This window comes from Malania oleifera, chromosome 3, assembly GCF_029873635.1.
Source record: "Malania oleifera isolate guangnan ecotype guangnan chromosome 3, ASM2987363v1, whole genome shotgun sequence".
Taxonomy (NCBI): domain Eukaryota; kingdom Viridiplantae; phylum Streptophyta; class Magnoliopsida; order Santalales; family Ximeniaceae; genus Malania; species Malania oleifera.
In genome coordinates, this window is record NC_080419.1 from 64,817,037 (window position 1) to 64,889,125 (window position 72,089).

Consider the following 72,089-nt stretch of genomic DNA (forward strand, 5'->3'; position numbering starts at 1 on the left):
TAGGAAAAATTCATGCCAGCATTCAAAAGTCATGTAACGTTGATTTCCCAGCTTAGATGACTGTCATTCTCTTCAACTGTCCCTGTTTCATCAACTCATGCTTTGATCTCAAGATGGACTTTAAGACTCGGGACGAAACGTAGGCTTAAGGATGTAGGATTTCAGAATAAAAGGGAAACTAAGGCTCAAAAATACCACCCCAAATAATGTTTTATGCCCCCAGTTCGAGTTGAGGCGCTTTTGTAAGATGTTGACCGAACTTGTTATTTAAACAAGCTGCCTACGTACCTTTTCAGGATCAGGTCATTACGTAGTTCAGACTCAATATTGAGTCTGACAAATCATTTAAGACAACAATGTATACCAATCTGGTCAGGACTTTCATTTGGACCGTAATGTAGGCTAAGGATATGGGTTAAAGAAGAAAGGAGTCACATAAGGCTCAAAATCATCAATTTCATCAAGGGTAATTTGGTCAAAGATCACATATGTAGTAAGTTCCTTATTCTCTTTCTTCTTCCTCCTGCTTTTCTTCTTTTTTTTTTTTTTCTTTTAATCTTCTTTTCCTTATTTTCCCGCAACTTTCACTTTTTCTTTTATAAAGGAATCTTGCCTTCATTTTCATTTGAACTTCAATTGGGACCAATCTTTTAAAAAAACTGCCCCAGTGTGGGGTGTGATCCTTTGACGGGTTAATCAAGAAATGAATCTTTCAGGCTCAAACAAGGTTTGCGAGGGATTTCTCTTTTTTTTTTTTTTTTGACTTTCTTTTGGGTAGCAGAATAATGGCCTGCCATCCTTTTGGTAATGACTATTGTCTCAAATGATTTGCCAAACGCTAAGGGACCCAAACCCAGGTTGAATTTTTGGTGATCTGACTTTTAAGAAAAAGCTGGTTTAACATTCAGGCTCAATTTGGTTAACAAATGGTAAATCATTATTTGGGTTCTTTTAGGGATAACTGGTCAGCCAAAGAGGGCCATCCGTCATTTGATCAAAACATGAGTGATTAATTTATCAAAACAATGTAGCCACCTCGTTGAATTCCTTGGAAAAAAACTTTTTTTTTTTTTTTTATAACGTCTGAATTCAATGATTGTTTCATCCTTTAACATCTTTTTCTAGCTCATGAACACTGGCAATATTTCTTTCCCTATTTCGGCATGAAACATAAGCAAACAGATTTTGGCAATTGGACTCATGATGCAAGTGAGATAACGAAATGCATGACTCATTTTATTGAATATAGAAACTATTCCGAGACACAGGCGTCCACGGATAATGGAAAACAAAAGAACATCGACTGAAAAGGATTTAGATAGTCAAAAGTTCGGTACTCCATCACTTTAGCCTTGGCGGATAACGACTGAAACCATTGATTTGGGAACCTCCCTGATATGTTAACCACTTCCTTCCTCACGTTTGGGCAAAGGATTCCCCTGGACTCCAGGTTGCTTGACGTCGAAGGTTAACCAACCAGCCTCTCTCAATGTTTGTACTTTATGCTTAAAGGCCCAGCATTTTTCAATTGAATGGCCTATTGCCTTAGCGTGATACTCACAGCGAGCATTTGGGTTGTACCATCTTGGGTAAGGGAACTGTACCAACGCTCCAGGTGTAGGCGCAACTAGATGTCTTTCAACCAATTGTGGGAATAATTCTGCGTAGGTCATCGGGATACGATCTATCTTTCTAACTTTCCTCTGGACACCTCTATCTTGTGTTTGAACATGGGCGGTCATGACCAAAGGCCTTGTGCTTGCATGTACAGTCTGCTCATCATGGTGTGTAAAAGCGAGGTTGTTTCTAGATTCGATGTGCGAGACTGTCTGACAACATTGCACATGTATAATTTGGGCTTTCTTACTTTCTTTCTATCACCCCCTTTACCCAGGCTTCGTTCTGATTCTGAGCACTTTGCTTGCCCTATATTGATTGTATCTTCAATTTGCTCTTGGATGACTGCTCGATTGGGACTGTTTTGGGGGATGCTTTTAGGGAAATGGGCAACACATGGATATGGGTGAACTACTTTCCCTTTTCCTATCATAGGGCGACTTTGGGCTGTCATCTCCCTCTTTTGATAAGAGCAATCGCTCGTCTTCTCCTCCCTACCCTTTGAGATTAGAACTGCCTCCTGGCGATATTGAGTCATAAAAGTGCGAGCTAGATCTCTCCATGTATGTATTTTTACTCGGCAACACCATTCTAGAGCTTCCCCTGTTAAACTACTTTGGAAACAACGAATGAGCAGATCATCATTATCACAATGTGCGGCCATCTTTTGTAAATACATCCCCAAGTGAGCTAGTGGACACTCAGACCCACTAAACTTTGCAAAATTTGGGACTTTGAGCTTTTGGGGTAAGATTGAATTCGACTTTAGACAAGGATTGAAAGCATCCGATGAACCAGACATGTTTGCTTTTTGCATAGCTTGCAGCTGTTCTTCCCAGACCTCATTCTTATGATTCATTTCTTCATTAGGTATCTGCTCTTTGCCCATTTCTTTAGCTATTCCCCCTTCTTGAATATTAGGATTGATGAAAGGCAGAATTTGGACATCTCTCACCGGTTGAGATTTCATGTCTTGGGTTGATAGGACAAATGTGTGTAGGCTTAAGCCTAGATCAGCTAACGACTCCATCAACCATGGTTGGAGCGAAGGCTTGTTTTCAACTGCCTGCTTTGGATGTCGTGTAGTTTGGCTCCATGAGGGGGCTACCTCGTCCATCTGATTCTTAATCTTTCGCACATCTTGACGGACATCTTCAAGATTTGGTGCGAGAGAGCTCATCTGACCTTCTAGAACCTTCCGCATGAGTCTACCCCTTCGTCAAGAACTTAAAAGGATGTGTAGAGACCGTTCTGTTTCGCCTGCTCTTAGAATACCAAATCTCGATTTCACCACCTTGGCACACTGGTTTTACGGGAAATTGGGATATGATTACCGACTTATCGGAGATGACTATGCATGCATTGTAGACACCCCATTTTTACCCAGGCCCGATATGATTATTATTATTATTATTATTATTATTATTATTATTATTATTATTATTATTATTATTTACATTGTTATTATTACTTCATTTTTATTTTTATTTTTATTTTTTGCTATAATTATTATTATTATTATTTTATTATTGTCATTTTTACTATTACTATTAGTATTATTATTATTACTAGTCTTATTATTATTATTTTATTGATAGTATCTTTATTATTTTTACTTTTACTACAATTATTTATTATTATTATTATCATTACCTTATTGATTTTATTATTATTATTATAATAATTATTATTACTATTACTATTTTCATTATTACCATAATAGTAAAAGCAAAAAAAAGAAAAGAAAAAGAAAAATAAAATCAAAAAGGAAGTTTTTTTTAGGGTTTGCGGCGGCAATGGAGTCGTTGGCATTTGCGCAGTCAACTAGATGAAACCAATCGAGCAACGATTTCTTATCCGATTGATGCAAAACTTTATGAGCTCTTTCCTAACCCTTTCATCTTACTTTTCACCGTTCAGATTCTTCTTTTGCGTTTTCTCCCTTTGTGTTAATGTCTTGCACAGCCGTATCACCGCCGCAGCAGTGGAGTCATTAGCGTCTGCGCATCCAACTGGACGAAGCCAATCGAGCGGCGATTTCTTATCCGATCAATGCAAAATTTTACATGGTCGTTTCTAACCCTTTCTTATTAATTTTCACCGTTCAGATTCTTTTTTTGAGTTTTCTCCCTTCGTGTTAATTTCTTGCACATCCGTATCACCGCCGCAGCAGTGGAGTCATCGGCATCTGCGCATTCAACTAGACGAAGCCAATCGAGCGGTGATTTCTTATCTGATCAATGTGAAACTTTACGAGGTCTTTTCTAAACCTTTTTTCTTAATTTTCACCTTTCAGATTCATCTTTTGAGTTTTTTCCCTTTGTGTTAATTTCTTGCAAAGTCGTATCACCGCCGCAGCAGTGGAGTTATCGGCGTCTGCGCATTCAACTAGACGAAGGCAATCGAGTGGCGATTTCTTATCCGATCAATGCAAAATTTTATCAACTGTCTCACCGCCGCAGCAGTAGAATCGTCGGTGTATGCGCATTCAACTAGATGAAGCCAATCGAGCGGCGATTTCTTATCTGATCAATCTGAAACCTTACTCGGTTGTTTCTAACTCTCCCTTGTTAATATTTACTGATTTTATTAATTTCTTTGAGTTTCATCTCTTGGACAACTTGTCCACACACACACAAACACACACATGCACGAGTGATGTTTTTGTAATTTGTTTATATATATTTTTTTCTTCTTAATGTTATTTTGTATATATATTGTATTATTATTGTTTTATTTGTTCTAATATCTAATGTTTGGGGTTCTTTTTCTTTTTTTTTTTGTTTTGTAATCATTGTAATATACTTATTTTTATTGTTACATATTATTTAGGATGTTTTATCGTGTAGACATTATTTAGGCTTTTTGATGTATTTAGGATATTTGTCATATTTATTGTTCATACGGTATTTAGGGATTTTGTTTATTATTTATGATTGTAATATTTATGCACATCTAGGATTCTTGATTATTTACATTATTTTCATAATACGACCATTTAGGGTTTTGGGTTATTGTTTTATTTTAGAGTTTTGGCTATTTCACGTTATTAGGGTTTTGAGTAGTGTTTTATTTAATTTACTTTATATTGCTATTGTGTATATATTGATGTTCATTATTGTTTATTATTTATTTATTTCTTGTATACGATTGTATTATCATTTTGTCGTGTTCATAACATTGTTGTGGAATTTTTAATGCTATAATATTTATTTGAATAAATGATATTTATATTTAGCAACTTAGAATTGTAAGTAGCATTATACATTTAATTTAGTATTTTAGGTGACCGTGTACATTTAGTAATATAGCATTTTAGGTAATATTATATATTATTATTATATTTTTAGTATGTTAATATACAAGGTATTAATTATTATGGTAAGTTTAATATTTTAGGTAATATTTTTGGTGTTTTGGTATCATGCTATTATATGGTATGTTTAGTATATATAGTATTATAGTAATCTATTACGTATTATATTATTTGTGGATATTTATTATTATTATCGTAATTATGTGTATTATGGTATGTTTAAGTATTTTTGTTTATAACGCACATGTAGTATTTTAATATTTGCTCATTATCTTAGTCTATATTATTGTTTATATTCTACTATTATTGGTATGTTAGATATTTTAGCTTCTATTATATATGTTGATTAGTACGTATTTTGGTATCCTAATATTCTAGTTTATTACTATTTTTTTTTATTTATTTATTATGTTTAAATTATTATATCTATTATTAAAACCTCCCATACTAATATTTTCCTATAAAACTTTTACTTACAATTTTAAAATGTGGGAGCGTATTTTCTTAAATAATTTTGATTTTATAATCCCTATGATTTAATTGCAAGGGGTATTAGCCTTTGGGCATCACGTACCCTAAGCTCTGAGGGAATATATGTATATATTTATTTATTTTCCTATGTATTTATAAATTCATAAAAAGGAGTAATGTAAAGATTTATTAGATTAACTTAGGGATAATTTTAAATTAATTAGGTGCCGTTCTTAAGAACGGGCGCGTAGGGGGTGCTCGTACCTTCCCCTCGCGTAACCGAACTCCCGACCCCAACTCTGGTAATGTAGACCGATTCTACCCCTAACGGGGTAGTGATCATGTGTTCTAACCGCACTAAAGGTTAGTGGCGACTCCTACACTATATTTTTCCTGAAAATATTAAAATGATTTTAATTTCGCCGCCCGGGGCACACGCGCTCCCGGGACGTCACGACATGCATAGTAATGAATTTGAGCATGAAATACACGATTAGGTTATGCAATGGGTGTTTATGCATGGATGCAACTAATGCACTTATATAAACAAAGATATGAACGTGCATGCAGCCTATCGTGCATGACTATGTATGAAATGAAATGTATGAATATGATGTCCTAAATTACTACTTAGCTAGAATTCTAGAAAAATCCCACTAATGAAATGGGTCAAGATTAACATGACCATTGATGGGCCACGATTTCAATTCAATTTCTCCCTTACCCATTTATCTCCTTGATGAGGGTCTATGTACCTCAGATTCTATAAAGGGTCAAATTATGTCCTGAGGTTGGGGTTGACCCAGGCTAGTCAACCCGTTGGATTTGTGGACTTTAGTGTGCACTTGGGCCTCAAGTATTTTAAAATATGGGCTTCAATGTATTTCATGATGAGATCAGGCCTTAGTTAAAAAAGACTTGGGCTTGGATTATTTGAAAAATGTCGGCCTGAATTTTTAGGTGATAGGGCTGAAGCCCATTTTTGGAAATCTAGGTTTGACCCTCTTTGGAAATCATGTCTGGGCCAAGTTTTTACTTAGGAAAATGTCGGGCCTAGGTTTGTCCTTAAAGAATTGGGCCCGATTTATTTGAAAAGGGTTGAGTCCACCCATATTTTAAAATGCTTGGGCCAAGTGCTTCATTGTTGAAAGGATGGGCCATGGTCTCATTATTGGGCTTTTTCAAAATACTGGCTAAGTAGTATGTAAGTCTAAAATGGATGCAGAATGCATGGTATAATACAAGGTATCTCACAACATATATACAATAGATGGTATGGGGATAAGGATGTCCCAACCCAAGGTAGGTATGTATATACAGGATGGCACTATCCTAGTTAAGGAAAACTATATACAAGTATGTGTGGGTAGGCTCTAACCCTATTGACAAAAGGTTCCCAGTTTGGAATTCTATCCTCCCCCATTGGGGTCCGGATAAAACCCGTACTGAGTGGAGTGGTTCGCGGGTCCCATCAAGCTCTGCCACGAAGGGACTGACGCTATTACACTCCTATCTAATCCTAATAAGGAAAGCTCGGGTATAGAGCGTGAAAATGTGTGAATTCAAATTTTAATTTAATCCCACTATCCCCACATTTATTCACATGCTATAAACAATATGGAAACAAGGTATCTATATTTATTCTACAAATAAGGAAACACAATATATGCAATTAATATGTTTATTCACAAAAAATTTGGAAACAAAAGAATAAGGAAACAAAATATTTACGATACAAAATATCTATAATTAATATGCTTATTCACAATATCTACAATTAATATGCTTATTCAGAATATTTAGAAACAAAATATCTACAATTAATATTCACACAATTAGGAAACAAAATATTTTTAATTAAGTAGGGTTATTTGTAAATTATGGAAGCAAGATATTTACAATTAATTAAGGTTATTTACGAATTACAATATTCACAAAATAAGGAGTAATTAAAAGATTTATTAAATTTGAACAAGGGATAATTTCTAATTAATTAATGGCTCGACTCTCTAATGGTCCCCAGCGGAGTCGCCAAGCTGTCGCGACGTCCCGGGAGCGCGTGTGCCCCGGGCGGCGAAATTAATAATCATTTTAATATTTTCAGGAAAAATATGGTGTAGGAGTCGGTTACGCGAGGGGAAGGTACGAGCACCCCCTACGCGCCCGTTCTTACGAACGGTACCTAATTAATTCGAAATTATCCCTAAGTTAATCTAATAAATCTTTACATTACTCCTTTCTATGAATTTATAATTATACATGAAAAATAAAGAAATAAATATATACATATATTCCCTCAGAACTTAGGGTACGTGATGCCCAAAGGCTAATACCCCTTGCAATTAAATCATAGGGATTATAATTAAGAAAATACACTCCCAAAATTTTGAAATTATATATAAAATTTTATAGAAAAATACTAACATGGGAGGTTTTTAATATATGGTAATAGAATAATAAGCCTCACCTACCTACTAACATATTATGAATGTCAAAATAAGTAACTAAATACCGTATATATGTTAATATATTAAAGACACTTAATGCTAAATATAGTAAGGTTCTAATAATGATTAATACTAAACATATTTATATACTAAAAATAGCTGATACTAAAAATACTAGGGTACTAATAATTAATACTAACTATATTAATATACTAAAAAAAAATAAATAAAATAAAATAATTGATGCTAAACATGTGATTAAAATGCTAATTTACCAAACATATAATATCCATTAAATCCTAAATCACTAAATACATAATATTAGAAAGAAAATACAAAAATGCTAAATATGCAATATTTACCAATATGCTAATATGCGATATACATATGACTAAAATTATTAATTTACATATAATGTCAATAAAACACCAAGCCCTTAAATATGTAATGCCACATTATCACCATGATAAATTTACAATATTATAAAAATGCTAATTAATATAATGAATATATAACATCAATAAAAATTCTATCACACTAACATTAATCATATATACCATAGATATTACAAAAATCTAACCCTACAAGATGAGCATCATATCAACAACAAAGTTCAAACATCGAATGTTAAGACGACAAAAAAAAATTCTACAAAAATAATAATAATAATCGTTCAACCATAAACACAACAAAAATGTACACATAAATATCAACATTTAAACAAATATTACCGCGTTATAAACCCTACACCATGAATATCAACAACAAGACAAACAAAGCATATATATTAATTATTAAAGTAAACATTACAATCCTAAAATCTTACAATAACAACCCTAGAGTATATATAAATATTACCGTAAAAAGACTTTGAAACTACCCCAACAAATAATAATCTCAAACCCTAGATAAATATAAACAAGAAATAATATAACTAACTCACCACCAACACAAAAGTTAAACTTTAAATAATAACAATAAATCAAGCATACCGAATATATAAATAATAAAACATAATTAAAAGACTCAACATATAATCGTATCAATACTGGACCCTAAATAATACGATACCTATTAAATATATATATATATATATATATACATATACACACACATAATACAACAACAATTGTACAATAATATTAAATATTTAATATATACGACGAATACAAATATATGACCTTTAAACACAGACTCTGACGATTAATATTTTATAACAGTAATAAATTTATAAATACAACAAGAAACGATATAAACATGAATATCAGCTAAAAAGTCTTACCACAATATTATATATGTAACAAATATGATAAAAATTTAAACTTTAAATATTAGAACAAGTTCTTACAATAAAAATTCTATAATAATAATAATACAACAATTAATACAACACAAGTAAAATCAATATAATTACGTTAATACAATTAATATAATAATAATAATATGCAAGTAATTTACTAATAACAATATACAAATAATAATAAGAATAAAACTTAACTAAATAATAATAAATGACAATCAGTGTGTGTGTGCATATACTGCATGCATAATAAAAAAAAAATACAAATAAATAAGAACAAAATTTCAACTTTATAAAGTGAACCTATATATATATATATATATATATATATATATTCATGTGTGTGTATGTGTGCAGATACAGCAGAGTGAAACACTTACAGTGGGCAGCCGAAACAACAGAGGGAGGGAGGACTGGCGGCTGGAACAGAGTCGTGGCTTCTGGTGTGGTTGGCTCTGCAGGGAGCGGCGGCGATGGCGTGCACGGGGGTCCACTGGTGGTTGGCCGGAGGGGTGGCTCGTGTTGGCGCTGCGGGAGTGGCCGGAGAGAGCCGCTGGACTGTCTGGTGTGAGGCCGGATCTGCTGGTTCGTCAACTATGGAGGCCGAGAGGTTGAGATGCTGCAGTGGTAAGAGACGACGACGACGATGTCTAAGGGGTTGGTTGCTGGAGGTTGGTGACGACGTCGTGGAGTTCCGTTGCTGGTGCGGCACTGGTGTGATAGGGAATGGGAAGCCGTCGGAAGTGATGGAGTCGTAGCAGGGTAGCGGGTATAGCAGCAGGGGGCTGCTGTTTGGAGGAACAGTTGGTGGAGGCTCTCGAGTTTGCTGGTTTTGGCGTGGCAGCAGGCTTCTGCAAGGAGCTATGGAGAAGACGGCTGGCCTGGTGCAGGTTGCAGTGGTCTCGGGCTTGCAGGTTCGTCGGGGATGGGCGTGGCCGTCGGTGATGAAGATGATGACGGTAGTGTTGTGGAGAGAAGAAAGGTAAGGTTTTTTTTTTTTTTGTTTTGTTTTGGTTTCCGGCCGTGTTCTTGGCCGGAGTGTGTGCAGCGCACCCTGGTCTCTCCGCCCCCCTCCTCTTGTGTGTGAACCCCTATTATATAAAAAAATATCCCAAAACCCTAAAACAACTTTCCTTCTTTGATTTTCTTTTTCTTTTTTCTTTTTTTTTATTCTTTTATTCTTATGGTAATAATGAAAAAGGAAGTAATAATCATAATAATAATCATAATAATATAAATATCAATAAGGTAATAATAATAATACTACTAAATAAATAATTATAGTAAAAATAAAGATAATAAAGATAATAATAATAATAATAATAATAATAATAATAATGATAATAATAAATAAATAATAGTGATAATAATAAATAATAAACAAATAACAGTAATAATAATAATAATAAACAAATAACAGTAATAATAATAATAATAATAATAATAATAATAATAATAATAATACTAATAAGAATAATAAAAATAATAATAAAAAAAATAATAGTAATACTAATAATAATAATAATAATAATAATAATAATAATAATAGTAATAATGGAAAATAAAATTTAAAATAAAAGTACTAGTAAGGATAATAATACTAATAATAATAATAAATATACTAATAATATAGGAAAATAATAATAATAAAAATAATAAAAAAAAAATAATAATAATAAAGTATCAATTTTGAAGAAAATAATAATAATAATAATACTAATAATAATAATAAAATAATAAAACAGAGGGAACCCCTTGTTCTATTTGGTTAGGGTAAAAATAGGGTGTCTACAGCGATAATCCCTAGATGTCGATCTGATATGAGGCAAATGTCGTCCCTGTCGGTAATCAAACGCAGAGAACACAGAAACCAATTCCATGTGTTGAGGCTTTCCTCTTGCACAATAGCGAAAGCAAGGGGAAATATTTTCCTATTTGCATCGGGGCACGTCGCAATAAGGAGTTTGCCCTTGTACTTACCGTACAAGTGTGTCCCGTCCACACATATAACGGGAGGGTAGTGACGAAAAACCCTGAATAGATGTTGCAAATGACCAAAATACAGATACGAAGGTTGCGCTGTTAGTGCTACCTGGAACCAGAGTTGACCTCCACCTGATTGTAGTCCCAGGATTGTACGCGCGCATCGCTTCCATCCACTTCGGTAACGTTTCATACGATTTCTCCCAATCACTGAAGACTTGGTCTATTGCCTTCTGTTTGCCCAACCAAACCTTCTTATAAGATATTGAATACCCGAATCGACGATCAATGAACTCTTTCAATGTAGCGATCGACGTCGACGCATCTCCCCCGATCATATTCACTATCTCCCCAGCAATGAGGGACGACGTGATTTGGTTATGATCCTGCAATATAAGTTCATTCAGACACTTATGCAGACCACTATATTGGGTGATTTCGAAAAAACGGTGTATCATCCGATACATGGCACACAATCTCCACGCGCAATCGTGGTCCTTACACCTAGCAACCCACAACTCAGGAGTAGATCGCACCACATGGAAGTCATGGTGGGTGCGAGCATGATATATTCGCACTGCGGCGATCAACTGATCCTTCGAACTGAAGAGCATCCCCTTACTCAACTCAGAGGATTCTTCCCAACGAGTGACGCATATGGGAAGCTCATCGACCGCAGTTAAATCTGCAGCAGCTAGGTCAATATGACCGTACATCGGAAGCTCGCTGATGAATTGTGCGTCAAACGTTGCGTCGTCCGTGTCATGGTGAGGTAAGTTCACATCATCGGGGACATCATTTAACCCTTCACCCATTTCCTGCTTGTGCATGTGTTCGTCTTCAGTATGAACATCATTCGTAATGTTCATGCCCTCGTCCAATGCATTGTTCGCAATGGCAAACAACGATGCTGGTACCGCACTCGGGACGTCTTCGCAACCTCCCTGCAGAAACGTCTGAGGAACAGGTGCTTCGTACTCCGATGACTGGAATGATGATCCCGGATATTCATTAAAATCGACCGTGGACATAGCACGAACCTCCCCACCAACATCGACCTGATGTGTTTGTTCGGTGTCTTCATCGACTTCACCCAATTGCTCCGCGGGCTCATCTGGTTGCCTAACTACAATTACACCCACTTGAGGAATAGTCTCGACATACAATTGCATCGTCAAATATGTCTCACCGACACAGTGTGCGTCCAATACAATGCGCAACCCATAATCATCTGATATCGGAACAGCCTCGTAGAACGCTGTATTATTTAACTTTCGCGCAGGGTATCTTACAGTCACCTGCAATGCATATTGATCTGGATCAATATGCAAATATTTATATATCTTTGTATATAATTTACTTAATTTACACCTACGGCCAATTCGAATAAGTCGAACTGGCCGACTACTATACCTAACACCATCTAATGCGGTTATAATGTTCCCCCCTATATATAAAAATACTGTGACTGGATCACTGCTTGAGCTTCCTGCCATTTAGATCGGCGATCGGGAAATAAAACAAACCTACGCAAGACAAAATTGTATGTATAAGTGATGTGTAAATGATACGAAATAACTAATAACTATAAACCAAATAGATGTATACAAATTCTAATGAATGAATGAACATAGAGTTTGGACCTAACTTTCCCACCAAGAAAATAAATAGATGAATTCAGCGTCTATGAATAAACAACATGAATATGTATTGATTTTCCCCATATGACATATACTTCAGATTTTCCCAAAATTGTAATTCAACTTAGAATCCAAAGACCTATGAAATGGTGCTCTTAAGAGTAATTTTTCCAAAATGGTATTTCGTATTCTGCCTCGTTATGGGTTGGGTTGCCACTTAATTTGAAGTTCAATTTTGTTAAGTAGCATTTTGAGGATTCATTGCTAATCCAAACAGCCATACTCAAAGGAGTTGAAGGGATCTTTTGGAAAAATGTTACTTAGGATGCATAACATCCCAATTCATGAAATGGGAATGGGATTGTCTTATGGCAAGTGCTTTAAAATGTGAACACTACATTTATATCGATATATTGGTGAAAAATACATAAATTCGGGGAGGAAAAAACTCATTACTACTCTCCTCTAATAATGTGACCTTTTAGCTATCATCTCTACAGTGTTCCCAGTCAGCGTCATCGACGGTGACTAGTCGAGGCCGGCTTCGCCCTCGTACCGTTGGATCTTTAATGGTGCTCTGTCGACTGTGGCCTCCTCAGGCACCCCCCACCCTAGGATCTTATACATATGGGGCTTTTTCCATGGAATTTTTTATTTTAATTTGATCCCTAAGGAACCACATTTTTTAGAACTACTGCACCTACCAAATAACTCGGGTAATCCAACTAATTGTCTTCTGCTACTTCAGGATTCTAATGATGGTCAGCTGTTCAAGCACCTTTCTTTTTTGGCAGTTTATGTGCAGTGTAGGAGTTGCCTCTATTTATATATTCGTTAAAGCCATTGTGCTATTACATAGAATGGACTAATGACAGAGGATGGGTGAGATAACCTTTCATAGCTAGAGCTGTGATTCTGTGAACATTGCCTTTGTGTATGTGATTTTGGGTGAGTTAGAATTGAGTAGATTGTTGGAAACCAAGTAGTAGGCTTGTGTATTGGTGAACAAAATACAAAAGAAATTTAGGCTATGAGCTTGGAGAACTAAGAAAACTCTTCACTCAAAGAGAACTTGTCAAACCTTGCCTACATGATCATCTGAGTCTAGGAGAGGGAGAACTCATTGATGTCCAGACAGCAATTCACATTATAGCTGGATTCTTGAGTAGGCAGACAAAGAGGTAATAAATTTTATTTTATTTTCATAGCCTACACACACACATTCCCAAAGCAACATTTTTTTCATAGCCTACACACACACACACACACACACACACACACACACATATATATAAGTATGGAAAAAATCCCACCCGAAATACTAGTGTCAAAAACATGTTTTAACATTCTTCTCGAGATGGGTTAAAATTGGAGTCTCATGTATGAGAGAGAGATTATTGGATTTATTGTGAAATGTACTAATAATCAATTATTAAGTATTTGGAAAGATTTATCCTATGAGTTAGCTTTTGAAATTGAGAAGGCGTAGCATCCAACAATATATATGAATTATTGTGCTGTGCTGGCCCTAATTTTTTTTTTTTTATTAGTTTTTGGAAGAACCAATTCATAAATCTAAGAATAAAATAAAACTATTTAGTTAAAGATTAGAAAAGTGAACAAGAAAACATATTATATAAATATGTTTCTTTATGTGGTCATTTTTCAGTTTTTATTTTCAATTTTTAACTGTTTATGAAAAAAATTGAAATAGAATTCAAATTAAGATATATATATATATATATATATATATATATATATATAATTATAAAAGCAATAATATAATATTTTTCACAATTTTTCAATTGTCATGTAAAAAAAAAAAGATTTTATTATAAAATAAATTTTGATAGTACAACAATTAATTAAAATAATTATAATAAATTGTATTTTTATTTTTATAATATTTTTATTATATATTATTTGTAATTTTATTTTTTAATTATATATTTAAAATATCAATTGATTTAAAAATAATACATAAATATTATTTTATTAAAAAAATTAAGTTATATTAATTTTCATAAATATTAACCAAACATATTATCAAATTTTAATTTTTCAACTAGCCCTAAATTAACTGGAGAAAAGAAAAGAATAAAGGGAAGAGAAAAGCCTAAGGATGTGTTCAATGTTGAGAAAATAATTCTCAATTTTCAGATTCTTCTTTTGTAGATTATAAAAATATCACATTTTTTTTTTTTTAGTTCTTTAGCATTAATATAAGAGTTAGAATTTTTTATTTTAAAATTTTCAACATAATTATTAATAACCCAGAAAATAAGGTATATACATATGACAATATAATTTATAATTACAATGTGCACTCACATTAACTCAAAGCATCAATTAAAACCATACAATTTACATGTTATTGAAAAACTTTAGTGGATGTGCTCAATTATATAAAAAACAGTATAACAAAATTCAAGAATTGAACAACAAAATTTCTCATTTTCAAAGTAAACCATATGATCTAATTATAATTGCACAATTATATTCAAAAGAGTAGAAGGAAATTCAACAAATTTAGTGAGTGGAGGAAACTTCAACAATTTCTAGGGCAGGAAACATAATGCATTTTACAATGAAACAACAATCCAAAAAAAAATAAAATAAATATTAAACAACAGTTTGAATGGAAAAAATTAAATATTATCAGCGAAAAATTAAATTCAAATACCCAAACAATGAAATACAAATAAAATATTATCAGCACAAAAATTAAATTTAAATACCAAAACAATGAAATACAAACCTTAAGAGTAATGTTTGTCCACGAATCTTTTAACACAAATCACAAACTCTTTCTCGGATTATCAAAGCTTTTGATGAAATCAAAATAATGTAAAAATGTAAGCACTGAACATGGAAAACAAAACTTACCCCATCTCCTTATATAATTTTTGATTTGATGAAGCTCGCAACGATCACCTGCTCCGGAGTCTCCTTTCAACGGTCACCTGCTCGGCTCTGCAACAGGTACTCTGTTCGCGCAAGAAAGGAGGAAGAATGGGCGAGGTTATTCTGAAGCAAATCTCGCTACTTGGAGTAGCGAGATTTGTCACGCGTCGAAAGCCGGGTGGAGGTAATTCAAAAGGCAGTTGGCAGAGCATTAATTATCCCGAGAAAATCTCGTTACTTGGAGTAGCGAGATTTACCACGCGTCAAATGGTGGTTGGCAGAGATTTACCATGCGTCGAAAGCCGGCTGGCAGAGCATTAATTCTCCCAATTAAATCTCGCTACTTGGAGTAGTGAGATTTGCCACGCGTTAGCACGAGCCCTTCAAGCAAAAGTAAATCTCGCTACTCCAAGTAGCGAGATTTGGTTAAATATCGCTACTTGGAGTAGCGAGATTACGTCAGAGTCATTCTGGGAAATTCTTCCCAGAATGAGGTATTATTTAATATATTTTTTTAAAAAAAAGTTAAAATGGGAAAAAACTCTTTGGAGATGGGTTCTGTATCCTGGAGTGTGTGAACAGTGTTGAGGTTTGGTTAGGGTAGGGACAGAAGCTGGAGGTCAGGGATAGAAATGAGTTGACTCGTTTCTAACATGGTGAGTAATACTCAGGTCAACTCGTGCGAGTCAACCTAGGAGCGTGTATGAACCGATCCCAGCTGAGTCATGTGACCTTAACCACATGGACTAATCTCCTAAGTTTTGAAGTTGGGCCTGGTATTTGGTTTTCATTTAAAAAATAAAAAAAGTGAGGTCCGAGTAAAGGGCTAGCCCACATTGACTTTTTGAAATTGAGGCCTGGATCTTTTGAAAACAGGGCCGACCCAACTCAACTTTAAAAAAAAAAATTTAGGCCCAGATCCTTTGAAAACAAAGCCGGCCCAATTCAACTTTTTTAAAAAACAAGGCCCAGTTTTCAAAATTGGGTTGGCCCAATTAAAATTAAAACAACAAAACCTATTTGGTTTTCCAAAACGGGCTTCGTGTAGATCTCGCTTGTTATCTGGGAAATAGGCTTTGGGTTAAGAATTTTGGAATGGGCCAGTCAGTTGTTTCAAAAATGGGCTATGGGTTGAATTTTGAAATGGGCCAATTAGTATTTTGAAACAGGCTTGGGTTAAAGCTAAAAAGTTGGGCTAGGCTAAAATGGGAACAAGCCAAGGGTCCTCAGGCCCAGGCTCGAGTTTGGGTCAGTGGGCATGGGTCACATGGTTAGGGGTTCTGTGTTCGAAAACAGAGCTCCAATTTAGGTAGTCCCAAGGGATTCGAACCGTGACATGGGTTCGAGTATGAGCCTTAAACACCCTACACTCGCGTTCTGAAGAGAACCTGAATACTAGGAAGGTACCTGCATTCAAGTATGAACATAATGGCGCGAATTAACTCCTCAAAATAAAGACATGGAGAGAAGAGGTTTACCTAATCTTGTGCTCCTTCCATCTTCTTCTCCCTTCTATATCTGTGTGAGGGTTCTCTAGTTTGATTCTCTGATCTCGTACTCGGATCCTCCCTCCTTTAGCTCCTCTTGTCTCTTCGAATGTACCTTGATTTTGCCAAAAAATTCACTCTCTGCTCTCTCCTTTTTTAGAAAAATAGGGAGAACCTCCCCTCTCTTTCTAATTTCTTTCTCTCTTGATTCTGGTAGTGTTTATAGGCTCTCTAAGGGTATTGCCTCCTAAATTTCGCAAAGTTTTTTCTAAGCCCTTTTTTCTGTCCTCGCTATAGTGCGTGAGCCTCCCTATTTATAGGGAGTTTGGGGTGATCTTTGGCGCTAATTTCCTCAGTAATTCCCCACCAACGGCTCGTGTTAGGGAATAATTTCCCGCACATGTGATCTCCTCGTAGATACCCCATTTTTACCCGAGGCCAATATAACAAAAGCATTAATATTGTTATTTCTTTATTATTATTATTAATATTATTATTACTTTTAGATATTATTTTATTATTATTATTTTACTATTTCTATTATTATTATTATTATTATATTATTATTATTTTTATTATGATCATTATCATTATTTTAAATATTATTATATTTTATTTTATTGGGGTATTAGTATTATTATTATTATTATTATTACTTTGCTATCATTATTATTATTATTATTATTATTATTATTATTATTATTATTATTATTATTATTATTATACTACTATTATTATTATCATCATTGACCTTATTATCATGGTTTTTATTTTGCATTATTATCCTTATTGTTATTATTTTTAAATATTACTTTATTGTTATTATTATCATACTATTATTATATTATTATTATTTTCAAATCTTGTCATTATTATATTACAATTATTATTATTATTATTATTATTATTATTATTATTATTATTATTATTATTAAGAATTATTATTAGTTACCATATTCATTATTACTATAAAAGTATAAAAATAAAAAAACAAAAAAAAGAAAAAGAAAATAAAAGAGGGAGCTTTAGGGTTTTGAATTTTTTTATAAATAAGAAGGAAAAGAACACTCTTAAGGGGGGCAGAGAGCCATTCAAAAAAGAAGAAAAGAAAACCCTGGCTTTCTCTCGAGCAGGCAGCCGCCGCCGGACCTTTAGCTCCCTTTTTCTTCATCTCCCCAGTCGCTCTTCCATCAATTTCTTCAACCTCACCCTTTGCCTTTGTGCAGTTGATCTCCCTACCCCCTCAGAGAAGCCCACTTCTAGCCAGCCATCTCTCTTCTCTCACAACCACGGCCTCACAAGATTCCCAGTGGAGGCCCCCCTCTACTACAACTCCGACGAGCCACCACCAAGCCAGACCATCATCTCCAGTTACCATAGCGCAACCAACATCGTAGACCACCACACATCAATCTCCAATAAGCACCCAGCCTCCCACGGCCGCACTAGCACCACGGCAACACCCCTGCTCCCTGCGGATCCTGTTTTAGACCACCAGAGCACCAGGCAGCTACCAGCCGCGGCCTGCTCCGGGCCACTGCATCACCACGGATGGCCACAAGAAGCCACGCCAGGCCAAGTGACTCGGCCTCTTCTCCACCATCGCAGCCGTCACACCATCTTCGTCATCGCCGGAGTTCGTGCTAAGACGAGCCGCAGTATAGTCTGCAGCCACAACCATCGCCAAGGCGAGCCACCATCGCCGCTCTCTAGGATTGCCGGCCAACCCGTTCGTCCACCTCAAGTCCGGCGACCCCCTACACCAACGCCAACTCAGGCCTGCTGCCCCACGGCCACAGCCACCAGTCTCCACCCGCTGCAACTCCGGCGACCTCCAGCATCACCCACAACGGTAAGCCCCTGGTAAGCACGCACACACTCTTGTATACACACACACCCACTTGCCTGTAATCATCCGTATTTTATTTCTTTTGTAAGTTTACTGTGTTGTATATTGTTTTTATAGTTGGTTTTGTTTGCTTCTGTTTTAACATTTAAAGTTTAATTCTTTATTATGTATGTGTATAAATTAAATGATTAACTGATTTTGATTAGTTGTGTTTTTTTTTTAATATGCAGGATTAAGCTCTTGATTGTATATATTAAAAAGTCAGTTTATGATATTTGTTCATGCTTATTTGTTTATTTATTTATCTCTAGATATTAAATATGTTTGTAGAAACTTCATTTTAGAAATTCATTTTAATAGTTAAAGTTTGAATTCTCGTTGTATTAATAATATTAATATGGGAGTTTTAAAAGTTATGGTGTATGTTTTAGTGTTTAAACGCAGTAATATCAGATGAAGTTATTTGAGTATATAATATGTCGCGGCGTCCCAGGAGCGCGTGTGCCCCGGGCGGCGAAATTAAAATTATTTTAATATTTTGAGGAAAAATATGGTGTAGGAGTCGCCACTAACCTTTAGTACGGTTAGAACACATGATCACTACCCCGTTAGGGGTAGAATCGGTCTACATTACCAGAGTTGGGGTCGGGAGTTCGGTTACGCGAGGGGAAGGTACGAGCACCCCCTACGCGCCCGTTCTTAAGAACGGCACCTAATTAATTTAAAATTATCCTTAAGTTAATCTAATAAATCTTTACATTACTCCTTTTTATGAATTTATAAATACATAGGAAAATAAATAAATATATACATATATTCCCTCAGAGCTTAGGGTACGTGATGCCCAAAGGCTAATACCCCTTGCAATTAAATCATAGGGATAATAATTAAGAAAATACACCCCCAAAATTTTGAAATTATATGTAAAATTTTATAGGAAAATATTAGTATGGGAGGTTTTAATATATATATTAATAAGATAATAAACTAAGAAATTAAATTACCATAATACGTGTAATAAAAATAGGGATATAATAATAAATTGCTATAATACCTAATGACATGTCCTAATAATAAATCCACCTAATAGATAGTAATGATATACACACAAAAATAAGAATGATAATATAATACTAAACTTATAACAATAACGATAATAATAATAACAATAATAATAATACTAATAACAGTAATACTAATAATGACATACCACACGTAATAATAATAATAATAATAATAATAATAATAATAATAATAATAATAATAATAATAATAATACACAAGCATATAGTAAGATATTAACATTCTATAAATATAATGATACTCACTTATAAATAATCAAAACCTCAATATATGCACATATGTAAACAATTAATTCCCAAGATAAATAACGATATATACAATAGTCATTATGGAAACAATTAATCCCTAGAATAAATATAGGATGTATACTATAAAAGTTATGGAAACAATCGTAGTCTTACCATTAATATACAATGACAATGTGGGAACAAATTAAACCCTAGAAATTATATACTTTTATAAACATGTAAGGGAAAGAAATTAATTATGGAAACAATTCAAGTAATGAATCTAATAGGAAGTATATACAAACTCTAGAGAAATCAATATGCCACAAAAGGGGAACCCTAAAAATAAATATGGAAATAAATTTAGTTTTATCAAGGAGTGTTCAATAACATGAAAATACTAGAAATTGATATGCAATGATGTGGACGAAAATTAATGTTCAATAATAAGACTAATAATAATAAGCAAATAACTCAAACCCTAAAACAATACTTAAACATAAAATTATCAACCTTCTAAAAACGTGAAGACTACCAAAATCCTAATCAAACCTACACATAAAATATGAAATGATTTAAATAATAAACAATCATAACCAAAACCGTGAACGAATTTAAATAACGCAAATAAACTACAAGAAAAATTAAACCGTATTAACATGATAAACCTAACCTTAAAAAAAACATAAATACTAACATGGAAAACAAAATGTAAAATAACACTAAACAATATAAATTGTTAAATAATACAACATCGATTAAAAATACATGCTAAATAATACAAAATCACTTACCGGCAATAGCTTAGAATTCTCACCACTGAACTACAGTCACAATATAACAACAATAATATGAATACACAATATTACATAATAATACAACAATAATATTACGTAAATATACATATACATGAGCTTAACATTCAATAATAAAACATACATTTATATTTATATATACTTGTGCAAAAATTACGATATTTCCCAATAAGCTAAAATAACCTTGGATATTATCATTTAAACAAATGTTACAACATAAAAAAATACTACAATGCGTATTACAACACAAAAATAACAACAAGGAAAATATTGCATGGATATCAAACGTTAAAACACATATTACAATAATAAAATCCAATAATAACAATATTATTTAATATATACAATAAATTTAGACATAAATTAAAACTCCCTAAATATACTACGTGCGAAAGCACATGGACAATAAATACACAATAAACCTGCAAAAATTAATACCTTAAGTCAATAACACACATGTATGGGATGATAAAATATATGTCAAATAAATAAAGAATACACATAGGCTATTACACATCAGAATAAAATAATGAAAGTATTAAATCGAGCCATTACGTATATATAAGATAACGATGTCAATACAAAATAATAATAAAAGCTTTATTACGATACTTGTACAAACACTTTAATAATAATACATGACTAATACATAATAATAATAATAACAATATCAATAGAAATTCTATGATTAATATACAACAAATATATAGTAGCCATATGAAACATCTATTATTAATCATATAATATGCATGTACAACAAAACAAAAAACTTAAAGTTATAAATCTAAAAATCCAAACAGTGTGCGTGTGTGCGTTCGGTACATGTGTGGGCTTGTGTGTGTGCATGGGTAGGGGGACTTACAGAGGTTTGCTGGACTGCTGTGCTTGGAGCAGAAGGGAGTTTCGGCTGCTGGAGATTCGCAGCAGGAGAGGGCTGGACTGGCCGTAAGGTGCTGGTGCGGTGATGGAGCTCGCGGCTGGTCCTGCTGTGCTTGGAGCAGAAAGGAGTCTCGGCTGCTGGAGATTCGCAGCAGGAGAGTGCTGGACTGGCCGTAAGGTGGTGAATCGCCGGAGTTGATGGCTGGAGGCTGCCGCTGCTGCGGTCGTCGGAGCTGCGAAGAGGACGGTGGCCTCCGAAGGAAAGGTGGAGGCTTTGGGCGGTGTCAGTCGGCAGCTTCAGCAGGAGCAGCAGCTGTGCATCAGGAGATGTGGCCGAGAGTTGCAGTGGAAGTCTTCGGGCTGCTATGGCTGTGAGTTGCAATGGGAGAGGGAAGAAGATGGTGAAGCAGGCGGATGGAGAGGATGAAGGAGGTCGGAGACGCAGGGAAGAAGAAGAATTTTTTTTTTTTTTTCTGCTTTGGCTCCTCCGTGTGTCCTTATGCTGTGTGTGCCCCGGCTGTGTCCTCTGTGCAGCGCCGGATCCCCCTTCTTATAAAATTTTTGAAAAAAAAAACCCTAGCAATATTTCCTTTTTCACTTTGGTATTTTCTCTTTTTTTGGAAATAAGATATACTACCACTATGGTTATAAGGAAACAAAAATAATAATAATAATAAGGTAATAATAAATAACTAAAAAAAATAATAATAATAAATAAAATAATAGTAATATATAGTAATAAAAAACCTTATGATAATAAAAATTAAAATAATAATAATAAATAATAATAATATAGAAGTAAAAATAAGTAATAATAATAATACTAATGAAAAATAATAATAATAATAATAATAATAAGAATAATATAAAGAAAATAATAATAACAATAATAATAATAATAATAAGATTAGCGAAAAATAATAATAGTAATAATAACAAATAAAATAATAGTAATAATAGTAATAAAAAACACTGATAATAATGATAATAAAAATAATAATAAATAATAATAATAATATAAGTAAAAATAAGTAATAATAATAATACTAATGAAAAATAATAATAATAATAATAATAATAATAATAATAATAATAATAATAATAATAATAATATAAAGAAAATAATAATAACAATAATAATAATAATAATAAGATTAGTGAAAAATAATAATAATAATAATACATACATTGGGCCTGGGTAAAAATGGGGTGTCTACAGCTGCCCCTCTTTGTAGGCTTCGTCGCTTCAAAGCAAAAGTAGGAATTCTCCTAAGTTATTTTGTAGCAACAAGCCTGCAAGATAAAAGACGCTGATTTTGGACCCGACCCATTGTAACGGAGGAGACCAATATGATTTGTGAACACCGATGTGCATGTCTAATTGAGAGCACATGAGAATGACTTGCGTCGAGTGTAGGAACCCGAGCTATAGTTCACAGAAGGTGACTTGGTACTTGGACCAGGGTGTCAGGAAACCGAGCTATAGTTCATCGGAACGGGTGACTTGCACCGGGTGTAGGAACCCGAGCTATAGTTCCATGGTAGGGGTGGAACTTGCACCGGGGGTGTAGGGAAAACCGAGCTAGGATATAGTTCACGGAAGGGTGACCTTGCACCGGGTGTTGTAGGAAACCCAAGCTATAGTTCACAGTAAGGGTGACTTAGCACCGGGCTGTAGGAACCCGAGCTATAGTTCACGGAGAGGTGACTTTGCACCGGGTGTAGGGAACACGAGCTCAGTTCACGGAGGGATGACTGACCGGTTTGTAGGAAACCGAGCAAAGTTCACGGAAAGCAATAGGGTGACTTGCCCGGGTGTGGAACCCGAGATATAAGTTCACGGAAGAGGTCAATTGCACCGGGAAGTAGGAACCCGAAGCTATAGTTCACGGAAAGGTGAACTTGCCCGGGTTGTTGGAGGAAACGAGGCATGTCAGGAGGGATGATTCCACAGGGTGATGTAGGAACCCGAGCTATGTTCACGGAGAGGTGACTTGCCACCGGGTGTAGGAACCCGAGCTATAGTTCACGGAGAGACTGCACGGGTGTAGAACCCTCGCTATAGTTATGGAAGGGTGACTTGCAAAGGGGGTAGGAACACGAGCTATAGTTCACGGAAGGGTGACCTTGCACGGGTGTAGGGAACCCGAGCTATAGTTCACGGAAGGGTGGACTTGCACCGGGTGTAGGAACCCGAGCTATAGTTCATGGAAGGGTGACTTGCACCCGGTGTAGGAAAACCAGCTATAGTTCACGGAAGGGTGACTTGCACGGGTGTAGGAAACCCGAGCTATAGTTCACAGAATGGTGACTGCACCGGGTGTAGGAACCCGAGCTATAGTTCACGGAAAGTTGACTTGCACAGGGTGTAGGAAACCCGAGCTATAGTTCACGGAGGATGACTTGCCGGGTGTAGGAACCCGAGCTATAGTTCACACGGAGGGATGACTTGCAGCCGGGGTGTAGGAACCCGAGCTATAGTTCACCGGAGAGGTGACTTGCCACCGGGTGTCAGGGAACCCGAGCTATAGTGTCACTGGAAAGGGTGACTTGCACCGGGTGTAGGAACCCGAGCTATAGTTCACTGGAAGGGCTGACTTGGCACCGGGTGTAGGAACCCGCGCTATAGTACACGGAGAGGGGTGACTGCCCGGGTGTAGGGAAACCCGAGCTATAGTTCACAGGAGAGGTGACTGCACCGGGTGTAGGAACCCGATCTATAGTTCATGGAAAGGGTTGACTTGCACCGGGTGTAGGAAACCGCGCTGAAGCTATAGTTCACGGAGGATGACTTGCACCGGGTGTAGGAACCCGAGTATAGTTCATGGAAGGGTGACTTGCACCGGGTGTAGGAACCCGAGCTATAGTTCACGGAGAGGTGACTTGCACGGGTGTAGGAACCGCAAGCTATAGTTCCCACCGGATGTTCATGGAGGTGACTTGCACCGGGTGTAGGAACCTTGAGCTAGGTAGTTATGGAGGATGATTGCACGGGTTAGAACCCGAATAGTTCTGGGGTGACTTGCACCGGGTGTAGGAACCCGAGCTATAGTTCACGAGATGACTTGCACAGGGTGTAGGAACCCGAGCTATAGTTCCGGAGTGATAACTCAAATACTAGTGAGACAAAGGTTGTTTGGATAGTGATCAAAAGAGATGCATTACAAGAGGGGTATGACTAGAATGCAGTAGTGCATGTATGCTGTCTACTGTGATGCCAGATCATGGGGATATGTTGCTATATGTTTTTATGCAATGCATGAAATGCATGGTAATGAATAAAGGAAATGCCTGAATCTTTCCCCTGGTGCGTCTATGATCAATAACCTCATCTTTCATCTTGGCCATGCTTTGATACTTGCCATATTTGTAATTGATCTTGGCTCAATTTTCTTAATTCACCCAATCATGGGGACGACTGACTTGGCTAAAAGGAAACTCACTAAAAAAAATCCGCCTCAGTTGAATGGATCTATAACCAATATTAACCCTGTTTGCAATTGGATAGGGAGACAAGTTTGACACGACAATTGCCTCATTGCAAATGCATCAGTAAAAGCTCTCAGTTTCATATGAAGGCTACAACCCCCCCAGATTCTGCCTCTTTTATCGATTGAACACCACATTTCCAAAGGACACGGGATCCACCCAAGTCATGTTTGCTAATCATGCCTGAAACAAGAAGCATACTAGCGAACTCTTTTGATTACCCTATTCTCAAGAATATGAAAAGGGCCCCCCCTTTTTTTTTTTTTTAATATCCAACCACGTAATTGTGACATCCCTTTGCTATATCAAGAGATCACATGTGCAAGATGACTAGTTTACCAAGTTTAAATGTCAGTTCAAAGGGAAAACTTTATACCAGTATTCAAAAAGTTGAAGCACATGAATGTTAAGTTGTCAAGCTTAATTCTTATTTGGCTGATTTTTCCCCTTTTGTTGATGACCCCAAACATTTCTCCCTTCTTTCGTCTGATTCTGTTGTGAACCCTTGTAATTCTCAAGTTGAATTATTGCCTCAGGTTCAGTTCATGTTTTGATCTCAAGATGGTCTTTAAAACTCGGGACAAAACGTAGGCTTGGGGATATAGGTTTTCTGAAGAAGAGGGAAACTATGGCTCAAAAATCCCAACCCATAATGACATTCTCTGCCCCAGTTTAAGTTGAGGCACTTTGTTTTGGCTTTTGACCGAACTTGTCTTTTGAACAAGCTGCCTACGTACCTTTTCAGGATCAGGTCATTACGTAGTTCAGACTCAATCATTGAGTCTGACAAATCATTAGAGACAACAATGTATACCAATCTGGTCAGGTCTTTTATTTGGACTGTAATATAGGCTAGGGGTACGGGTTAAAGAAAGAAAGAGTTAAATAAGGCTCAAAATCAGCACTTTCATTAAGGGTAACTTGGTCAAAGATCACATGCGCAGTATGTCCCTTATTTTCTTTCTCTTTTCTTCTTTTTCCATTTGCTTTTGTTGCTCTCTTTTGTTTTTCTCTTTCATGAAGGGATTCGGTCATTTTTGTTTGGACTTCATTTGGGACTAATCCTTTGAAATTGCCCCAGTGTGGGGTGTGATCTTTTGACGGGTTAATCAAAAATTGAATTTTCCAGGCTCAAGAAGGGCTTGCAAGGGATCTCTTTTTGTTTCTTTTGGGTAGCAGAAAGATGGCCTGCCATCATTTCGAGTAGCCAATTGTTGTCTCATATGACTTGCCAGACCCTAAAGGACCCATACCCAGGTCAAATTTTGTAAACTGACTTTTGAAAAAATACTGGTTTATCATTTAGGCTCAATTTGGTTATCAAATGGTAAATCGTTATTTGGCTTTTTTATAGGAAAGCAGATCGGCCAACGATGGCCATCTATCATTTGATCAAAACATGAATAATGAACAGTCATTAGATTTATGAAGCAAATCGTTATTTCATTGAATCTCCTTGAGAGTTTACAGGGTTTCTAAGAAAAATATTTCTTTACCGCATCTGAGTTTGTGGGGTGCACCAGATCGGCTCCATCCATGTCTGATAACAATAAGGCACCTCCTGAAAATGCTTTCTTTACCACATACGGCCCTTCATAATTTGGGGTCCACTTACCTCGGGGGTCATTATGAATTGGTAAAATCTTTTTCAAAACTAGATCTCCTTCTTGAAACCGTCGAATACGCACTTTCTTGTTAAAAGCTCTCATCATTCTCCTTTGGTATAACTGCCCATGAACTATAGCTGTCAATCTTTTTTCTTCAATCAGATTCAACTGGTCATATCTAGATTGCACCCATTCTGCTTCGGTTAACTCTGCTTCTTTTAAGACTCGTAACGATGGAATCTCAACTTCTATCGGAATTACGGCCTCCATTCCGTATACCAAAGAGAAAGGGGTAGCCCCTGTAGATGTTCGAACAGTGGTTCGATAGGCCAATAAAGCGAAAGGTAACTTCTCATGCCAATCTCTATAGGTCTCCGTCATTTTTTCCAAGATGCTCTTGATGTTCTTATTGGCTGCTTCCACTGCTCCATTCATTTGAGGTCGATAGGGGGCTGAATTATGATGCTTGACCTTGAACTGACTGCATAATTTTGTCATGACCTCGTTGTTCAAGTTTTTAGCATTGTCTGATATTATCCTTTCTGGGATCCCATACCTGCAAATTAATTCTCTCCTGATAAAACGATTGATTACATTTTGAGTGACATTAGAGTATGATGCTGCTTCTACCCATTTTGTGAAGTAGTCAATGGCCACAAAAATGAATCGATGCCCATTACTGGCCTTCGGGGTTATCGGTCCGATCACATCCATGCCCCATGCTGAGAAAGGCCAAGGTGTAGATAAAACCTGGAGTTGAGTGGGTGGGACTTGTATGCGATCTCCATAGATTTGACACTTATGGCACTTTCGAACATACTCCATACAATCCCGTTCCATGGTTATCCAATAGTATCCACTCCTTAGGATTTTTCGGGCTAACGGGTGTCCTCCCGCATGGGTCCCACAAACGCCGTCGTGTACTTCCTGTATGATTTGTTTTGCCTCTTGCAACTCCACGCACCGTAGGAGGGTCATATCATGATTCCTTTTATACAATATCTCCCCATCTAAGAAGAATCCCATAGCTAGCCTCCGAATTGTCTTTCGGTCATTATTAGAGGCTCCTATGGGATACTCCTTCCATTGAATATATGTTTTGATATCATGAAACCATGGCTTTCCATCAGCTTCTTCTGTCATTATACAATATGCTGGCTCCCTATGCATCCTTATTCGAATGGGTTCAATCTCTATTCCGGACTCAACCTTAAATAAAGCCGCCAATGTTGCTAGCGCATCAGGGATTAAGTTACTCTCTCTCGGTAAATGCGAAAAACTGATGGCATCGAATTCCTGCATCATTTCCTGAATGAACTCCTGGTATGGTATTAATTTGGAATCCCGGGTTTCCCACTTTCCAGTCACCTGATAAATTACCAAAGCGGAATCTCCTTTTACAATCAATTTTTTAATGCCTCGGTCAATAGCCGCCTGTAAGCCCAATACGCACGCTTCATACTCTGCTATATTATTGGTACACGGAAAGGTGAGTTTGGCTGTGACTGGGTAATATTTACCCTCTGGTGATATGAGTACAGCCCCTATTCCATGCCCCCATACGTTGGTCGCCCCATCAAATAGCATCATCCACCCAACATTACCTTCCTTTTCTTGATCAATTGAATCAATATCTTGATCCGGGAAGTCAAACTCCATGGATTGGTAATCATTAACGGCCCTATCAGCCAAATATTCTGCTATAATGCTCCCTTTGACGGCTTTTCTCGTCACATATGTAATATCATATTCAGTCAACAGCATTTGCCAACGAGCCATCCGTCCTGTTACTGCAGGTTTCTCGAAAACATACTTAATCGGATCCATTTTAGAAATCAGCCATGTTGTGTAATACAGCGTGTATTGCCTTAATCTACTAACCACCCACACCAAAGCGCAACACGTCTTCTCCAGGTTAGAGTACCTAGATTCGTATTCCGTGAACTTTTTGCTTAAATAATAGATGGCGCGCTCCTTTCTTCCAGACTCATCGTGTTGTCCTAACACACACCCCATGGAATTCTCTGATACTACTAAGTACAATATAAGAGGCCTTCCAGGTACAGGGGGAACCAAAACTGGAGGGTTCAATAGATATTCTTTTATTTTCTCAAATGCTTTCTGACATTCTTCACTCCATTTTTCGGGGTTATCCTTCTTCAGCAGCTTAAATATGGGCTCACAAGTAGCAGTCAACTGAGATATAAATCGAGCTATGTAGTTCAATTGGCCTAGGAAACTCCTGACTTCTTTTTCAGGTTTTGGGACTAGGCATTTCTCGAATAGCTTTTATTTTATCTGGGTCTACTTCAATCCCTTTCTCACTTACGATAAATCCCAACAATTTTCCTGAAGAAGCTCCGAATGTACATTTTTCTGGATTTAATTTCAGTTGACATTTTCGTAGCCTTTTAAATAGCTTCCTTAAGTTCATCACATGGCTATACTCATCTCGAGACTTAACAATCATGTCGTCCACATATACTTCTATCTCCTTATGCATCAAGTCATGGAATAGCGTTACCATGGCTCTCTGATAGGTTGCCCCTGCATTCTTTAAACCAAAGGGCATAACCTTGTAGCAAAAGGTCCCCCATAAGGTGATGAACGTGGTCTTATCTTTATCTTCTGGGGCCATCTTAATTTGATTATATCCAGAAAACCCATCCATGAATGAAAACAGGGCATGTCCCGCGGTATTGTCTACCAGCACATCTATGTGTGGAAGTGGGAAATTATCTTTAGGGCTAGCTTTATTCAAGTCTCGATAGTCAACACAGACTCTCACTTTTCCATTTTTCTTCATTATTGGAACTACATTGGCCATCCACTCTGGATATTTGGCTACTTCTAAAAAACCAGCCTCAAACTGCTTCTGTACCTCTTCTTTTATTTTGATCAACATATCTGGGCGCATTCTCCTCAGTTTCTGTTTTACCGGTTTGCTATCTGGGTAAATGGGTATTTTATGTGTTACTAAGTCCGTATCCAAACCCGGCATGTCCTGATAGGACCATGCGAAAACATCTTGGTATTCCTTCAAAAGGTTTATCATTTCGCATCTTTCTTTTCCTCCCAACAGTGCCCCGATTTTTACTTCTTTTGGTTCCTCATTAGTCCCCAAATTTATTGTGACCGTGGGGTCGCTACTGGTTAAAGTTGGTTTTTCATCTGATTTCAACATTCTTTGCATTTCAGGTGATAAGTCAGTCTCCTCTTCTATTTCAGCTTCTAGGATTAAGTTTTCAAAGTTAACATCAATTTCTGGCTCCTGAATACTGGTATGATTATTTTCCCTATCCCTGCATAAAACAAAGGTAAACAATTCTTTGACAAATGACCCAATGATGCAATAAATGCGAAAGAAATGCATACTGGTTTTATTGATGAAAAAGACAAACGGTCCGAGGCAATAATGTCCACGGATTACAAAAAGAAAGCAAAATGAGCAAAAGCCATTACATGAAGTGAATTGGGTAATCAAAAGATGTCCAGTTCTGAATTTCTGCTCCTGTCAATGGGTAGATCCATCTACTCGAGTCATTCATGTGGTCCCCTGATTCTAAGGCCAATATGCTCATCTGTTTCATTTCTTCCTCAAGAGTGACTTGATTGCCCTTTCGAAAGGTCTGATTCATTGGCGGGACTTCTACCCCCCACTTGGTACTTACTCTTCCTGTGCGCCTCTCGATTCGGATTATTCTTTTCTCTTCTGCCTTCTTCTTATGGTCAGCTAAAGTAGGAGTATATCCGATGCCGTATCTCTCATTCATGCCTTCTGGTAACAATGGCATTGCGATGCCCTGAAGATACTTCCCCAACCCTTTTCCCGGGCAAAACCTTGATTTAATCATTTCAGCGGCCACCATGCGCGTGGAAGAAGAGATCCGAGGTTGAGGGATAAAAGATCCCTCCATTATAGTAATGACGTTGATGATCTCAAATGCTCGGAATGAATCTTCATGGGCTTCTTCAGCTGCTTCCACATAGGGAGTGGAAGAAGGTTTAGTAACCATTATATCGGTTTCTCCATAAACACATACCAGTTTATCCCCTACCACAAATTTCACTCGCTGATGCAAAGAGGAGGGAACTGCCCCAGTATTATGTATCCAAGGCCTTCCCAAGAGACAACTGTATGAAGGTGTAATATCCATGACTTGAAAAGTGATATTGAAGGTTACGGGTCCAATCTGAATAGGGATGTCAAGCGACCCTACTGACTCTCTTCGTGTCCCATCGAAGGCACGCACCACCAAATTGTTTGGTGTCACATAAGAAGGATCAATGGGTAACCTTTGCAGTGTAGTCATTGGCATAACATTGAGGGATGACCCATTATCTATCAAGACTCGAGACATCATATGATCCTTACATTTGGTGGATATATGCAGCGCCTTGTTGTGCCCCTGGCCTTCTGGCGGAATTTCTTCATCAGTAAAAGTGATGTAATTGGAGGCTGCTAGACTTCCGATCACATGATTGAATTTATCAACGCTGATATCTTGGGGAATGTAGGCTTGATTCAGGACTTTAAGTAACGCCTCCCGATGGGTTTCTGAATTTAGTAGAAGTGACAAAACAGATATGTGAGCCGGCATTTTCTTTAGTTGGTCCACGATGTTGTACTCGCTATGCTTTATTATCTTCAGGAATTCTTCGGCCTCTCCATTAGATATTGGACTTTTCACTGCCCTGTCTGGTTCCCCTACATTCTGTCGATTTGTTTTAGAAGAATCTGGCATATACACCCTACCACTTCGAGTTATCCCTTTCACCCCTGCTATATTGCTGGTGCTTCCTTCGACATACGCTTCACATTCATATTTCCAGGGTACTGCTTGGTTACTCTTGTATGGGAATGGCCTGGGAGTAGAGATCACCAAGCGAGCTGGCGCTTCCTGTGTGGGAAGAGCCTTGTTCATGGTAGGTATGAATGGTTGATTAGTGCACTGATGATATACCGGCCCGTTTTCCCCAATGACTGCAATCTCTCCACTTTTGCGGGTACAACCAATCTCTATAAACTTGTTATCCACCATCTTTTGCAAAAACATTCTAAAAGTTACACACTTTTTCACAGATCTTCCTTCTTTACTCTGACATAAACAAAGTGCATTAGTGGGGCAAACAGCCTCTTGCCCTATCCGACCTGCCGCAATAAGTTCATTGAACACCCAATCTAAAGACATTTGTTCAAAATCCACCTCATTCGTCCCTTCTTCTATCATTCCGACATTGTTACCCCCATGATTGGGCAAAGGGTTCCCTTGAATTCCTGGTTGTTTATCATCAAATGCTAGCCATCCGGCTTCTCTTAGTGTTTGAACCTTATTTTTGAATGCCCAACAACGTTCAATAGTGTGCCCGGGAGTGTTAGCGTGATATGCACACTTGGCTTCGGGGTCATACCATTGTGGAAAAGGTGCCGTAACGACCGTTCCAGGAATGACTGAAACTAAGTTCCTCTCCATCAATTGTGGGAATAATTCTGAGTATGTCATTGGAATAGGATCTATCCTTCTCATATTTCTCTGGATGCCTCTATCATGAGTTCGCATATTCGGTTGGGCGGGCATGGCCCCGGAAGGAACAACTTGGGGTCTACCTCCCGTATGAACAGTCTGATTGACAGAGGGCTCGAAAACAAAATTCCTCCTAGCCCCTTGGCCATGCTCTCTTTGATATTGTTGTCTTTGAACCATCTGGACCTCTTCTTCCTTTTTCTTGCTTGTCCACTTCTTGCCTAGACCAGTCTCTGTACTAATACTTTTAGTTCTCCCGACTTTGATGGCCGTCTCAATCCTCTCTCCGGTAGAAACAATGTCCATGAAGTCATGGGGGGTTGCCCCTAGGAGATGCCCGAAGTAAGGATCTTTCAAGGTATTCACAAATAGGGAAATAGCCTCCCTATCTTCCACCGGAGGATTGACCTGGACAGACATGTCCCTCCACCTATATGCATATTCTCTAAATGTTTCGGTGGGCTTCATTTGCATACTCTGCAAGGTCATACGATCGGGTGCCATTTCTATAACATGGCGGTATTGAGCTATAAAAGAATTAGCCAGATCTTTCCATGTGCGGATCCGAGTCCGATCTTGTTGAATATACCACCTGATAGCTGCCCCTGTCAAGCTGTCTTGAAAGCAATGCATCATTAGTCTCTCATTATCGGAATGGGCAGCCATTTTTTGGCAATACAGGCGCAGGTGAGTTCGAGGACAATTAGTTCCATTAAATTTTTCAAAATCTGGTACTTTGAATTTTGGTGGCAGGGTGACCTTTGGCACGAGGCACAAATCATTGGGATCTACAGAATCGAATGTATTGGATCCTTCAATAGCTTTCAGACGTTCCTCTAGTACATCGTATCGACGTTCAGTTTCAGATCTGTTCACCCCCAAATCAGAAGCTACTAATGGGGGAGTCCCCACTACTGGAAACCCCTGTGCTGGTATATTAGGGATGAACGGGGGTATACTTGGCATTGAACCCTCCATGACGCCAGGTAGTGGAACTGACGTTTGCCCATGTACTGGGGTAAACCCTGGAGGATGAGTAGGATCCATATCTGTCTCCGGATCATTCTGCACTGCTTTTCCTTTGTTCGTCAACAATTCCAGGATCTTGCTCATTTTTTCATTCAATTCTTCTTGTCCTTGCTCTATACCCAGGACTCTACCTTCCAATTGTTCACTCATTTCTTTTGCCCTTCTCCTGGTATTGTATTGATGCGTGACAGTCTCAATGTTGCTTGCTTAGACAAATTTTGTCGCTAGGCACTGCAAACCAAAACTTTCCCTTTTTAGAATCGTGAATGCATAGATATGAATGCATGAAATGCAATGGTCTTTTCAAGACGTGTAAATTTCACAAATATGAAACATATGTATGCAACCTAATGCACTCCAATCAAGGTTCATGGAAGAGATCATCATCATTTTTAGAAAATAAAATCTGCTTTTCATTAATAGAATCCTTTCATACAATAACAAATCCAACCGAATATTAAATCAAAATCTGCTCATGATTGCACAATCTCTGCATTTTGCTGTGTCGACTTTTTATGCAAAGCCCGAAACTTGGCCTCCCAGTAGTCCGCTTTCATTATGCACGGCTCAATCTTTTCCAGTACTTGATTATACTTGCTTCTCTGCTCATCCCCCTGCCTCTCCAACTCTTGTATGTAGAGCGATTTCTTTTTAACTTCGGTATGGGCATCTTCTAACATTTGAGATTTCTGTCCAAGTGCTGCTCGAAGCCTTCGTCTTTCCTTCCTTAGAGCCACGACCTCTTCTTCTGATTGTATGTACCGAATCCTTTGTCGCTTGATTTCTTTGCGATAGACAGAGACTAGAGCCTCCTTTTGCTGATTCCCCACTTCTGCTCTTGCATCTCCTTTTTCTACTGGGCATGGATCCCCTTGTGGCTTCAATTGCATGCATGCGCTTGGTGATTTAATATGTTCAATAACGATTTCTGGGATTCTTTTGAGTTGGGGGTTTACCCGGTTTTCTCGCCATGCTTCATAATTTCCTTGGACTGTGGCAATTCCATCACTCGGGTCTATTAGGTTCACATGCTTCCATGCCACCATAAATTTTCTAATCTGGTTTCGAGTGTCTCCTGTTTCATATGCAAAGTCTGAGTCAGCCAATCCATGAGTCATAGGCACAAACTGAGATGCCCCCAATTGCCTTCTGACCATCAAAGGGGCATATGCTATCCCTCCCCATGGGCCTAGTAATGGAACCCATGGAAGATTTCCACACCGATATATCATGTTAGAGCGGACCATCCATGGCGCCAGCCAAGTTACCCCTGAGTCGATCAAGCCACACATTTTTGTGTTCCATTTAGATTTATCTAACTGCTCCTTCAATTGGGTATCCTCAAATTCAGCCAAAGGGATTCGGATCATTGAGAAAATACTACGGAAGCCCCCTTTGTTAGACGATAAGTGACCTACCATCCAGACATATAACAGCTGCACACAACATTTTAAACGTTCTCTCCTCCTGATTCTGCAGTTGTTGAGTGATCTGAAGGTTTCTGCCAGGATGCCTTGAACGGGATTAATCCCGTTACGTACTTGTGCTACAAACGAAACAGTAGCTTGATCGATCATGTTTAGTTCTTTTGGAAAAATGATCAAACCGTAAATAGCTAATGCCATCATATGTATTTGAACCTCTTCTTTTTCTTCTTTTTCGATTATTTCTTTCAACTGCTTCCAAGAGATTTTCCTTACTTCTGCACCTCCCTCTGAGAATGTTTTCTGGATTTTGACCCCGACAGCATCGTACATCTCCTTCACGAACGAAACACTAGCATCATGCACATAAGGTTTGTATGGTGTCTGTAACTTGACTAGATGCAAAAGCGAAGTATACTCCTCGATGGTTGGTGTCAAGTCGATACCGTTCATTGTAAAGCAACGATATGGTGGATTCCAGAACTCGACCAGTGCTTTTATGGCAGGGATATTTACCGATACATGCAACAAGAAACCAATGTGCCCATATGTTTGAGAGAATTTTAAACGGCGTGCCGGGGTCCATTCCTTCCAAATGACTTTTAGCTCATCTAACGGATTGGATCTTATGTTGATGAAAGTCCGGGCTGGTAGTTCGATGATAGATTTCTGAGTAAGACTGTCACCCCACTTGTTCTGTTGACTTTCTGAATATTGTTGTACTGTGGACTCAATCTCATGGTAAGCCATTGTGTTCTCCATGAATGATTCAGATCTCTTATAGAACCTTGATGAAGTAGACAGGATGCCTATGTGAATGCAACATGTTAGTAAAGGTATCATACAACTCAAAACAATGCATGCAGTCATGACACCAAACTGAAAATAATGAAACTTATATCCTCCACCCGAGGTAGACTTATATAAAAGATTCTCCAAGACTCTATCTTATGCATGGGGTGTTTATGCATGTGTGTACTTAGTGCACAAATACATGTCAATAGGGATATTAACATGTATGTGACCTATCGGGCATGATTACGTGTGAAATTATGCATGAATGCATGGATGCAATGTAACCTAACTAACTACTTTGTTAGCTTTCTAGGAAAAGTCCCACTAATGAGAGATTTCAATACAATCATTGCTGGGCCACAATTTAAATTCAACTCTTCCCTCAATCGGTCCATGTATCTCAGATTCTATGAAGGGTCAAATTATGATCTGAGATTGAGGTTGACCCAAGTTGGTCAACCCATTGGATTTGTTTGGTGCGGACTTGTGGACTTTAGTGTGCACTTGGGCCTCAAGTATTTTAAAATATGGGTTTCAATATACTTCATGATGGGATCAGGCCCTAATTTTAAAAGGATTTGGGCTTGGATTGTTTAGAAAATATGGGCTTGGATTTTTAGGGTAATAAGGCCGAAGCCCATTTATGGAAATCTGGATTTGACCCATTTTGAAAATCAGGCCTGGACCGAGTTTTTACTTAGGAAAAGGTTGGGCCTATACTTGTTATTTCTCAAAAAAATTGGGCCCGAGTTATTTGAAAAGGGTTGGGCCGACCCATATTTTAAAATGCTTGGGCCAAGTGCTCCATTTTTTGAAAGGATGGGTCTTGGTCTCATTATTGGGCTTTTTCAGAATACTAACTAAGTAGTATGTATGTCTAAATGTATGTCAAATGCATGATATAATACAAAGTATTTCACATATATGCAACACACTATTCATGGAGAATGATGTGGCTCTTGTCCCAACCTAGGGTAGGTACGTATGTATAGGGTTCTTCATGGCTCTACCCTAGTTAAGGAAGACTATAGACAAGTATGTGTGGGTAGGTTCTAACCCTATTGACAAAAGGTTCCCAGTTTGGAATTTCATCCTCCCCCATTGGGGTCCGGATAAAACCCATACTGAGTGGAGTGGTTCGCGGGTCCCATCAAGCTCTGCCACGAAGGGACTGACGCTATTACACTCCTATCTAGTCCTAGTAAGGAAAGCTCGGGTATAGAGCGTGAGAGTGTGTGAATTCAATTTTTTAACCTAATCCCGCTATCCCCACATTTATTCACATGCTATAAACAATATGGAAACAAGATATCTACCATTAATATATATATTCAAAAGATAAGGAAACACAATATATGCAATTAATATGTTTATTCACAAAAATTTGGAGACAAAAAATAAGGAAACAAAATTTTTTTTTTTTTATTAATTAAGGTTATTCACAAATTATGGAAGTAAAATATTTACAATTAATCAAGGTTATTTATGAATTACTATATTTGCAAAATAAGGAGTAATTAAAAGATTTATCAAATTAGACCTTGGGATAATTTCTAATTAAATAATGGCTCGACTCTCTAAGTCCCCAGCGGAGTCGCCAAGCTATCGCGGCGTCCCAGGAGCGCGTGTGCCCCGGGCGGCGAAATTAAAATTATTTTAATATTTTGAGGAAAAATATGGTGTAGGAGTCGCCACTAACCTTTAGTACGGTTAGAACACATGATCACTACCCCGTTAGGGGTAGAATCGGTCTACATTACCAGAGTTGGGGTCGGGAGTTCGGTTACGCGAGGGGAAGGTACGAGCACCCCCTACGCGCCCGTTCTTAAGAACGGCACCTAATTAATTTAAAATTATCCTTAAGTTAATCTAATAAATCTTTACATTACTCCTTTTTATGAATTTATAAATACATAGGAAAATAAATAAATATATACATATATTCCCTCAGAGCTTAGGGTACGTGATGCCCAAAGGCTAATACCCCTTGCAATTAAATCATAGGGATAAATAATTAAGAAAATACACCCCAAAATTTTGAAATTATATAGTAAAATTTTATAGGAAAATACTAGTATGGGAGGTTTTAATATATATATTAATAAGATAATAAACTAAGAAATTAAATTACCATAATACGTGTAATAATAATAGGGATATAATAATAAATTGCTATAATACCTAATGACATGTCCTAATAATAAATCCACCTAATAGATAGTAATGATATACACACAAAAATAAGAATGATAATATAATACTAAACTTATAACAATAACGATAATAATAATAACAATAATAATAATACTAATAACAGTAATACTAATAATGACATACCACACGTAATAATAATAATAATAATAATAATAATAATAATAATAATAATAATAATAATAATAATAATAATAATAATAATAATACACAAGCATATAGTAAGATATTAACATTCTATAAATATAATGATACTCACTTATAAATAATCAAAACCTCAATATATGCACATATGTAAACAATTAATTCCCAAGATAAATAACGATATATACAATAGTCATTATGGAAACAATTAATCCCTAGAATAAATATAGGATGTATACTATAAAAGTTATGGAAACAATCGTAGTCTTACCATTAATATACAATGACAATGTGGGAACAAATTAAACCCTAGAAATTATATACTTTTATAAACATGTAAGGGAAAGAAATTAATTATGGAAACAATTCAAGTAATGAATCTAATAGGAAGTATATACAAACTCTAGAGAAATCAATATGCCACAAAAGGGGAACCCTAAAATAAATATGGAAATAAATTTAAGTTTTATCAAGGAGTGTTCAATAATATGAAAATACTAGAAATTGATATGCAATGATGTTGACGAAAATTAATGTTCAATAATAAGACTAATAATAATAAGCAAATAACTCAAACCCTAAAACAATACTTAAACATAAAATTATCAACCTTCTAAAAACGTGAAGACTACCAAAATCCTAATCAAACCTACACATAAAATATGAAATGATTTAAAGTAATAAACAATCGTAACCAAAACCGTGAACGAATTTAAATAACGCAAATAAACTACAAGAAAAATTAAACCTGTATTAACATGATAAACCTAACCTTAAAAAACATAAATACTAACATATAAAACAAAATGTAAAATAACACTAAACAATATGAATTTAAATAAGACAACATCGATTAAAAATACATGCTAAATAATACAAAATCACTTACCGGCAATAGCTTAGAATTCTCACCACTGAACTACAGTCACAATATAACAACAATAATATGAATACACAATATTACATAATAATACAACAATAATATTACGTAAATATACATATACATGAGCTTAACATTCAATAATAAAACATACATTTATATTTATATATACTTGTGCAAAAATTACGATATTTCCCAATAAGCTAAAATAACCTTGGATATTATCATTTAAACAAATGTTACAACATCAAAAATACTACAATGTGTATTACAACACAAAAATAACAACAAGGAAAATATTGCATGGATATCAAACGTTAAAACACATATTACAATAATAAAATCCAATAATAACAATATTATTTAATATATACAATAAATTTAGACATAAATTAAAACTCCCTAAATATACTACGTGCGAAAGCACATGGACAATAAATACACAATAAACCTGCAAAAATTAATACCTTAAGTCAATAACACACATGTATGGGATGATAAAATATATGTCAAATAAATAAAGAATACACATAGGCTATTACACATCAGAATAAAATAATGAAAGTATTAAATCGAGCCATTACGTATATATAAGATAACGATGTCAATACAAAATAATAATAAAAGCTTTATTACGATACTTGTACAAACACTTTAATAATAATACATGACTAATACATAATAATAATAATAACAATATCAATAGAAATTCTATGATTAATATACAACAAATATATAGTAGCCATATGAAACATCTATTATTAATCATATAATATGCATGTACAACAAAACAAAAAACTTAAAGTTATAAATCTAAAAATCCAAACAGTGTGCGTGTGTGCGTTCGGTACATGTGTGGGCTTGTGTGTGTGCATGGGTAGGGGGACTTACAGAGGTTTGCTGGACTGCTGTGCTTGGAGCAGAAGGGAGTTTCGGCTGCTGGAGATTCGCAGCAGGAGAGGGCTGGACTGGCCGTAAGGTGCTGGTGCGGTGATGGAGCTCGCGGCTGGTCCTGCTGTGCTTGGAGCAGAAAGGAGTCTCGGCTGCTGGAGATTCGCAGCAGGAGAGTGCTGGACTGGCCGTAAGGTGGTGAATCGCCGGAGTTGATGGCTGGAGGCTGCCGCTGCTGCGGTCGTCGGAGCTGCGAAGAGGACGGTGGCCTCCGAAGGAAAGGTGGAGGCTTTGGGCGGTGTCAGTCGGCAGCTTCAGCAGGAGCAGCAGCTGTGCATCAGGAGATGTGGCCGAGAGTTGCAGTGGAAGTCTTCGGGCTGCTATGGCTGTGAGTTGCAATGGGAGAGGGAAGAAGATGGTGAAGCAGGCGGATGGAGAGGATGAAGGAGGTCGGAGACGCAGGGAAGAAGAAGAATTTTTTTTTTTTCTGCTTTGGCTCCTCCGTGTGTCCTTATGCTGTGTGTGCCCCGGCTGTGTCCTCTGTGCAGCGCCGGATCCCCCTTCTTATAAAATTTTTGAAAAAAAAAAACCCTAGCAATATTTCCTTTTTCAACTTTTGGTATTTTCTCTTTTTTTGGAAATAAGATATACTACCACTATGGTTATAAGGAAACAAAAATAATAATAATAATAAGGTAATAATAATAATAAATAAAAAAAATAATAATAATAAATAAAATAATAGTAATAATAGTAATAAAAAACCTTAATGATAATAAAAATTAAAAATAATAATAATAAATAATAATAATAATAGAAGTAAAAATAAGTAATAATAATAATACTAATGAAAAATAATAATAATAATAATAATAATAATAATAATAATAATAATAAGAATAATATAAAGAAAATAATAATAACAATAATAATAATAATAATAAGATTAGCGAAAAATAATAATAGTAATAATAACAAATAAAATAATAGTAATAATAGTAATAAAAAACACTGATAATAATGATAATAAAAATAATAATAAATAATAATAATAATAGAAGTAAAAATAAGTAATAATAATAATACTAATGAAAAATAATAATAATAATAATAATAATAATAATAATATAAAGAAAATAATAATAACAATAATAATAATAATAATAAGATTAGTGAAAAATAATAATAATAATACATACATTGGGCCTGGGTAAAAATGGGGTGTCTACAGCTGCCCCTCTTTGTAGGCTTCGTCGCTTCAAAGCAAAAGTAGGAATTCTCCTACGTTATTTGTAGCAACAAGCCTGCAAAGATAAAAGACGCTGATTTTGGACCGGACCCAATGTAACAAAAGAGACCGAAATGATTTGTGAAAACCGATTTGCATGTATAATTGAGAGCACATGAGAATGACTTGCGTCGAGTGTAGGAACCCAAGCTATAGTTCACAGAAGGGTGACTTGGACCGGGTGTAGGAAACCGAGCTATAGTTCACGGAAGGGTGACTTGCACCGGGTGTAGGAACCCGAGCTATAGTTCATGGAAGGGTGACTTGCACCGGGTGTAGGAAACCGAGCTATAGTTCACGGAAGGGTGACTTGCACCGGGTGTAGGAACCCGAGCTAAAGTTCACGGAAGGGTGACTTGTACCGGGTGTAGGAACCCGAGCTATAGTTCACGGAGAGGTGACTTGCACCGGGTGTAGGAACCCGAGCTATAGTTCACGGAAAGGTGACTTGCACATCTATGAATCGCGTTTCAGATCTCTAGGATTCGATTTAGCTACCATGGCGGCCGCAAATGCTCCGATCTCCATGAAAAAGGCCTTAATGGTGAGTCTCTTTCTCTATCATCCCAATTGGCCACATCCTTTTGTTCAATTCATTTCGGATCCCTGTGGCCTAAGCTGACTTTACAATGGAAACCTATGTTTTAAATTGAAATCATCATGTTTGTAGAATTTCGGGGGCTAGCCTGTCTTCTTTGTTCAAATTCTTTTATGTCCTTACTTTGCTTTATTTGTTGTCTCAATACCACTCCCCTTGGTTATTTATCTGACAATTCTCATAATGCCTATCTTGTTCTGCACGCATTACATAATATTAATAGTTAATGGTGCAGGATCTATAGTTTTGACATTGAGAAGTTTTACTACTTATTGTGTGCGTGAAGTAGTGTTGGTGTAATGTTTTAAATAAGAAACAACGAATTTGACCAGTAATACTGTTTGATCTTATATATATTTGTAGCAGCCAAGCATTGGGATTAATCCACAGTTTATCAAATTTACATATGTTACAATGGAGTCCGATAAGTATATATGTGTTCAAGAAACAGCACCACAAAATAGTGTTGTTATCATCGATATGAGCATACCAATGCAGCCCTTGAGCAGATCAGTCACTGTGGACTCTACTCTAATGAATCCAAATTCCAGAATTCTTACTCTTAAAGTTAGGATTATTCCAGCTTTTTGTGGCTCTTATGTGCATTCACATGTTTTCAGTCATTTTAATAGCTCATTGGTATAGAATTTATACATAATATTTCTGCTTCAAGCTAATCACTAATTATTTTTAGCATTTTGAGTTTAACTCAAATGCACTTTAAAAAAAAAAAAAAAAACATTTTCTAAAGCAATTATTTAATGTTAAATGGATATGAGGACTCTAAATTTGTTTGATTTGGCTCACTAAGGTGTTCTCACTGCCGTGATAAACATTGCTTCACTGAACATTCTTTACCTCAAGATTGCGTGTCATTAACACTAGTTGCAATAAAAGTGATAATCCTTCTGTCTATATAGGAAATAATAGCTAAAATGACATGATACATTGATATGACTGCACTCTTTCATCACATGTGTTGTTGCTTCCGTGATTCTTTGCTTCACGGATATTTTCTTCTAGGTTGAATTTTAATTTGATGCACTTAATGCAGTCAGTTGAATAGCACTACTGCATAACGACAGTTTACAAGTGATCTCACTTTTTTAAGGGAGGGAGAGGTTGGATGCTGTCAAGTGTCAACTCTTGTGCATATTGCTTTACATATGCTCTATTTTTCGGTCCAATATATTTTTCTTTATTTCTTTCCTTTGCAAAGCATGTACATGCGTGGGAAGGGATTTTGGGGATAGGAAAGGAAAACTTGCACAAGTAAGGTTATGGAACATACAAAGCCTTGTACAAATAGGAAATGTCATATTGCTAGTGCTTTTTAGGTTGGTGACTAAATAGTTTGTGGCTTTGACAAAGTGAGAAGAAAATTTGAACGTTAAACAGTTCGATGTTGCATTCCTCTCCCTTTATACAAGAGGATCTGATCTTTTATTTGAAAGTAGTTTGCCCTATATGCTCAATTTTAATTTCAAAATGCAAACTCCACTGCATCACATTTTAGATTGTGTTATATTGGGCATGATTGCCGAAGACTACGACAATAGTCCTTGTTCCCACTAATTTTGGTTTTATCTTAAAAAAATAAAAATCATACAAATATTTATAAAAATGGATTTAAGTAACAGTTTTTAAAAAAAAATAAATTTTGAGGGCTTGTTTTATTAGTGAAGCTACTGTGCTGGGGAAAATTATTTTTAAACACAAAGGCCTCTTTGTGTGGTTTTTTTAAAATATTTTCATAGCTTTAAACATGTTTAGCAGATAAATTATTTGGTGTAGTTCTTTATCATTTTTTTTTTTTTATTGTCAGTGATGTTACAGGTACTAGATAAAAATGAAATTTTATATCGTTATCAATTCATGCCTCATTTTTTATGTCTTTCATTTATTCCTACTTATGCCTTATGAATTTTTAATTCCTTTTGAAGCCGAACTTCCGGGGACAACTCAGGATCACTTGAAAATGTTTAATATTGAGATGAAAGCAAAAGTGAAGTCTCATAAGATGCTCAAGCATGTGACAATTTTAATTTTTCTCTTTCTATTTTCTTTTTGTGATAAAAATTATGTTAGCTTAACTAGATTTGCATGATTACTGCATAGATTGTCTTTTGGAAGTGGATTACCACAAAAATTTTGGGTATGGTTAAACAGACCTCTGTTTATCCTTGGTCAATTGAATGTTAGAAACCTTTATTTTCCCTCGTGGCTGCATAAGGTTATGTTTCACTTTTTTCTGTAACGCGAGTCTAATTGCTTCTCCTATGTTGGTGACTCTGAACGTGTAAAAATGTTTGACAGAACAACTAAATGGTGAACAATTAGTTAATTAATTATTGACGTGATCTATCTGAAAAGTGGTTGGTTTTGATTGGAATTGCTTTGGGTTCGCCTGAGGTATGTGGATATCATTAGTATGTTCCCTGCTATATTGTCATTATATAGTCAAGACAGTTGTTTATACTTTGCATGCATGATGTAAGTTGTAGGTTGGGGAACTATTTTTTTAGGCTTTGGTTAAGTAAAAGATAGGAAGACTTTGTTCTACGTATTGCTAGAGTGCAAAATTGCCAAAATTATTAAAGGTGTGGCTACTTCTAATAACTTCCGTTGGAGTTGAGTGGTGTTGCTTGTGGCCTCTTGGGTTTGAGAAAACGGTTTCTTTCATTATGTTTTCATGGAAAACATATTGTGGGATTGGTTGGATTTGCTTCATTAAATGTCTTTTGCTTGTTTTTCTTTGATTCTATCACTATTTTCATCTTGTAAAAGAAAAACATCTTAATCTCCTTGTTTTTAGCCCTCTTTGTTGTATTTTTCTCTCCTTTTTTAGTAGTTATATTTATCAAAAATTAAAAAGTGCGCCTAGCAAATAAATAAATCAATAAAATTAAAAAAGTGAGAATGGAAAAAAGCCCTTCTATTGTAATTCAATTCAACAATTGTGCGTCGGACACATAATATTTCATCGCATAATTATTAAAATCCTCATTATCTTGATTTCTTATGACTTTTTTAAAGAAAACATAATCTCATTAGATGATCCATTGTTAGATGATTGACTTCATATTTTCAATGACAATTGCCTTCATATTTTTTTAAATGGTTTCAATGTATTTTTTAAGTTCTGTTTTCTCCTATGCACTGAACTAGAAATCCTTGTGAGCATGCTTTGGAGACGACTTTGCCATTAACCTCCTTATTCATAAGCCTTTAGTGCTTAGTTTGTCGTTGAAATATCTCTCTCATTCATCAAGACATGTACTTTTCAATTTTAGGTAATGCATGAATCTTCAATTATAATTATGATGTTCATGTGGCCATGTAAGAATGGAAAAAACATTCATGTCTGAGTCGTCTATCGGGCACACACATGTGTGTGTGTGTGTGTGTGTGAACATGCAGCTTGTTTTGCCTTTTTTTTTTCAACATTAGTTTGGTGCTTGTTTCTTCTACTAAGGTGCTATTTGATATCATTTCCTCTTTTTTTTTTTTCGTTTGACTACAAAAAGTAGTGGTGATGATATGTTTGTCCTTGTTGGTAGCTTTCAACTTTTGTTGTTTATTCCTAATTTTGTGGCGACAATTAAAGGTAGATTTTCTAGATTTTCTTTTTGTGGCAACCTATTTATGTAGAATTTTAATATTCAATTTTTTTTTTGGTGATAAAATCATCTCACATAAAAATAAAAACAAAATCTTGCGTTTGGATTTGGGTGGATTTTGAAATATTTAAAGACGATTTTATATTACATCTTATCCAAAGCCAATATAAATCAAAATCCGAGGCTTTTGGAGAAAGAGAATTTCCTGTAAATTTCTAAAAATTTTAAAGAACAGGAAACATCATTTAAAAAATGTTTCAGCCTTCATATAAAATAGTATTGTTCTTGGAGTACTAATGCAAAAAATGTTTTCATTATTATATTCATATTTTAATTGATTCATGCTTTGTATTTATTTCTTGTGCTTGATTTACTAAGGCTTTTGGTACCATTAAATTGTTACGTAAATGATGGAAAATTTATCGTGATTCGAGGATGGTATGAAAGTTAATTGTTATGTGACCTAATGACAAAAAATGGTTATGTGCTCAATTCATTTTTTTTTTTTTTTTTTAAGTTAGTTTGGCCTTGTGGGAATATAACTAGCTAAGCTGTTATTTTTATTTTTTGAGGTTCTATATCTGGTCCTTATTTTCATAATTTTGGTTAGTGATAACAAGCAGCCCTCACTTTTTTTTTGTTTTTTCGCTAATATCATGCTGAGAATTTTAGTTCTGCATTATAATACTCAGTTTCATCAAATTCTTGTTCAGTCAACTAGATTAGTGTGCCCAAGCACCCTTCTTTTATATTCCTATCAAAGACCCTTTAACCCCAGAGCAAAAATTAGAATTTTAAAAATTTCAGTATTCCTATCTGCTAATTGGACAAGCGAGACTATTGCAGCCATATTGAGTTTACAAAAGAAAAAGCAAAGCCCTTGATTAAAAGGTAGAGTTCTCATTTAGCAATGCTAAGATGATTCTGGACCAATTGGGAGGTTATTTAGTACATTGTAGGATTTTAGTTTATATTTTCTTAAGTTGCCTTAAAGTTTAGTATGCTAATTCTTTGTTTTTAATTGTAGGAATTTTAGTGATTTTAATCTTTGGTTGTAGTATTAGGCAGTCAGCTCGAAGTTTTAATTCTGGGCTTGATTTTGTAATTTGCGGTGGAATGTAATAAGTTTTGTAGGTCGGAAAGAGGCTACAAGCCTTGGGTTCCAAGAGAAGTTAGCCTTCTAGTTTCACATTTATAAATATGATTGTATTCATGTTGCTTGCAAGAAATTACTTCTACTGTCTTGACTTGACTTGACATGTGATGCCTAAGATCCATAGTGTAATTGCCAATGATCTTCTTCTTCTTATACGCACTACAGCTTGCTCTCTGCACATAGGACAAACCAAACCTTCTAAGAACAAACTAAAGTTTAAATCCTGATTTATCAATTTCTCCTGCTTTCTCCCCCACCCACTTAGTTTCTTGAAGGAAAATTATATTAATTTTTCTTCTAATCATTATGTCTACAATTTCCATGTTTTTACCCATAAGTGTCCTTATATTCCAATATGCTAATGTAATCTTAGTTTCTTGAACTAGCTTCTTTACCTACCCACGTTTAGAATAATGCAAGAACTCTCGTATATTTGACATTGTACCTTGGCGCCAACACAGTGCATTGCTTCAGGGTGACGACCTAGCTTAACGTCACCCACTTTCGCTACACCGGGGTGATACAAGTGCAACGCGTCGCTTGTAGGGGATGCCCCAATAAATATTTGGTAAGGATTCATATCCTAGTGATCTAACAAATTTTACTCTGGCTATCAGCTACTTAACGCAACCCTCCTCCTAGTATTGAGTATTTTGATATTGTAAAACTCAAGTATTAGTTCTAGTGTGTTTACAAGTAAAAATCCATTGTACAGGGTATTTTACATACAATTTTAATAAATGTGCGCCTAACCTTTGTGAGGCGTGCACCTTTGCCTCGTACCTAGGTTTCCTCTCCAAACGTGTGGGCGCACCACTCCTTGGTGGACCCTATGCTTCTTATTTCATCATGCTGCATATATATACCACCATTTTCACACTTTGTGCTTTTAAATTGATTGTACTACAGTACTAGTGTATTTCCTTATGTGGATACACAAGCTTATTTACTTGACTTCTTTTTTAATTTATAAATTTTAATTCATACTTAGGATGGAGAGACAATAGAGGAAAGAAGAGTGGAACACTCGTTCCTAAAAAAAGGAGCTGAAGCTGAGCAAGCCATTCTTAACAGGGTATGGAGATTTTTTTTTTTTAAATAAATGAAAGCTTAATTATATATTGTTGTAAAGGGATTCTTTTAACGTCATTTTTGGTTACCTTGTCTGCTATTCATGGAGTTCTTGCCTAACTGTTGAAATTAGGTGCATCATGTCTTGGTTGATATAGTTTCCGCTACTACAAATGCTATGCCAAGTATGGGAAGATATCTTCCTTTCAAGAGAGAGGTATGATGTACCTACAAGTTAGAATTCTTATTGCACAGACTCTAATTTTCATTATCATGGTCATCACAACCACCACCACCTCTATGACCATCACCATATTTGTCTTCTTCTTCACCATTAATTACTTGTTCAATTTAAATCTTATCTTAGGTCGTGGAAATTGCCGGTGCTGGACTGGATGAGTTTCAGAATGACGCCAAGAAAATGGTGGTTGCAGTAGTTGACATGGAGTGAGGTTTTGTGATATGTTAAATAGTTAAATAGCTCAGAAACTTCATTTAATAGTTTTATGTTTTTTGATAAAATAGAAGATATATTGAGAGAGAGAGACGCCTACGCTAGGATATAGAATTTTTTTATCTTAAGACAATATAAAATAAAATATAGTAATTCATTGAATACTTCGATTTTGCCAATTCTCTCTGATTATTCTTTGCCTTAACATCAACCTGCTGAATTTCATTTCCTCTACAATCAGACAAACGTTAACCAAAATTATCCATCAAATGATGAGCTCATAGTTGTCAAAGGCATGACTAGGCGTGATGTGCGCTGAGGCGATGAGGCTTGTGCCTTATATGGGTCGAACCAAGGTGACCTTTAGGTGCAATGAGGCATGCCTCACATATGGACCATATGCTTCTTATTTCATCATGCTGCATATCATTGCCATTGTTTTCACACATTGTGTTTTTTAATTGCTTGTACTGATATTTTGTTTCCTTGTGTGGATACACAAGCTTATTTACTTTCCTTCTTTTTTAATTTAAAATTTTCAATTATTCTAGGATGGAGAGATGGTGGAGGGAAGAGGAGCTGAAGACTCATTCCTTAAAAAAAGGAAATGAAGGTAGATTATATATCCATAGAAAACATTATATCAAAGTAAAATATTTTTAGTGATTTAGTGATTTTGATGCGACATAGCTGTTCTTTTGTTTTTTTTCTTAGTAATATCATTTACTTGTGATTATTTGTACCATTTTATTATTTAGGAAACTTGTCCTCAAATAGGCATTTAACAAACTGCGAAAGCTTGGAATCAATGAAGTACAAATCCAACTAATTGGATAAAGATGTGCTAAAGGGGTCAGCTTTGTAAACTGCTGTTCCTTGTGGTGAAATAACAACAGGTTTGTCCATGAACTCCTTGCACATGATGAGCTTCATTTTGTTATGAATTTTAGTAGAAATAGTTTTATTTTATTATATCTTCAAATGAATCATGTTTCTATGGAAAACATATTGTGGGATTGATTGGATTTGCTTCATTAAATGTCTTGTGTTTGTTTTTCTTTGATTTTGTCGCTATTTTCATTTTTTAAAGGAAAAACATCTTATTCTCCTTGTTTTTTCCCCTCTTTGTTGCATTTTTCTCTCCTTTTTAAGTAGAGTTATATTTTTCAAAAATTAAAAAGTGGGCCTAGCAAATAAATAAATCAATAAAATTTAAAAAGTGAAAATGGAAAAAAGCCCTTCTATTGTAATTCAATTCAACGGTTGTGTGTTGGACACATAATATTTTATCGCATAATTATTAAAATCCTCATTATCTTGATTTCTTATGATATTTTTAGAGAAAACAGAATCTTATTAGATGATCCATTGTTAGATGATTGACTTCATATTTTCAATGACAATTGCCTTCATATTTTTTTAAATGGTTTCAATGTGTTTTTTATGTTCTCTTTTCTCCTCTGCACAGAAGTAAAGATCCCTGTGAGGATGCTTTGGAGTTGACTTTGCCATTAACCTCCTTATTCGTAAGCCTTTAGTGCTTAGTTTGTCATTGAAATATCTCCCTCATTCATCAAGACATCTCGGTTTCAATTTTAAGTAATGCATGAATCTTCAATTATAACTATGTTATTCATGTGGCCGTGTAAGAATGGAAAAAGCATTCATGCCTGAGTCGTCTATTGGGCGCACACATGTGTGTATGTGTGAACATGCAGATTGTTCTTCCTTTTTTTTCAACATTAGTTTTTTGGCAACAATTTAAAGGTAGATTTTCCAGATTTTGTTTTTGTGGCAACCTATTTCTGTAGAAGTTTAATATTCAAATTTTTTTTTTGGTGATAAAATCATCACACTTAAAAATAAAAACAAAATCCTGCATTTGGATTTGGGTGGATTTTGAAATATTTATATACAATTTTATATTACATCTTTTTCAAATCCAATATAAATAAAAATCCAAGGCTTCTGGAGAAAGGGAATTTCCTGTAAATTTCTAAAAATTTTAAAGAACAAGAAACTTCATTAAAAAAATGTTTTAGCCTTCATATATAATAGTATTGTTCTTGGAGTAATAATGCAAAAAATGTTTTCATTATTATAATCCTATTTTAATTTATTCTTGCTTTGTATTTATTTCAAGTGCTTGATTTACTAAGGCTTTATAATGGTACCATTAAATTGTTACGTAAATGATGGAAAATTTGTCGTGATTGAAGGATGGTATGATAGTTAATTGTTATGCGACCTAATGACAAAAAATGGTTATGTGTTCAATCAGTTTTTTTTTAGTTTGTTCAGTTTTGGCCTTGGGGGAATATAACAAGCTAAGTTGCTATTTTTATTTTTTAAGGTTCTATATCTAGTTGCTATTTTCATAATTTTGGTTAGTGATAACAAGCAGCCCTCACTTTTTTGTTTTTTCTCTAATATCATGCTAGGAATTTTAGTTCTACATTATAATAGTCAGTTTCATCAAATTCTTGTTCAGTCAACTAGATGAGTGTGCCCAGGCACCCTTCTTGTATATGCCTAAGTGACAATCCACATGGGCAAGTCCTGTTAGGTCTTTCTCCACTCAAGTTCGGTCTAGTATGGGCTTTATTTGATGCGGTTACTGGAAACAAATTGTAAACTAACAAGGCTAAAAGACCACCCTTCTCTTATATGCCTATGTGACAATGCACATGGGCAAGTCCTGTTAGGTCTTTCTCCTCTCAAGTTTGGTCTAATATGGACTTTTTTTATGCGGTTACAGGAAACAAACTGTAAACTAATGAGTCCTCAAGAACCTTTAACCCCAGAGGAAAAATTAGAATTTTAAAATTTTTAGTATTCCTATTTGCTGATGGGAACAACGAGACTATTGCAGCCACATTGAGTTTACAAAATAAAAAGCAAGGCCATTGATTAAAATCTAGAGTTCTCATTCAGCAATGCTAAGATGATTTGGGACCAACTGGGAGGTTATTTAGTACATTGTAGGATTTTAGTTTATGTTTGCTAAAGTTGTCTTAAAGTTTAGTATGTTATTTCTCTGTTTTTTTTTTTAAAAAAATTGTAGGGGAGTTTTAGTTATTTTAATCTTTGGCTGTAGTACTGGACAGTTAGCTCGGAGTTTTAATTCTGGGCTGGATATTGTAATTTGCGGCAAAATGTATTAAGTTTTGTAGGTCGGAAAGAGGGTACTAGCCTTGGGTGCCAAGAGAAGTTAGTGTCCAAGTTTCACTTTTATAAATATGATTGTATTTATATTTCCCCCAAGAAATTACTTGTGCTGTCTTGACTTGACATGTGCCAAAGATCCATAGTGTGATTTCCAATGATCTTCTCCTTCTTATGCGCACAACAGCTTGCTCTTTGCACATAGAAGAAACCAAAAGGAAATTCCCACCTAAGAACAAACCAAACTTTAAATCCTGATTTATCAATTTCTCTTGGTTTCTCCCCCACTCACTAAGTTTCTTGAAAATTAGTGTTATAGAATTAATTTTTTTCATGCCCTAGTATTGAGTATTTTGATATTGTAAACTATAGTTAGTAGTACTAATGTGTTTACAATCAAGAATCCATTATGCAGGGTATTTTACCTAGAATTTTAACAAATGCAGGCATAACTTGAGGCACGTGCCTTTGGCTCGCACCTAGGTTTTAGTTACCCTTTGTGTCTCAATGTGCATTGCGCCCTTAGCTACTATGGTTGAGCTTGAAGGTCTACTTTGTAATTATATTTTATTTGTTGGGTAGATCTCTTCCTCTCCATCTGTGTGCGCATGCCACTCGTGGATGGACCATATGCTTCTTACTTCATCATGCTGCATATCATTGCCATTGTTTTCTCACATTGTGCTTTTTATTTGCTTGTACTGGTATTTTATGTTTTTAAGTGGATACACAGCCTTATTTACTTTCCTTCTTTTTTAATTTAAAATTTTCAATTATCCTAAGAAGGAGAGATAGTGGAGGGAAGAGGAGCTGAAGACTCGTTCCTTAAAAAAAAAAGGAAATGAACGTTGATTATATATCTATAGAAAGCATTATATCAAAGTAAAATATATATATTGGTGACTTAGTGATTTTGATGGCATAGAGCTGTTCTTTTGTTTTTGTTTTTAGTAATATCATTTACTTGTGATTATTTGTACCATTTTATTATTGAGGCAACTTGTCCTGAAACAGGTGGTTAACAAACTGGCTAAAGCTTGGAATCGATGAAGGACACATCCAGCTAATTGGATAAAGATGTGCCAATGGGGTTAGTGTTGAAGACTGCTTGTCCTTGTGGTGAAATAACAACAGGTTTGTCCCTGAACTCCTTGCACATGATGAGCTTCATTTTGTTATGAATTTTAGTAGAAATAGTTTTATTTTATTATATCCTTAAATGAAGCATATTATTGTTTATACTGATGGAACAAAATATTGAAGACATAAAAGCGATCATAAAGGCATTGGGGATTTAGGCTTAACAAATTTGTTGTCGTGGTATTGCTAATAAGATTTCCCTACTATGAAGTCTAATGTACTGCTTGAGCACTCCTTTTTTATGGTCGACAGTTACATTCTAGATGGACCTTGTTTAATTGGAAAAATGAAAAACAGAGAATGCATTTATTGTGAATGCTAAGTAGGAATATGTTTACATTAAATATGGATATAATAATTTTGAGAACTAAGATTTTGTTACTTCGGGTGTGAGAGACTTGCTCATGAGATTTATTCTTCAATATTATGTGGAGACGTGCCCAAGAATTATTAGATTCTTTATTGTCATGGTATTGCTAATAAGATATCCGTACTATGAAGACTAATGTACCGCTTGAGCACTCCTTTTTTATGGTCGATAGTTACATTCTAGATGAAGGACCTTGCTTAATTGGAAAAATGTAAAACCGAGAATGTGTTTATTGTGAGTACTTAGTAGGAATATGTTCACTTTAAATATGGATATAATAATTTTAAGAACTAAAATTTTGTTACTTCGGATGTTAGAGACTTGCTCATGATATTTTTTCTTCAATACTATGCGGAGACTTGTTTTTCAGTGTTGGCACAGAGGTTGGTGTTTAATTTTCTGCAAAGAATGAACTGTGATCATTTTAGTAAGTGATGACTTTTCCCATCTTTTGTTGCTGTCCATTTTTTATTATTATCATGTCCTGCGGCAACTATTTTGCGTAATTTTTAACTGAGTGGTCCTTTTCTTAATATTTTCATTGCTTCAAACATTTTTACAAGATAAATTATTTAATGTGGTTCTTTATCATGTTTTTCATTGTCAGTGATGTTACAACTGCAAGATAAAAAAGAAATTTTATATCGTTATCAATTCCTGCCTCATTTTCGATGTCTTTCATTTATTCATACTTATACATTATGAATTTTTAACTCCATTTGAAGCTGAACTTCTAGGAACAACTCAGGATCACTTGCAAATATATAATATTGAGATGACAGCAAAAGTGAATTCTCATCAGATGCCCGAGTAGGTGACAATTTTAATTTTTCTCTTTCTATTTTCTTTTGGTGATAAAAATTATGTTAGCTTAACCAGATTTGTACGTTTACTTCATAGATTTTCTTTTGGAAGTGGATTACCAAAAAAAATTTTGGTTATGGTCACGCAGACCTCTATTTTTCCTTAGTCAATTGAATGTGTGAAACCTTTATTTTCCCTCATGGCTGCATAAGGTTATGCTTCACCTTTTTCCTCTAAAGTGGGTCTAACTGCTTCTCCCATGTAGGTGACTCTGAATGAGTAAAGATGTTTGAGAGAAAAGCTAATTTTCTGAACCATTAGACAATTAATTATTGACGTGACCTTTTTGAAAAGTGGTTTCATTTTATTGGAATTGTTTTGGGTTTTCCTAAGGTATGTGGTTATCATTAGTATGTTCCCCGCTGTGCTGTCATTATATAGTCAAGACAGTTGTTTATGTTTTGCATGCATGATGTAAGTTGTAGGTTGGGACACACACAATGTGTTGGCAATGCCTTGTGTTGTTTTCACAAACTCACGAACACATTTCTATCTGAAAACGAGTGAAATACAACCAGCAATTGGTATTGTGCAATGAACATCTATTTGCTTTCAATATATGCCTTGAGATTTAGTGTGGTGTAAACTAAAGGCTGCTTGATAATATGTTCAGAGCTAAGTACATTGCCTTTGTCTCAGTGTTGATTTATGTTCAAGGATAAAGGATTGCCACCATTTTTTAATTTAGAGTATTGCCCGGTTGTGTATTCTTTCACAAGCAGATGGGATCTGTCGCTGTTGGTTTTTAGATGAAGTAATGGTCGTATGTTTTTGAATTCATGATGAAGTATCCCCACCCACGGAAAATCTCAACTAAAAAAGTCATGGATTCCATGATACTTCAAAAACAATCGCATGTGCCATACAACTGTCTGGAAGTATCTTATTTCTTTTATTTTGTGGGGTTACTATTTGTATTACTAATTTCCTTTTTCCTTTTCGTGGAGGCCACAACTTGTCGAAGGGAATATGCAGCTTTTATTTTTGGATCAGTAGCCGATTTGGTGAGTAAATAATTAGTGACCTTTTCGAAGTGAGAAGGTAATTTGGATGTTAAACAGTTCGATGTTGCATTTCTCTCCATTTATACTTGAGGATCTTATCTCTAATTATAAAGTAGTTTGCCTTGTATGCTAAATTTTAATTTTAAAATGCATACTCCACTGTGTTTCATTTTAGGTTGTGTTTTATTGAGCATGACTGCCAAAGACTACGACAACAGTACTTGTTCCCACTAATTTTTGTTTTATCTTAAAAAAATAAAAATTATACAAATATTTAGAAATATTGTTTTAATTGACAGTTTTTTTTTTTTGGTTTTTTGGGGGGCTTGTTTTATTAGTGAAGCTACTATGCTGGGGAAAATAATTCTTAAACACAAAGGCCTCTTTTAGTGGTCTTTTTCTTCATATTTTCATTGCTTCAAACGTGTTTAGCAGATAAATTATTTGATGTGGCTCTTTATCTTTGGGTTCACCTGAGGTATGTGGTTACCATTAGTATGTTCCGTGCTATGCTGTCATTATATAGTCACGACAATTGTTTATGGTTTTCTTGGATGATGTAAGTTGTAGGTTGGGACACACACGATGTGTTTGCAATGCCTTGTGCTGCTTTCACAAACTCATGAACACATTTCTACCCAAAAACGAGTGAAATACTGCTAGCAGTTGGCATTATGCTATGAACATATATTTTCTTTCAATATATGTTCTGATATCTATAGTCTAGTGTAAACTAAAGCCTGATTGATAATATGTTCAGACCTAAGTACATTGCCTTTGTCACAGTGTTGATTTATGTTCAAGGATGAAGGGTTTCCACCATTTAGTAATTTAGAGTATTGCCCAATTGTATTTTCTTTTCAAAGCAGATGGGATATGTCGCAGTAGGTTTTTATATGATGTAATGGTCATATGTTTTTGAATACATGATGAAGTACCCCTACCCATGGAAAATCTAAAATAAAAAAATTTTGGATTCCATGATACTACTAAAACCAATTGCATGTGCCCATACAACTGTCTGGAAGTATCTTATTTTATTTATTTTTTGGGTTTACTATTTTTATTACTAATTTCCTTTCTTCTTTTTGTAGAGGCCACAACTTGTTGAAGGGAATATGCACTTTTCTCTGTGGATCAGTAGTAGATTTGGTGAGTAAATAATTAGTGGCCTTTTCAAAGTGAGAAGGAAATTTGAACGTTAAAATAGTTCGATGTTGCATTCCTCTCCATTTATGCTAGAGGGTCTGATCTCTAATTTGAAAGGAAATTTGAACGTTAAAACAGTTCGATGTTTCATTTTAGGTTGTGTTGTATGGGGCATGACTGCCGAAGACTGCGACAACAGTCCTTGTTCCCACTAATTTTTATTTTATTTTAAAAAAATAAAAATTATACAAATATTTAGAAATATGGCTTTAATTGATAGTTTTTTTTTAAAAAAAAAATTTGGGGGGGGGGGGGGTGTGATGACCTGCTTAATTCCCATATTATATATATATATATATATATATATATATTCCAAAATATATTAAAATAAATATCACCGATTGTCGCAACGTCCCTGCGCCCTGGGCGGTAAAATAAAAATCAATTTTAATTTTCAAGGAAAAATAAAGAATGTTCAGAGTCGCCATTAACCTTTTAGTGTGGTTAGAACACATGATTACTACCCCGTTAGGGATAGAATGGGTCTACATTACCAGAGCTGGCTTCGGGAGTTCGGTTACGCAAGGGGAAGGTACGAGCACCCCCTACGTGCCCGTTCTTATGAAGGGTACCTAATTAATTTAGAATTATCCCTAAGTTAATCTAAAAAGTCTTCAAAATTACTCCTCTAATAAATTTATTAATACACGTGCAAAGTGAATAAGTAAATAAATAAATAATACAAAAATATATGTAAAATCTAAATATTTACATATTCCCTCAGAACCAAAGGTACGTGATGCCCGAAAGCTCATACCCCAGCATTAAAATTATAGGGAAATACCCACACAAAAATACTTACTAAAAATAATACCAAAATATTAGAAATAATGGATATCTCAATACAAAATATAAACATAGGATATAGTTGAAAATTCCATACATATGTGAAAATAATAGCCCTAATATATTATAATGATAATACATTACCTGTAATAATAATACTACTATAATAATAACACATATATATCTCATAATATTAATAACACATAAATACCAATACGATATTATAATGCCACTTTAATATATATATATATATATATATATATCATAACATGTAAATATTAATACTATACCATAATAATACTACTAGACTAATAATACATATATATCATAATTTTACTAATTATACAATATGATAATAATATATCTTAACAAATACATGCAAAAACCCTAACTATAAATAATCAAAACTTTAACATAACACTAATAAAACCCTAATGTTAACAATAAAGGAAATATTTAAGAACTTGACAATAAATCAAACCCTAAAAGTTAAAGGTAATATAAACAAACAAGGAAACAAATAAGAAGAAATTATGGAATTAGACAAACCCTAAAATAAATATACAATGTCAATCAAACCCGCAATAATATACAATAATATGAAAATAATCAAACGTGCAATAATATGAAAATAAATCAAAAATCCTAAAAAAATATGTACTAATAATTTGGAAACATATGAAACCCTAAAGTTGAAATGTGATAACAATATGAGAACACTCATAACCCTAAAATTAATAAACAATCTATATAGAGGCAATTAATTCCTAAAAATATTAATCTCATGGAAACCAATCAAAACCCTAAATATAATAGGCAATATGTATAATAATAATAATAGCTTGGAAATAATTAGAACCTTACAATTAATGTACAATGACAATATGAGAGACCAATCGAGCCCTAAATAAAGCATATGATGAACAAAACCCTAAATATACCATTAAAACCCTAAATACAACATGTAATAATTTAAACCCTAAATACACAATATAAACTAAAATAAATAACATACCACAAGATAGTATACAACAATAACATAGATACCCTAAATAATAAATAAGTATATTACAATGATTGAGAATACAATGATAATATAAACACTTTACATCGATATTCAAACAATAAATATGGACATGTAATAAGGTATTAAAAAAAAATAATCCAACAATAATACTAATACATATAATAAAAGTCTAAACATGAAAACTATATATTACAAAAAAAAAAAGACACTAAATATTACACATACCTGCATAAATAAAACAAAAAAACAAAAAAAAAAAAACTGAATATTAGAATTAGTAATGACCAAAACCAGAAGAGAAATAAATAAAAAAAAAATAAAACAAAAATGACGAAAATAAAATAAAATGGCATGTGTGTGTGTGTTATGTACATGTGTGTGTGCGAATGTATATACAGCAGAGGCATTTACCACAGGCCGTTGGAGTTGCAGAGGGTGGAGACTAGTTTGTGGTAGGCCGGAGCAGCTGCGGGGTTTGCGACTTGCGGCAATAGTTGCAGAAGGGGGCTCGACTATGTTAGTGTTGCAGTGGTTGGTCGAAGATTTCCCGGCTGATTGCTTGCTGTGATGGCCGAGGATGGGGTTGGAGTTGGAACTCTGCTTCTCATGGTGCTAGGATCTGTGGCCTGGCAGCAGTGTACGATGGTTGCTGTGGTTTTGGAGTTGGCCGGAGATGGTGTTACAGATGAAGGCCGCCGGGGCTGCTCGTGTCGGTAGGTTGTCACGGTTGTATTGCTGAGACTGGAGGAGGCAAACGGTGGCCGGGGTCTTATTGCCGGAACCTAAGGTGGCCGGAGCAGAGGTTGGCCGCAGTGGTAGGTTGGGATACGTGGCGTTGCAGTAGAGGGCCTCGGCTGGAATTGGAGGTGGTGGCCGAGAAGCAGATTGGGAGGGGAGAATAGAGGCTGGCTGGGTTGGTTTGCCGGAGGAGGAAGAAAAGAAGATGAAATGGGAGAGTTAGGAAGAACCAAGAGAGTGAAGAAGAGAAGGGGAGCAGAGGATGCCGGGAGAGAGGTAGTGTTGGCGAGAAAGCTAGGATTTTTTTTAGGTCTTCTATTTTTGAGCCCCAGCTGTGCGCCCCCTGTTGTGCGCGCCCCCCCTTTTGGCTTGGCTGTGCCCCCTTGTATAAAATTTTTTTTTGAAAACCCTAAAAAAAACTTCCTTTTTGATTTTATTTTTCTTTTTCTTTTCTTTTTCTGCTTTTACTAATATGGTAATAATGAAAATAGTAATAATAATAATAATAATAATAATAATTATTATTATAATAATAAAGGATCAATAAGGTAATAATAATAATAATAATAATAATACTAATAATATATAATTATAGTAAAAATAAAAATAATAAAGATACTATCAGTAAAATAATAATAATAATAGTAATAGTAATAGTAAAAAATACTAAAAATAATGACAATAATAAAATAATAATAATAATAATAATAAAAGTGATAAAAATAATAATAATAATAATAAATATATCCAAAATAATAATAGTAAAGTAATACTAATAATACTACTGGTAATAAATAATAGTAAATAAAAATAATTATAAGAAAGTAATAATCAAAATACTAATAATAATAATAATAATAATAATAATAATAATAATAAAATGATAATAATAATAATAAAAATAAGGTAATAATAATAATAATGAAAATAATAAGAGGGGACCCCTTGTTCTATTTGGTTAGGGCAAAGATAGGGTGTCTACAGTTGCCCCTCTTTGTAGGCTTAGTTACTTCAATGTAACGGTAGGAACTCTCCTATATTTTTTGTAACAACAAGCCTGCAAAGATAAAAGAAACCTATTTTAGCCAAGCCATTCAACTCCCTATATATAGCTTTTCAAGTTAATCAAGAATTGTTTATTTTTGTCAACTAGGGACGATTTGTACTGAATGTAAGAATCCATGTTGAGGTACACAGGGATGGCTTGCTGCGAATGTAAGAATCTGAGCCGTAGGGATACGATGATCCAGCCATGGGACACAATGATGGCTTGCTTCGAATATAAGAATCTGAGCCATAGGGATACGATGATCCAGCCATGGGACACAATGATGGCTTGCTTTGAATGTAAGAATCCGAGCCACAAGGATACGATGATCCAGCCATGGGACACAATGATGGCTTGCATCGAATGTAAGAATTCGAGCCGTAGGGATACGACAATCCAGCCATAAGACACAAAGATGGCTTGCTTCGAATGTAAGAATCCGAGACGTAGGGATACGATGATCTAGCCATGGGACACAATGATGGCTTCCTTTGAATGAAAGAATCCAAGCCGTAGGGATACGATGATCCAGCCATGGGACACAATGATGGCTTGCTTCGAATGTAAGAATCCGAGCCATAGGGATACGATGATCCAGCCATGGGATACAATGATGGCTTGCTTCGAATGTAAGAATTTGAGCCGTAGGGATACGATGATCCAGTTATGGGACACAATGATGACTTGCTTCGAATGTAAGAATCCGAGCCATAGGGATACGATGATCCAGGCCTGGGACACAATGATGGCTTGCTTTGAATTTAAGAATCTGATCCATAGGGATACGATGATCTAGCCATGGGACACAATGATGGCTTGCATCGAATGTAAGAATCCGAGCCGTAGGGATACGATGATCAAGCCATGGGACACAATGATGGCTTGCTTCAAAAGTAAGAATCCGAGCCATAGCAGATACAATGATCTGAGCCACCTCAACCAGTAACAAGGTGTGAAAGCGAAGTTTGGAAAGTTGTTACTCTATTTAGAAAATGCACTTGGGGTAAAGTCCAAATGTCAATGAATGAATCCCCTTGTCTTTGGGATATGTTGCCCCAGTTTCAAAATAAGTCAATGTGTGTCTGGGGTCAACTTGCCCTAGTTTTCCAAGTAAATCAATGTGCGCTTGGGGTCAGCTACCCCAGCTCAAAATTAAACACAACAGGAATCTCTCCATCAAGGATGTCAAATAATCATTTGAAAGCTTAAGACAAGTGTGAAGGGTGCTCTATTGCTGCTTGTGATGCTAGAATGCAATGATATGCTGCTATATGTATGCATGTTGCTAACTTATAATGCAGTGATATGTTGCTATTGATATGCATGTTACTAACTTGTGATTATATGTATGCATTTTTTATTTTTTTATTTTTTATTTTTTGTGTAATGTATGAAACACACAATGGCGATGCATGAGATGTATGGTAATGTGTCAAATGCATGACAATGCATGAGATACATGGTAATATATGAAATGCATGACAATGCATGAGATGTGTGGTAATGTGTGAAATATAGCGTAATGCATGAAATGCATGGCAATACATAAAATGTATGGTAATGCATGAAATGCATGACAATGTATGGTAATACATGAAATGTAGGTAATGTATGCAATGGATGGCAATGCATGAAATGTAGGCAACGCCTAAAATTTGAGCAATGCAGGCTTAGGGATGTAGGCTTTCAGAATAAAAGGGAAACTAAGGCTCAAAAATACCACCCCAAATAATGTTTTATGCCCCCAGCTCGATTTGAGGCATTTTGCAAGATGTTGACCGAACTTGTTATTTAAACAAGCTACCTACGTATCTTTTCAGGATTAGGTCATTATGTAGTTCAGACTCAACATTGAGGACAAATCATTTAAGACAAAAATGTATACCAATCTAGTCAAGACTTTCATTTGAACCGTAATGTAGGCTAAGGATATGGGTTAAAGAAGAAAGGAGTTACATAAGGCTCAAAATCATCAATTTCATTAAGGGTAATTTGGTCTAAGATCACATATGTAGTAAGTCCCATATTTTCTTTCTTCTTCCTCTTCTTCTTCTTTCTCTTTCTTTTTTTTCTCTTTCATTCTCTATCTCTTTTTACTGCAACTTTCCCTTTTCCTTTTATAAAGGAATCTTGACTTTATTTTTATTTGAAATTCAATTGGGACCAATCTTTTTTTTTTAAAAAAAACTACCCCAGTGTGGGGTGTGATCCTTTGACGGGTTAATAAAGAAATGAATCTTTCAGACTCAAAAAGGGTTTGAAAGGGATTTCTTCTTTGACTTTCTTTTGGGTAGTAGAACAATGGCCTGCCATCCTTTTGGTAATGACTATTGTCTCAAATGATTTGGCCAAATGCTAAGGTAACCATGCCCAAGTTAGATTTTTGGTAATTTGACTTTAAGAAAAATTTGGTTTAACATTTAGGTTCAACTTGGTTAACAAATGGTAAATCATTGTTTGGGTTCTTTTTAGGGATAACTGGTCAGCCAAAGAGGGCCATCCATCATTTGATCAAAACATGAGTGATGAATTGATAGGAAATTATTAGAACAGCACAACCGCTTCGTTGAATTCCTTGGAAAGTAAGATACTTCTTCATAAAATTTGAATTTGATGATTGTTTCATCCTTCTCTACTTTCGCCTCTTGGGTTAAATTTTTGAAAATTAACAGCTCTTTCCGGCTTGTGAATACTGGCAATATTACTTTCCCTATTCCCGCATGAAACATAAGCAAACAAAATTTGGCAATTGAACTCATGATGCAAGTAAGATAACTAAATGCATAATTCATTTTATTGAATATAGAAAATATTCTGAGACATAGACGTCCACGGATTACAAAATGCAAGTAACAATGGGGAAAACAAAAGAACATCAATTGAAAAGGATTAGATAGTCAAAAGGTCACTACTCCAGCACTTTAGCCTCTATGGATAACAACTGAAACCATTGATTTGGGAACCTCCCTGATATGTTAGCCACTTCCTTCCTCGTGTTTGGGTAAATGATTCCCCTGGACTCCTGGTTTCTTGTCCTCAAAAGCTAACCATTTTGTATCTCTTAACGATTGCACCTTATGCTTGAAAGCCCAACAACGGTCAATAGTATGGCCGGGAGAGTTAGCATGGTACTCACAACGAACCCCAGGATCATACCACTGTGGAGGAGGGTTTGCAACGGGCATCCCAGGGATTACAGATACCATCCCCCTTTCCCGCAGCTGAGGAAATAATTCGGCATATGTCATGGGAATGGGGTCCACCCTTCGGAAGTTTCTAGTCACATTCCTGTCTTGTGCTTGCTGATTCGGCGGGTTGAACGTAGGACATGAGTGAACAATCTGGGGCCTTGTGCCTGTATGCGTCGTTTGATTTACCATGAGCTCATTTCTCTTGGGCCATTGGTTTCCACCTTTGGTGTACTGATTTTTCTAGTTAAATTCCCCTTGTATCATTTGTTCCTCTTCCTCCTTCTTCCTATTAGTCCACCTTTTTCCTAAACCAGTTTCTATGCCACTATCCTTGACTAGGCCTGCCTTGATATCGCCTTCAATTCTTCCCCCCGCAGCCACAATATCCATAAAATTGTGGGGAGTTGCTCTCCGAAGGTGCGTGCGGTAGGGGTCTTTTAATGTGCTTACAAACAAGGAGATGGCTTCTCGATCACTCACTGGGGGGTCCACCTCGATCGACATATCTCTCCACCTATAAGCATATTCTCTAAATGTTTCGGTGGGTTTCTTATCCATTTCTTGTAGAGTCATTCGATCAGACTCCATCTCCGTTATATGGCGGTAGTGAGTGATAAAGGCATCAACCAAGTCCTTCCAAGTGCGGACCCGAGCCTTATCTTGCTGAATGTACAAACGGATAGCGGACCCGGTCAAACTACTTTGAAAACAATGCATCATTAGTTTTTCATTGTCTGAGTAAGCATCCATTGCTTGGTAGTACATCACTAAATGCGTTCGAGGGCACCGGGTCCCGTTGAACTTTTCAAAGTATGGCATTTTGAACTTTGGCGGCAGGGTGGCTTTTGGCACCAAGCAAAGATCATTTAGATTAACGGAATCGAAAGTATTAGATCCTTCCATTACTTTTAAATGTTCTTCCAATACGTCATAGCGATGCTCAGCCTCATATTTGTTCATCCCCATATCAGAAGGTACTAATGGAGGAGTTCCTACCACTGGGAACCCCTGTGTTGGCATAGCAGGGATGAAAGGAGGCATATTTGGCAGTGGACCCCCTATGACACCAGGTGGTGGAATTGATGTTTGTCCATGATCTGGGGTGAACCCTGGGGGATGAGCGAGGTCCACATCTACTTCGGGATCAACATGCACTGCCTTTCCCTTGTTTATCAGTAACTCCAGAACCTTTCTTATCTTATCATTTATCTCTTATTGTCCTTGTTCTAGACCTAGGACTCTATTTTCCAATTGTTCACTCATTTTTCTTGTTCTTCGCCTGGTATTATACTGATGCGTGGTGGTCTCAATTATTGCTTTATGTTACTCAAACCACCTCTTTGATTAGGAACTGAAAACCAAAAAATTTCTTTTTAGAATCATGAGTGCACAATTATGTACTGCATGAGTGAATGTGTTTTGATGCATGATTAGGGTATGCAATAGGTGTTTATGTATGGATGCAACTAATGTACTTATACATACAAACAAAGATATGAGTGTGCATGCAACCTATCGTGCATGACTATGTATGAAATGAAGTGCATGCCCACGATGTAACCTAAATGACAACTTAGCTAGGATTTTAGAAAAATTCCACTAATGAAACATTTCAAAGATTAAAACGACCATTGATGGGTGATGATTTCAATTCAATTTCTCCCTCAACCATTCATTTCCTTGATGATGGTCCATGTACCTCAGATTCTATGGAGGGTCAGATTATGTTCTGAGGTTGGGGTTGACCCAGGTTAGTCAACCCGTGGGATTCGTTCAATGCAGACTTGTGGAATTTAGTGTGCACTTGGGCCTTAAGTATTTTAAAATATGGGCTTCAATGTATTTCATGATGAGATCAGGCCCTAGTTTTAAAAGGACTTGGGCTTGGATTCCTTAGAAAATGTTGGCCCAAATTTTGGGTAATAGGGCCGAAGTCCATTTTTGGAAATCTGGGTTTGACCCTTTTTGAAAATCAGGTCTGGGCCGAGTTAAGGTCGGGCCTAGGTTTGTTTTTAAAGAATTGGGCCCGAGTTATTTGAAAAAGGTTAGGCCGACCCATATTTTAAAAAGCTTGGGCCAAGTGCTTCATATTTTTCTAAAGGATGGGCCATGGTCTCATTATTGGGCTTTTTTAGAATACTGGCTAAGTAGTATGTAAGTCTAAAATGGATGCAAAATGTATGGTATAATACAAGGTATCTCATAACATATATACAACATGCTACACATGATGAAGGATGTGGCTCCTATCCCGACCCATGGTAGGTACGTATATACAGGGTTCTTCATGGCTTTATCCTAGTTAAGGATAAACTATGGACAAGTACGTGTGGGTAGGCTCTAATACCTATTGACAAGAAGGGCCCCAGTTTGAAATTTCATCCTCCCCCATAGGGGTCCGGACAAAACTCACACTGAGCGGGGTGGTTCGCAGGTCCCATCAAGCTTAAGCTACGAAGGGACAAACGTTATTACACCCCTATCTAATCTTAGCAAGTAAAGCTCAGGTATAGAGCGTGAAAGTGTGTGAATTCAATTTTTAACCTAATCCTGCTACCCCCACATTTATTCACATACTATTAAAAATATGGAAACAAGATATCTACAATCAATATATTTATTCAAAAGGTATGGAAACACAATATCTGCAATTAATATGTTTATTCAAAAAATTTGGAAACAAAATATTTTTAGTTAATATGCTTAAAAAAATATGGAAACAAAATATTTACGATTAGTATACAAAATATCCATAATTAATATGCTTATTCAAAATATCTACAATTAATATGCTTTATTCAAAATATTTGGAAACAAAATATCTACAATTAATATTCAAAAAATTAGGAAACAAAATATTTTAAATTAATTAAGGTTGTTTGTAAATTATGGAAATAAAATATTTACAATTAATTAAGGTTATTTACAAATTACAATATTCACAAAACAAGGAGTAATTAAAAGATTTATTAAATTTAAACTTGGGATAATTTCAAATTAATTACTGGCTCGACTCTCTAATGTCCCTAGCGGAGTCGCCAAGCTGTCGCGACGTCTCGGCACGCGTGCGCCCAGGGCGGCGAAATAAAAATCAATTTTAATTTTCAAGAAAAAATAGGGAATGTTCGGAGTTGCCACTAACCTTTTAGTGTGGTTAGAACAAATGATTACTACCCCGTTAAGGGTAGAATGGGTCTACGTTACTAGAGCTTGGGTCGGGAGTTTAGTTACGCGAGGGGAAGGTACGAGGACCCCCTACGCGCCGTTCTTACGAATGGTGCCTAATTAATTTAGAATTATCCCTAAGTTAATCTAAAAAGTCTTTAAAATTACTCCTCTAATAAATTTATTAATACGCGTGCAAAGTGAATAAGTAAATAAATAAATAATACAAAAATATATGTAAAATCTAAATATTTACATATTCCCTCAGAACCAAAGGTACGTGAAGCCCGAAAGCTCATACCCCAGCATTAAAATCATAGGAAAATACCCACACAAAAATACTTACTAAAAATAATACCAGAATATTAGAAATAATGGATATCTTAATACAAAATATAAACATAGGATATAGTTGAAAATTCCATAAATATGTGAAAATAATAGCCCTAATATATTATAATGATAATACATTACCTGTAATAATAATACTACTATAATAATAACACATATATATCTCATAATATTAATAACACAAAAATACCAATATGATATTATAATGTCACTTTAATATATATATATATATATATATATATATCATAACACAAATATTAATACTATACCATAATAATACTACTAGACTAATAATACATATATATCATAATTTTACTAACTATACAATATGATAATAATATATCTTAACAAATACATGCAAAAACCCTAACTATAAATAATCAAAACTTTAACATAACACTAATAAAACCCTAATGTTAACAATAAAGGAAACATTTAAGAACATGACAATAAATCAAACCCTAAAAGTTAAAGGTAATATAAACAAACATGGAAACAATTAAGACGAAATTATGGAATTAGACAAACCCTAAAATAAATATACAATGTCAATCAAACCCGCAATAATATACAATAATATGAAAATAATCAAACGTGCAATAATATGGAAATAAATCAAAAATCCTAAAAAATATGTACTAATAATTTGGAAACATATGAAACCCTAAAGTTAAAATGTGATAACAATATGGAAACACTCATAACCCTAAAATTAATAAACAATCTATATAGAGGCAATTAAACACTAAAAAATATTAATATCATGGAAACCAATCAAAACCCTAAATATAATAGGCAATATGTATAATAATAATAATAGTTTGGAAATAATTAGAGCCTTACAATTAATGTACAATGACAATATGAGAGACCAATCAAACCCTAAATAAAGCATATGATGAACAAAACCCTAAATATACCATTAAAACCCTAAATACAACATGTAATAATTTAAACCCTAAATACACGATATATACTAAAATAAATAACATACCACAAGATAGTATACAACAATAACATAGATACCCTAAATAATAAATAAGTATATTACAATGATTGAAAATACAATGATAATATAAACACTTTACATCGATATTCAAACAATAAATATGGACATGTAATAAGGTATTAAAAAAAAAATAATCCAACAATAATACTAATACATATAATAAAAGTCTAAACATGAAAACTATATATTACAAAAAAAAAAAAGACACTAAATATTGCACATACCTGCATAAATAAAACAAAAAAAAAACTGAATATTAGATATTAGTAATGACCAAAACCAGAAGAGAAATAAATAAAAATAAAATAAAACAAAATAACGAAAATAAAATAAAATCGCATGTGTGTGTGTGTTCTGTACATGTGTGTGTGCGCATGTATATATAGCATAGGCATTTACCATAGGCCGTCGGAGTTGCAGAGGGTGGAGACTGGTTCGTGGCTGGCTGGAGCAGCTGTGGGGTTTGGGACTTGCGACAATAGCTGAAGAAGGGGGGCTCGGCTATGCTAGTGTTGTAGTGGTTGGTGAAGATTTCCTGGCTGATTGCTTGCTGTGATGGTCGAGGATGGGGGTTGAGCTGGAGCTCTGCTTCTCGTGGTGCTCGGATCTGTGGCTTGGCAACAGTGTACGATGGTTGCTGTGGTTTTGGAGTTGGCCGAATATGGTGTTACAGATGAAGGCCGCCGGTGTTGCTTGTGTTGGCAGGTTGTCACGGTTATGTTGCCGAGACTGGAGGAGGCAAACGGTGGTCGGGGTCTTGTTGCCGGAACCCAAGGTGGCCGGAGCAGAGGTTGGCCGCAGCGGTAGGTTGGGATACCCGGCGTTGCAGCAGAGGGCCTCGGCTGGAATTGGAGGTGGTGGTCGAGAAGCAGATTGGGAGGGGAGAACAGAGGCTGGCTAGGCTGGTTTGCCGAGGAGGAAGAAAAGAAAATGAAATGGGAGAGTTAGGAGGAACCAAGAGAGTGAAGAAGAGAAGGGGAGCAGAGGAAGCCGGGAGAGAGGTTGTGTTGGCGAGAAAGCTAGGATTTTTTTTAGGTCTTCTATTTTTGAGCCCCAGTTGTGCGCCCCCTGTTGCGTGCGCCCCCCCTTTTGGCTTGGCTGTGCCCCCTTATATAAAAAAAAATTTTGAAAACCCTAAAAAAAACTTCCTTTTTGATTTTATTTTTCTTTTTCTTTTTTTTTTCTACTTTTACTATTATGATAATAATGAAAATAGTAATAATAATAATAATAATAATAATAATATAAGGATCAATAAGGTAATAATAATAATAATAATAATAATAATAATAATAATAATAATAATACTAATAATAATAATACTAATAGTAAGAGTAAAAAATACTAAAAATAATGACAATAAATAATAATAATAATAATAATAATAATAATAATAATAAAAGTGATAAAAATAATAATAATAATAATAATAATAATAAATATATCCAAAATAATAATAGTAAAGTAATACTAATAATACTACTGGTAATAAATAATAGTAAATAAAAATAATTTTAAGAAAGTAATAATGAAAATAATAATAATAATAATAATAATAATAATAATAATAATAATAATAATAATAAAATAATAATTATAATAATAAAAATAAGGTAATAATAATAATAATGAAAATAATAAGAGGGGACCCCTTGTTCTATTTGGTTAGGGCAAAGATAGGGTGTCTACACCGATCTCAGCAGATCATAATCCACCTGGACCCATGGGTACTAGGGATACATCAGAAATACATCACGGAAGCCTATGCAACAGGAAACATAAATCATAAACCCCTCATTATACCATACATCACAATACCAGAGTAACTACAATCACTGTACATATATATACACAACACTCAACCCAAAAAGATGTCTTAGGGTCATCTCCACAAAATACATCCGACCCTATCAAAATACTTACCCTTCTGGAAGGGCAGATCTACCGTCCTAGATCAGCGGTGCTTTACCCGCTCTCCTATCAAGGGCTCCTGAAAAGTTTATAAAATTTAGGGGTGAGACACCACTCAGTAAGGGAAATAAACTAATACTAGTGTGTGACAACATGAGTATTCTGTGTTATACATATACCATACAGAACATAGTCAGTAAGCTGTTATGTCAAATCTGGGAAAACATATGTATCATCAAAACATGATAGAACATATTGCATTTTTATAAACATATTTCATCTCATATAATAATAATAATAACACAAAAACATTCATGGTAGGTTAACTGGATGTTGTCATGTATTACCCCTATATGACTGGGTTGTGTGGTCCGAATGCGGGACCTGACAATGGTTGGCCAACCACTGCCAAGTCAAAAGTACAGTCTGTAAGTCTGATGGGTCTGCCAGACCTAGTCCGTACACTAGGGGCGCTCACACACTTCTTAAAAAACCACATCGACCATCCAATCTCACATCACTCCGTACAGCGGCTTTAACACAAATATCATGATCACGAAGACCATGGACACATAGCAATGGTACCGTGCAAGTGCTAGCCTAAACCAAGCCAACCAGGTTCTGATATCATATAACATATACTAAAACAGTGATACATGGATATTTCATATCATTAATTATCAAATCAATCATATCATTTTGCATATATACATAGATCATGAAAATCATCAGCCCGTACGCTAGTATTACACATTTTACCATAGCGCAGCTTGTACGTCGACAAATTATAACATAGCCCGTACACTGGCAAATCATTTCCATAGCTCGGCCCGTACGCCGGCAAACATATCCATAGCTCAACCCATACGCTGGTAAATCATACACATAGATCAGCCCATATGCCGAAAAATCATACACATAACTTAGCCCGTACGCCGAAAAATATATAAAAATCTCGGCCCATATGCTGGTTTTCCATTTTAAAAATCCGTATCATTAACACATTCCCAGAAAACAGTATTTCATATAAATTTCTATTCATGCCACACTAAATTGGTTTTTCATATATTTAATGTCGCAACGTCCCGGAAGCGCGTGTGACCTGGGCGACGAAATAAAAATCAATTTTAATTTTTAAGAAAAAATAGGGAATGTCGGAGTCGCCACTAACCTTTTAGTGTGGTTAGAACACCTGATTACTACCCCGTTAGGGGTAGAGTGGGTCTACGTTACCAGAGCTGGGGTTGGGAGTTCAGTTACGTGAGGGGAAGGTATGGGCACCCCCTACACGTCCGTTCTTACGAACGGTACCTAATTAATTTGAAATTATCCCTAAGTTAATCTAATAAGTCTTTAAATTACTCCTTTTTATGAATTTATAAATACACATGAAAAATAAATAAATAAATAAATATAATACATACATATATATTCCCTTAGAGCTTAAGGTACGTGACACCCAAAGGCTCATACCCCTGCAATAAAATCATAGGGATAATATACACATGAAAATAAATAATACTATAAAATAATAAAAAGAAATATCATAATACATAATACAAAATATGAATATACCCAAGAATAAAAAATACTAAGAATATTTTATATTGGAAGTAATAGGCAGTAATGGTAATGATAATGGTAACATATTACTATAATGACAACACTATGCTAATTAGATAGCAATACATAATAATATCATAACACTACTACATAAATAACAATATTACAATAATTATATAACACATGCTCATAATCATAATAACACTGCCTTAATAATAATATAATCCTAGCTTAACAATAATAACACATCAATAATATAATGGTAGTAATAATACCATAATAATTCAGTACATAATAATAATAATAACAACAACAACTATATGCCATATATACTGATAAATCACTAATACCTAATAACATATCCTAATAATAAACCAACCTAATAGATAGTAATGATATACACATAATAATAATAATAATAATAATAATAATAATAATAATAATAATAATAATAATAATAATAATAATAATAATAATAATAATGTAACACCTACCATAATAATACTAAACTTATAACAACAACAACAATAATAATAATAATAATAATAATAATAATAATAATAATAATAATAATAATAATGATATATCATATGTAATAATAAAAATAATAACACACTAGCATATAGTAAGACATTAACATCCTATAGATATTATAATAATCACTTAGAAATAATCAAAACCACAAATTTAACTCTCAATATATGCACATATGTAAACAATTAATCCCTAAAAAAAATAAAATAAATAATAATAATAATATGGAAACAATTCGAACCGTAAAATAAATATACGATATATACAATAATCATTATGGAAATAATTGAAACCTTACCATTAATATACAATAACAATGTGGAAACAAATTAAACCCTAGAAATTATGTACTTTTATAGACATGTAAGGAAAATGAATGTGATTATGGACAATAATTCACGTCATGAATCTATTATAAAATATACACAAACTCTAAAATATTAATATACCTTAATATGGAAATGCTGTAAATAAATATGGAAAATAAATCAAATTCTTCCAAGCCATATAAAAGCCAAAGAAGTAATATACATTTTATGGAAACCCTTAAGATCAATATTCAATGGTATGGAATCCCTAAAATTAGTACACAAGCTATGAATTCTAAACATGGAAACCAATCAAAACCCTAAACATGCTTAAACAATAACTTAACATAATTACAACCCTAAATTATTATAAAGTTTTAACAATAATATATAATGATTATGAATAATATAAAGAATAGAACTTTAAATAATATAACCACAAATGAGAATATAAGCACGTATACTAGATATTAAAGCATATAAAAATCCACACGTATAAAATGACA

The 72,089-nt window shown here is 35.2% G+C and overlaps 1 protein-coding gene and 1 pseudogene across 1 annotated transcript; both read right to left on the bottom strand.

The window, feature by feature from the left end:
* Positions 1–26,982: 26,982 nt before the first annotated feature.
* Positions 26,983–33,686, bottom strand: LOC131151337 (uncharacterized; annotated as a pseudogene).
* A 455-nt stretch (positions 33,687–34,141) lies between these two features.
* Positions 34,142–35,854, bottom strand: LOC131151338 (uncharacterized). Its single transcript, XM_058102581.1, has one exon. The coding sequence runs from the start codon at positions 35,852–35,854 to the stop codon at positions 34,142–34,144; it is 1,713 nt and encodes a 570-aa protein (XP_057958564.1).
* Between the last annotated feature and the right edge of the window lie 36,235 nt (positions 35,855–72,089).

Excerpts from the sequence above, each read along its gene's own strand:
- LOC131151338 (XM_058102581.1), bottom strand. The coding sequence starts at position 35,854 with ATGGAGAACACAATGGCTTACCATGAGATTGAGTCCACAGTACAACAA.